A 69,644-nucleotide genomic window follows, 5' to 3' on the forward strand; every position below is an offset into this window, starting at 1 on the left:
GGAACATAATTTGCTCAAATCAGTCTTACTTACTTTACTTAATCTTGAAATCATAATTTTGCCTTTAATTTTTTGAGTTCTTGAAACTTTGAACAAGAGGCCGAAACTAGCAGAATGTCTCTGTTACAACACAATCGAAATCATACAGATTAGAAGTGCTGTTTTAATAAGGGAATGTGGGTGGGGCAGGCCAGGCTTTTACTATTAAAACCCACCTGACCTCTGCCAAATGCCATCGCCAACTAAAGTAGTAAACAGGTTGAGGACCTATTGGAGCAACACACCATAATAATCCCAGCCTGCCACAGACATATCTGACATTCCTGACTGCATTCACTCCACAGTGGAGGGGGGTTCATGTGAATGAATGAGAATTTACACAAGCGGGGGAAAAAGGGGGAATTGGGCTTTGTATCCAATCTTGGAAAAAATACAATAATATATTTTCACATTTCTGAATCAGGATGTGAAACTCACGCCCAGTCACCTTGCAATTCCTCGATATGCGGGGACTGACACGCTCACAGAAGTTTTCTCACAATGGAAAATCCCAACGCTGTTTCTCTTTTTTTCCCTTCTGTTTATCATCACAAGCGGGTTAAACAGGAAAACTGCCCTGACAGATTCAGTTACAGAGGCCTGGTCGGAAAATATTCCACGCACTGCCAAAACATTTATAATTCAAAAAAGGATAAAAGGTCAGAAATCCCTAAAAGAGGTCTATCAGGGATCAATGGAGAATTCAGTGACATAACATTGCTATGATAAAGATTTGACAGTATAGAAATGACTGACACACTGTATGAATGAGTGCTGCAATCAGTGGTTGAGATCTGAATGTCGGCTGAATTTTGAATAAAAGAAAATCCAATCTGGCATTGAATGGTCTGTGGAAGCAGAAACTTTAACACAAATGGGGCTCTGGCCTCTGAGTTGTATGTGTGTGTGTGTGTGTGTGTGTGTGTGTGTGTGTGTGTGTGTGTGTGTGTGTGTGTGTGTGTGCGTGCGTTTCAGGTCTGTGACACACATCAGATTCCCCCTGTAATTTAATTCAATAAAAACAGACATCCAGTGAATCTACAAGCTTCCTCACATCCGGACTCATAGTAACTGCTTTATCATAACGTAATACCAACGTGAGAGCCGATTCGTGTGCAGACACTGCGCTTGGAAACAAAACAAAATAAAGACCAGATGGGGAACCAGAGCCCATCTGATCTTAGTCTAACTCATCAGAATAAGAGACCAGATAATTCAGGTGGATGTGTCGTGAAAACGTGACCACAAAAAAATACATCGGCGAAAACGCATTAGCGAAGGTACGACATTGCAGATATCAAGGAGCCACAAGACAACTGATACATGACGTGAAACACTCATTCAAGAGGGGGACATGTTTTTTCTTCTTTTTGGGATTGTGTGGAATCATCAACAACTAGTTTAAAGTGACATCAAGTGGTCACGTGTTGCCTCGTACACTATAGTGCGTACCGTTTAATACAAACGCGTTACACGTCGAAGGAAAGGCCAAGAGAGTGTTTTCATTATCCCCCCCACGGGGTTTCTGTATAAACTGCATCGAGCACAGGAAGCCAGGAAGCAGCCCGAGGAGCCACAGCTAGCAGTCGCACATCGTCAGAAAGAGCGCTAACGTTACCTGAAACCACCAGGGCCTCGTTCGGTCCGACGGTGTGGCAGTTCCCCATGTTTTCCGAGAGAAAACAAAAACGAGCTCGTATCCAAAGCTACTCGACGCGTAGAAAACTAATTTTACTTATAAACAATGCTTTTTCTCGTTTTTCTCCCCCGCACCAACTCTCAATTATCGATGGTTATTTTTTTTCCCAACTGGAAGAGAGTCAAGCCAACGGCTGCGTCACGTCACCCGTGATACGACGCAGTGCTTCCGCTGAGAACTTTCAAAATAAAAGGGACGTTGTCGAACATGGGTTTTAAGTGAGGGTTTTGGTTTTTGTTTTGAAGGACACATCGCCATGCTTCTGTTCATGTTTCACCGCCACTTGACCCACTTGATCAGATTACCCCTCCCCTCTATTCGGCCCCTCCTCCACCGTGAAGGGGATATGATGCCATAATAAATAAAAAAAGGCGTGGTTGTTTAAATGTCCTCTCACGAAAGTAACAGAAACAAGAATCATCAGTAGTTTTCCTCTGATTTACGCGTGTCTGTGTTTATTTGATTTGATATAATGTTCAGATTGTTGTAAAAGCTTCTCTGTGTCGCCCACTGCAGACAGATTATGTGTGTTACTTGAGCGTCGTGTTATAATGTGTGCATACACACAGTGTTGTGAAATATGACTCTCATCCCTTCTGCTAGTTCACAATTCTCCATTACATCAAGCTGCTTAGATTAGAGTCGAAAGGCCACTCATTCCTAGGGCTGAGTAAGAGCATGGACATTCAAAGCAATATTTGCACTGATAAAATCAGTGCCAAGTCACCATCGTACACAATTTGACCTTCATTACCAAAATATTTGAAGAGCTGTCCTGCAGAAAATGCATGGCACATTGTATCCTCCTGAAGAGCTAGCACTTTGTCAACACTATAATCAGAGTAGAGCCGCACCACTACATTCCAGGGAATTTCAAAACTTGAGAGAACGTCACTAATTGCATGTTGTCAGTTGCCTATGTATGCATGATGCGCTTGGTAATAAACATCAAGGGGCGGCAGATCAACAGAAATCACAAACGTGGCCCACATTTAGACTCCTGACCTCAGACGATTCTCATTTGTGGCCAATGGCAAATATCTTTTCCCACTAGAAAGCAAATATACTTCTACTTACACATATTTATGATGATGACATCTTAATTTCTAGTTCTCTAAGCTTCACTGAGCTCATAATGGCCTCTATTGATGCATGCAGTGTTATCATCTACTCCAAATCTGAGCCCTCGAGATGTTGTCATGTTGATTGATGTGTGAGTGCTTCTGCTGAAATGCAAAAGTATAAGACGTGCTCCAGGGCCGGACCAAACCTGTACTGACCCTCTACAACCAGCATGTGAAGATCCCACAGCACAGCCACTAGAGAGGTAGTCACAATACCTGAGAAGACAACTTAAAAAAACAGGGTTTTCTTTTGGAATTATGAATACATTCACTATCAGGGCAACTCTATATGTGGCTCAAACCTGACAAGAACTCGCTTGACGTTTAGACTTTTTACAGCATACGTCTGTATGAGTCAGACCTGCAGCTGTTGGATGGCCGACCCCGCGTACAAGGGCCCCCCGCGCACATAGAGGTTTGCAGATTGTTCAGTGTGAGAATGGATACGAGCCGGTCATGAACTTTTCCACAACAGGAGGTGGATTACAGAATGTCCACCCTATCTGATGTCTCAATCACCCCACAGCCCCGCTGCTTTCTTTTTCCTCCTCTGCCTCTAATCAGTGCTCCAAATTTATTCTTTTTTTATTGGTTACACCACATTCCTCCTTTTCAGCAGATTTGGCTTTGGCAGTGGCACAAAGACTGTGGGCATGCTTATTGACCTGCGATGGCCACTCCTACATCTCCCTGCTGCGGCCTTTGCTATTCTGGGTTAGCTGTGTTTTAACCTAACTCCCTTCATATGGGTGTCTTTCCAGCTGAACCCCCAACAAATCTCTGTATATATGGAATCAGTTGTCAGCAGAACACAATATCCAATCAGTTGACTTTCTTTTGACAGACGACATCCTATGAGGCATTCACCGAATAATGTTATTACCCCATTTGCCAGAGAGCTTGAGTGATTTCTCCAAAATATCAGCATGAAGAAAATATTAATCTCCCATGAAATTATATGGGACTTCGGGAAATCAATACATATCTAAGTGGGACATGATCCTAATTACAAAGTGCAAACAGATAAGGCTCCTTATAAAAGCTGCAGTGTTGTGTTGATTGTTTTTCTTTCTGTGGTTAGACATGTAAAGAGCCCCTAATCATATCTCTGCTTATCATAAAGGTTATTAGGCTGATGGGCATGTGTGCTTGACTCCACCTGGAATGTGTCACTGCAGAACACTCATTTCAAGTTGCACATGTGTAACATACTCGTCATAAAAGACATACGAGATACAGTACCTCTATCTCTGTGTCTTTACCTGAAAACTTTAGATTGATCATTAATGTAAAGGTGTTGGTGTCACAAAGGTAGCTTGTGGAACCCATAACATTTTCTGATTATTTAAGTAAAAAATGTATGAAAAAAAAAAAAGATTCAATAGTTAAGTTCTGACTTTTTTGGACCGAGCTTCTGAAAGATGATAATCGTCAAACAGATTAAAAAAACTAAACGTTGTATGCATTTTCACTTTAAATAAACAATGAATGTAAAAAAAGAAAATAATTCCACTCAATTACTTGTTTGGCCTTCAACAGTATTATTTTCTGTATTAAGTATTATTATCAATACTTAGTATAAAAACACACTTTAAGATGAGCTAAATGTGCTCTGCTCACTGGTTGGCCAACTAATATTAATTAAAAAAAGAAAAAGGCTTTTCATCTTAAAACCCAAAAAAAAGTAACCTCTGCGCACCTCCCCCACAACCACAAATCTGATGAGTTTATGCAAACATCTACCTCAGAGCTGCTGCAGTGTTTCGGCTAAGCTAATCATTAAGGATCATAAAAAGGAAGGTTATATCACCCAGAGTCACTTAAATCCCAGTCAACCTTTCCCTAGATCTTGGGCCCAGACGAGTGACAGCGGCGTTTTGAGGAGCAGACATGGAGCAGCAGCTCAAGAGACCAACGTGGAGCAGGCAGATAGAGTTCACCCTGGCCGGCATCGGCTGTGCCGTGGGTCTGGGCAATGTTTGGAGGTTCCCCTATCTCTGCTACAGGAGTGGAGGAGGTGAGACATGTCGCTGACGTCCTCAAACTGAACTATGAAACCAGACCATCCGTGCTTTTATGCTGTACTTATAGACTGGCTCCAAAAGTTAACAACCTGTGCTTCATACTTCAGACACTTTGTCCTGTTGTGATGCTGATTGTGTTGAAAAGTTGTTCTGAACTTATCTCTGTGTGAATTTCATGTGTGAGTATATGTGAAAAGTTCTCTCTGTTCTTTAAAACCGTGCGGTTGGAAGGAACATTGTTTTTTTCCATTATCTCACCTGATCCAGGATGTTTGGAGGAAAAACCACTGGGGCAGGATGACTTTCACAAAAGTAAAATATTAGAGGATACCTTAAAATATGTGTGTGACAATTGACATGCCATCACCTCCCTTCAGGTGCCTTTCTGGTGCCGTACCTGCTCATGCTGGTGGTGTTGGGGATCCCTCTGCTCCACATGGAACTGACTGTGGGTCAGTACACCAGGAGAGGGCCTGTCCACGCGCTGGCTAGCGTCTGTCCACTCTTGAAAGGTGCTCTGTGGCATTAATTTGATTTCCCCACTTGCTGAACAAGATACAAACAGACACATTGGCTTCTTATTTTTTGACAATATATTGTGTTTGTCCTCAGGAGTGGGCATAGCATCGGTGGCCATCTCCTTCATCATGTGCATCTACTACAATGTGGTCATCACCTGGGCCCTCTATTATCTCTTCAGCTCCTTCCAGGCGCCACTACCCTGGCAGAACTGCAATAACACCTGGAACACAGCGAACTGCTCCAGCCACGCCACCAACAGCAGCTACTCCTCCACAGCCAGCCAGGAGTTCTTCCAGTAAGCTCTCCCTGTGTGGAGGAATGTGAGATTCTAAAACAAAACTAGATAATTATTAGATTGCAGCAGGATTACAAAAGCCCTGGTACACTGTAAAATCTGATTAGTTAACCTTACTTAAAAAAAAGAAGTAAAAAAAAAAGAGTAAGGAGTACTTACAACTTTACTCAAGATTTACTTTGACTAGTATAGCCTACTTAAATTACTATTTCAAACAACAACATTATTTTAAGTGAAATATACTTTGTGTGTACCGTAAAAGTCGGGTTACAAGCCGCTACTACCTTCGGTGATTGTCGCCGCTGTAGCAAGCTAGCGCTGCTGCTAGCTCCCCGCTGCTGCTGCTAGCTCCCCACTGCTGCTGCTACTGCCCGTGTCCCCTCTGCCCGTGTCCCCTCTGCCCGAGTCGAGCCGGGGCTGGTCACGCTACCTTCGGTGGTTGTCGGAGAACTAACGGAGAGCTAGCGGAAGTTAGCGGGGAACTAGCAGCAGCGCTGGCTGGCTTACAGCGGGGACACCCACCGAACGTAGTAGCGGCTTGTAACCCAACTTTTAGCTATTCCAAACAACACATTTATTGAAGTTGGGCTAGCTAATGTTACTTGTTCTGCAACTTAAAATATATCAGTAATGTTTACTTGAACAGCAGTGTAATTTACTTGTTAAAACCTTGCAAACCGATTGCCTTAAAACGACCAAGTTCATGTTACTAGTGTAAATTAAGTGCTTCAAACATCCTTTATACAATAATGAAAAACAGGTTATATTCTACTCAAAAATCACATTTACAGTTACACATGAATCAAAGTAGAGACAAAGTTTAATTATGTGATTTGTTTTTATTCCTTCCATAATAATTGACATTGCTCCTTTTCAATTGTGATTGCAACAACAAACCAGTTTTAGTTACTGAACTTCCTGTATCAGAACCAAGACAAAATGGATTAATCTAATCTGATTATTGGGGTGCTTCTGAGATAGCAGTATAGGATGAGCTTCAATGTAGCGCAGTTGTTGGTAACACATTTTGAAAAAAAGACAAAAAGTGCTGAAAACAGGATTGGTCAGCAAAAGTTGGCATCTCAAAAGGTCACAATGCACACTTTAGTGTTTAAAATCGAAATTGTGCTGGTTTAAAACAATTTAATGAAGAGACTGTGTTCATTCAATAAGCATAACAATATGAAAGATAAATGACTCCACTAATGGATCTCACACGTGTATTTTTGAACATACCTAGACGTAAACCTGCTGATGAACCCAAGGGCTGACACTTTGAAAGGAGTGGCTTAATTTAGTTAACCTAACAATCAAAAGTAACTGAATCCACTGTCATTAACAAGTGGGATCTAATGCCAAACGTCAACACTCATACGGTTAGTTACGTTCTAACTCAACAGGAGATTTTTAAGAGTTTGCAGTTGTGGTGGGAGTTTGTCCTGTCCCAAGCCAAGCGCCACTCTTTGCATGAAGTTAAAGTGTTTTTCATGGCTTTAGGGTAGTTCAGGTGTAAGGCATATGATAGCCCAAACAAGAGGCAAAGTGCTTGAGGTAGATGGCAGTAGACACTGGGTCACGGTGGAGAGAGAGGCACATCCTCACTGATGACAGTCAGAACCCCAAAAGATACGTGTGCCCAGGCATCATCACCAAACAAGAATAACATTGCAACAAGGAAATGTAAATTGTCACTGTGTTATATGTCCTGCATACACTGCCTTCCAGTCTTGTCCATACAGTTTTCACTTCTCTCTCTCACACAAAGTTGAAATTTGGTGCTCAAACCTTGGTGACCTCACAAAACTCTCAGAATTAAAATGCCGATTATGACAATTTCACACAAATGTCGAGGATAAGATGCAACTATAAGAACTTACAAAGCAGGTGTGGTAGAAGGTACTGGGGTCATCACCAAGTAGATATTTTACAGTGTAGCAAGGCTGCTTACACAGCTCCAATTTTGGTGATTACATCAGAGGTGAACGAATTATTTTGATACATTTGAATAAATTAGTCATGTGGGGTCAAGGTTAGTGATAACACATAAACAGATGCTATCTGAAGGAAGTGTTACGTTCCTTTTAAACGTGAACTTCATCACCGTACCTCATACCAAATGTGTATTGGTCTGCAGCAGTGGTTGACTCATTACCTTGTTAATGAGTCTAGTTGTTAACTTGACTGGCCACTGAACATTTCCACCTGTAAAATGCAAATCCATATTGAAATGTTTCTTTGTTTCATCTGTGAAATCAGAATTTCCCACAGGTTGAAATAACTCTAACATCTAATCTTGCAACTATTTGCATCCTCGTGCATAAGAGAGGCTGCTGGCCAACACATATAAACTGGCATATAATGGAAGAAAAACCCTTACAGGGAACGAAGATAGTATAGTATCGTAAGATGTTCAGTTTTGAGGCATAGTGTCATTTCGCAATTGTCTTTTAACTCTTTTTTTTGTGGCTTTCTTTAAGATACAAGATGCTGGAGCAGACGAGCGGAGTGGATGAAGCAGGAGTGATCCGGTGGGATCTTTTTCTCATCCTCATTCTGGCTTGGGTCCTCATTTACTTTTGCATCTTTAAGGGGGTGAAATCGACGGGCAAGGTGAGTGAGAAGAGAGGGACATTTAGGACAGAGATAAGGAGGCAGTCAGAGAATATCAACCTGTGTGTTTGCAGGTGGTGTACTTTACGGCTCTATTTCCGTACGTTATCCTGATCGCTCTGCTGATCAACAACGCACAGCTTCCTGGAGCTTTAGACGGAATATACTTCTTCATCGTGCCAGAGTGGGACAAGCTACTGTCAGTGGAGGTAAGAAGGCAGAATCAGAGGAGGAATGGGAATCTGCTGGGTTTGTCTGAAACGGGAGAGTAGATATAGGCAACATGGTTTTTCGATGATCACCCCTCTGTGATTCAGGTGTGGGTCAATGCTGCAGCTCAGATCTTCAACTCCATCGGGATTGGTTTCGGCTCCCTCATGGCCATGTCCAGCTACAACTCCTTCAACAACAACGTGCTGAAGTAAGGAGACAAAATCCTCAGGCACTCAGTGTTCTCCATCAGCAGTGATAACAATGATCACTGACTGGGCAATAAGAAAGATGAAAAAAACACATCTGCTTTCCCCACAGGGACACCCTGACTATATCCATCCTCAACTCCGCCACCAGCATCCTGGCAGGTTTTGTCATTTTCTCAGCTTTTGGATACATGTCCTATCTGCAGGGCATCCCTGTCAGCGATCTGGCCGTGGATGGTAAGAAATACAAAAAACAGAGATAGAAAAGATAGATAATTGCTCATAGAAATTCCTTCGAGAGGGTTGGCAGTGTTATAAATCAGTTCCCATGAAAAGCAATGCTTCATGGTTCATTGTTATCATTCTTTTATTTTTATGGGAAAGAGAAAGCAGAGCTGCAATCCAGTGAAATATGAGTCATGATAGCTACAGAGCTACAATAAATGCATTAATACAAATTTCTAAAAAATATATATTTTTGAAAACCAAGTGGTGCATTACATTAACACCATCAGTATTCTTTGTTCCAATGCATGCAGTCACCGAGTGACTGCGCTCGAGATGTTGATAAATACTCCATATATCGCTCTTTCCATGATTTCTTTTTATAATTGACCTTTTACTGTTTCCATCAGCAATGCCAGATTGTCAAATCCTGTGCGTTTGTTGCATTCAGGTCCAGGACTGGTTTTTATTGTTTACCCACAAGCCTTTGCCAACATGCCAGTGTCTCAGCTGTGGGCTGTGCTATTCTTCTTCATGCTGCTTTGCCTTGGACTGGACAGTGAGGTAGTTCATGGGAGGGAAACAGTACTTCAGAGATAATAGTAAGATTTTATGCAGCAATCCTACAAAGGTGACCTTTTTTTCTTCGTCTTCCTTTCATTGTCAGTTTGCAATGGTTGAAGTGATGGTGACCAGTCTCATGGACGAGTACCAACAACGTCTGATGACATTCTTCAAGCGGAAGGAGCTGTTCGTTCTTGCTATCTGTGGGGCGGCGTGCATTCTGGGGATCCCCTGTGTCCTGCAGGTACGGACCGGGATTTACCGGATGAGCTCCAACCAAAGTGTCTGACTTACTAACGAGCGTGCCTCTCTTCAGGTGGGCATCTATGTGTTCCAGCTCATGGACCATTACACTGCCATCGTGTCCATCATGTTTCTTGCATTCTTTGAGGTCATAGCCATCTGTTGGAGTTATGGTAAGCAAATGTTGTGTTTCTGTTTCTCTGCGGCCAATTCATATAATTACTTTTATTACTACACCTTTTATCTACTATATGTAGACTATCATTATCAATGCCAGATGTTGTAAAAGGTCTGAATGTGCACGGCTGTTAACTGAAGCAGCTCTCCACACGCAGGAGTGAATCGACTTTCAGACAACCTCCAGGAGATGATTGGGAAAAGACCGAACATCTTCTTCAGACTCTGCTGGCTGATAGTCGCCCCTGTGCTGATCACTGTAAGTCCACGTGATTTTGATTTTTGATGTCTTGAACCAACACTGAGATCTATCTGAAAGTATCACCATACTGTACATGTTTCTACTTGGGGGCAGGTCATCCTGGTTTTCTCCATCATCCAGTTTGAACCAGCCCGCTATGGGGACTATGTCTTCCCTCCCTGGGCTCAGGGGGTCGGCTGGGTCATCGCCATGGGCTCCATCATCTGGATTCCTTTGGGTGCCGTTCACACATTGTGGGTGCTACCTGGCTCGTTCATGCAGGTGACGCACATTTGCTTTTTTTCAAATGTATTTATTTCTCTCCAGTCAAAACATTGGAGGTACAGCAGTACCCATGTGCACGTGCTGCTACGCCAAGCTATGTGATAATACTATCGGTGCATTTCTCCTACAGAAACTGAAGCTGTCCGTCACACCATTCGCCCTGAATAAAAAGCCAAAAATGCCGTATTATGAGAGGGGAGGAAGCCTCCCTGTCATCAGCTCCGACATCCAGCTACCTGAGAAATCTTCTATTCAGACAAATCTGTGATGGCTCTGTGCCTTGACCAAGAGTGGACAAGTCAATCACAAATTATTGTTTGCAGTTAGTTTTAAATCTTCAACAAACTTGAAGCAAGCTTACTACAAATAAAATGTTCTACATGATAGCGAGAATGGGCTGCTGCACATCTGCCATGCAGACATTGAAATGTACATTTTTGTGATCCTATTAATTTAATTAGTTGTTGTAAATTTGAGGTTTTGTTGCACATCAAACAGTTTTGCTGATTTTTTGGAATGTCCGTTGTTGTTGTGTACATCTTTAACATCTGGTCAACGCATGCTCTGTTCGGACAGAGCTCCAAATGACAAAAGAGTGCTACTCAGGGCCTCTCTCACTCACTCACACACACACACACATGTCCCTGCCCTCATTTGTGCAGACTTAACTTTGCTAAGGGTGCCATCTCTTGGCCATGTTTGCTGATGCAAGTATGAGTGTTGATATATCTGAGGTCAGGTACTGTGCTTAGAGTAACACATACATTTTAGTCAAGAAAATGATAAAGTAATATCACCATTCACAGTTCATACAGCTGAACTACTTCTGTTGAAAACATAAATCACTGTGAACCAATTCATTGTGGCTGACTCATTTATTAGGTCAAACGCAACTCCGGGCACTGCTAATAAAGATGATACACGTGGTAAACGGGGAGTTCACAGGTCATGCAATAATTCTATGTCATGTAAGTTTTAATAAAAGCCTGTCACAAAGTCCACAGCTTGTGATTTCTACAATGACTCACAGTCTGCCCGGTGAACATAACACAGACAGACCATCATTCACTTCTGGGCAATTCTTTTTATTTAGTCATTGAAGGAGAAATGTCATCTGTGAGGTACACATTTCTAGGGTATACATGTACACGGAGTTAAGTGTCTTCCCCTACATACGTTGCCAGTGTCTTATTCTTGTAATTCCTCATAAATGAATCCAAAGTGCAGAACGACTGAAATTACACGGGCAAGAAGAGGTGGATAGTAGAAACCCATGTGCTGAACAGACAAGGTCACCTGTGCTTCCTCCTGGCCCCGATTCCTTATGAGTGGGTGAAAGCCAAAGGGTAGCTGAATGCGTTTGTGACAACATACGGTGAGTAAAAGTGGCAGCATGGGCAGACTGATGTTAGCTATAGTGGGTAAGACAGAGTACTGTCTATGGTTAGTGTGCATGAGACCACATCTAGCTATGATCAAAAGTTAAACATTTATTAAAAAAAAAGGTTTAAACCAAAGAAAACAAAATAAATGACCAGTTATCATTCTTATAAACAGCAATTACTTTTTCCATTTAATTTCAAAAAGATATGTCATGTGACCTACAAAAACAGAGACAAAACATGTGCAATCAATGGCATACTCTTCCCTCTGAAGTGATGCTCGTGCGGATGACCACACGGCACAGCAGCAGCTCTCTCCTTCGCCATTTGTTCCTGCCGTCGGTTGGAGTCGGCTCAGCTCAGGGACCGGGCTCGACGCGTCACAAACGACAGGTTGCTGCTTTCAGTAGTATTTTCGCAGTGGTTTACAAAGTCCACGCCCTTAATTTCCTCGCACAGCCTCCTTAAGGCTCAAGCCCTCTTTGACCACGTCCCTGCAGATCCAACACAGCTGTAGTTGATTTGTTTTAACCCCCCACCCCCACCCCACCCTTGCCCGGCAGAGGTCGCTATGGAGTCGCCATGGCTGCCGTCTTGTCTGCTCCTCCTACAGCTTCCTGTTCCACTGCTATGACACCTGCTCTACTGGCCTCATCTGCACGTCTCCAATCTGGTGGCACAAACAAAAGAAATCAAGACAGAAATTAGCTGCTGATCCATTTCTTGGTGAGAGAGAGAGAGAGAGAGACAGACATACCTGGACATGAGGAGGGGCACCGAGGACAAATGTGACTGCACTGGCTATGTCTTCTGCTTTCAAACACTGAAAAGTGGCGAAAGGAGGTGTTACTGATGTAACAGCACTAGTATTTTCACTTTGTGCAATGCATCTCGTGACTCGGAGTCAAACGTGCGCTCTTACTTTCATACTCTCATACACTGCAGCGGCTTTCTCTGGGTCACTGTTGTGGTGCCGGAAGGCGAACTCGGTCTCAACTACTCCAGGAGATATACACTGCAGGGAAGGCAAATGCATCGGAAAAAAAAAACGTTCACATTTTGCTGCTCACAGGCCGACAGTTTGGGGAGAAGCTGAAGGACATGCTGTGCGTGGAGTCGTTCATGTGACCCGGGGCACAGGTCAAAGCAAACACCCGCCACCTCGGATGACAACAGCTAGCTTACCGTGGCTCTGATGTGGGTGTTTGCTTCTCGGAGCTCTTGCCGTATCCCCTCAGTCAAAGCGGTCACCGCGTATTTAGTGGCACTGTAGAAATGCTCATCGGCACTCGGCACCACTCGGTGCCCACCCATACTGTGACGGGGTGGAAGGGGAGAGAGACGCGTGAGATGGTAACCACGTTACTTTAAAATAACTCTACTTGCATACTTCTGGAGCAAGATTTCTCACAAGTCACATTGTATGGTTGAATATCATACACAGTGTCTCAATGGGCTGTACAGGCCCAGAGCATCTGCCACAAATAGACAGTTGAATCAATTAATAGATCCGTAAAATTCAACAACAGGGTTATAATAGATCGTCACATTGTCTCATGTCCAGGCTCACAATGGGCCTGCCGGATTTAAACCACCTTGAACAAACTGGCTGAGGTATTTTCAGAACAATCTATCCATTTGTTCTTGGATCCAAAAGGTGTAGCTTACCTGTTAATATTGATGATGTGGCCATCGTCCACATTCCGCTCCTTCATTGATTTGTATGCCTCTCGGGTGCAGATAGACAAGGCCAAGACATTCACCTGCAGGAGCAAAAGGAAGACATCATCTTAATCAGGGTTCTTATACATTTTGACCAATAGACTTCCATGACTTTAAACCAAATTTCCATGACCAAACAGTTTGTGAAATCTCGGTGTATACATGAAAAAGTGAGAAAATGTAGTATTTAAACTAACAATGAGAATTCCAAAGCATACAGTAAACCTTAAATGATTCAAATGAATGAGAGACAATAGTTTGATTAAAAGAATAAACACTTATATAGTAGATGCCTGTATGTATGCCTGCTTATATTTTGAGCGTCTTTCTTTTAAAAACATTAATTATTTCAAACTCAGCGTAAATGTAAAACGTCATGAACATTTTTTTTTAAAGAACTTTTCCAGGTTTTCCATGACCGTAAGAACCCTGTTAATGCATGTCTCAGTTTCCATCCATCTCTGTGTGCACTACATGACGCGTAGCTAAACTCAAGTTGATATGGAATGGGATTTTTGCAATATCTGAGAATACCTGATGAAAAAATAGAATGTGATGAAAGTGAATCAGCTGACTGATGTTCACAGGGACCAGCTGAACCTGCCGGCCCTGTCCAGCTTGTGGCCTCTAAGCTGCTCCCGTGGTGACATTGATAGACGGCAGGTTAAAGCCAACGTGGTGGCAAGATAGGGGGAAGTGACCAAACAAGGTCAGTGTACAGATTAAACACAGGCTAAAAATACACTGCTGTACACATTCATGTGGGCTGCCATGACAACAGATGGACGAGCGTTACGAATGCAGGACTTGGGAGGCAGGGACTTCGGAGCGGGGGGGGGGTCTTCAGTGGTCAAGAGCTCGATGAATCACAATGTGAGGGTTAAACAAGAGAAATACTGCTGGCTTTCATTAGTGGGCCTCTGCTGTGCTTCTCCTCAGAGCCAATGAAGCAGCCTCTGTGAGGGGAGGGGGTGTGTGTGTGTGTGTGTGTGTGTGTGTGTGTGTGTGTGTGTGTGTGTGTGTGTGTGTGTGTGTGTGTCTCCGCCCGCACATTTCTGCTTTTACTTCAACGGACGACAACGCTCTACAAACACAACACTTCCACTCACGCTGGGCAACCGCTTCAGCTCCTCCTACTGCTGCTTTTTCTGGTTGAGTAGTAGAGCGCCATTAAAAACCAATATGACATAAACGGAAGAGGATCACTCTAACCAACCCTAGTCCAAATAAATGCTAGGATTGTTTCAGCTGAATATATATTTGTGTTTCTGTGATGATCCACCCACATCAATCATGTTCCTCCAGCCCTCTGTTTTTCCACTGAGCAAGGGCTCACTGTGGGCCAGTCCGGCGTTGTTGATGCACACGTCCACGCCCTTGTGTAGCGTCTTGATCGCTGAAAACATGGACAGGATCTCCTCCTCGTTGGACAGGTCACACTTGTAAGGGATCAGCGTGCCGCTGTAGCCTGCACTCTGACATTCTGCTGCCAGCTTCTGAAAAAACACACACAAAAACGGACCCAATGTAACAAACATTTGCCAGAGAATAATAAAACAAAAAAATACCAGCGCAACAAGTTGCGATACATTGATAATCAGGACCGAGACACATTGTTAGGCCAGAGTTAGAAATGATTAACCCGCAGCATCATAGTTGAGATAGAGGTCGTGGCATGATAAACACCCTACCCGCTCAGACGCGACAATGAGAGCGTGCAGCCGTAAAATCAACACAACATCAGTTGAGGGCAACTGATGGCCAGTGAAGCAAAAACCACTCTTATCCGAGTACGCCTTTTACCAGATAACAAAATGCATATTGATTTAAATTCCATATTAGACCCGAAATCCAAATCATGACCCCCGGGATAAGAAGAAGCAAGCATTTGCCTCTTCCTTCGGGTTTCAGCTGAGCCTGCTGCAGGCTCTTCTCCAACCAGGTCAGCTGGCTGCTGTGGGGTTTGATACAGATCCCCCTGCCAGGCACAGCTGCACCAGTCACCTGATGTCTCGCTCCGGGTGCCAGTCAGGCAGGGAGGCGGGGCTGCTGGTAGACCCGAGATGATGCACAGCACAATAACACCCTGCCCGTGTGAGCGTGTGGACTAAATGTTTAGATGGGGATGTACTAAAGGAAAAAACAAACCTCTAAGTAAAGATCCTGTGCCCTGCAATAATCAGATAATTTTGTGAGGACATATTTTGGGTCTTGGTCTTATTTGATACACAAACATGAAGTTGGCAGAAACTCTACTATTCTCTTAGCCAACAATTTCAACAGTATATTTGTTACTTTTATTGAACTATTTCAAGTTTAGTTAACTTATTTAAATGATTTAGCTTCTCTAGTACCCCTGGTTGGGAATCACAGACAAAACCAACAATACATGTGGAGTTTGATCTCAATCCCACGTGAGGAAAGAGCAGAGGCTTCTGCGGACACACCACCTTCTGCACAACATGTAACGTGGTAAATTCAGAGATAGAATTCAGATAAGCCATGTGACATATTTAGGGTGTGGATGTTGAGACCTGAATCTTGCTTCACGGGCAGAGCGAAGCACGTTGTAAAGTCAGTATATAAATCACAGCTCACAATGTCGAGCACACTGTTTTTGTGGTGCAACTAATCCGAGAGATGAGGCAGCACGATCTGATGCCTCCTAAGTACCTGACATTTGGCGACAGCTTATACAGCCGGAATATAAATGAAGAGAGCAGCAAAGCAAAGCAGAAGAGAACGGTAATTAATCATCACATGGAGTCGTGTGGATCAATGTGACTAATGTTGTGAGATGTTCTGTTAAAAGTCTGATATCTGGACATAAATACAGCATATCTGCAGATTGTGGTAGCTGCTGCTGCAGCCGATCCTGAAGTGAACAAAGTATACATGTGTGAAGCCTTTTTTCAGGATGAAATTGGATTTAAGGATCATTTAGGCTTTTAATTTTTTTTTAAAACAACACATGTAATAGAGTGAATGCATCCTATTTCACACTTTGAGTCTGCAGATTTCCCTTGCTCTTCTTCTAAGCTGTTTAACTGGGATTATCCAGAGTGAAGGCATTACCCGAATAAAGCTGTCAGAATGCTAAAACACTGAAAACACTCGTCTCATCTGTAAAGACTTGAAAACAGCCCATTTTGCCTGTGTCGGTGAACCATTCCCTTTTGCCCATCACCTTGAATGCGAGGCGGTGATCCCTGGTCGGTATCAGACATTAAAGTTAAGTATCTGAACTGCCTTTCCACGATGGACAGGCTCTCCGGCAGGAAGGAGCAGGCAGACAGACTAGTGACTTCTTTCTTCAGAAAGGAGGTTAAAACATAGAGGGGAAGCCATGCCGGCCTTTTGTTCGGAGGGGGAGAATTAGTTGTGTTGCTGAGGTTTAAGTGGGAGCAGCAGAGCAAACAGGCTGTGATCTTGGTCCAGCTACAGGAAGTCTCAGGCTGTGAATCTCTGCGTGTGTGAGAGTTCTGGCACCGACTCCACCGCCGTGGCCAGTCCCAGCCCTCGCACTGGCCACGCCTACAGCAGTGGCACTGCAGCTTCCTGCCCTACAGATAAGGCAACAGCAACATAGTTGACAAATGCACTCTACACACAACTCATTCATCACCAAACCAAATGAATACACTGGAGATCTGCAGGTGAAGCCCGTTTGGTGTCACACCTTTTTAAAGACGAGAAAAAAAGAAAAGCCCCAGCTGAACATATCTTGATGACAGACAGCAGAGCTGCTGAATGAGCCCCCGAGCAAACACAAACTGAGGATAAGCATGTTTAAGGGCAAGGTGTACTTGACACACACAAAATTGATCAAAGGCCGCATCAGAATCCAACCTCATTTTTTCCCCTCTCATTGCAGCCTTCACACTCTCAACTACTTGGTGTACTAATCTTGTATTTATCTTTACATACAAAGCATATTTCCATATCAACTGCATTATCAGTTACTCTTACATGGTTCTGTTTCGTGGGCAGTTATAAAAAGACCGCACATGCGTACATAGAGCCCTGCAACTCAAACATAATCACTGTTTGCTATTACACAGACAGTCTTGATAAGGCCGACATCGAAAGATTAAAAACAAAGAAATCATTCAAAAGACAAATGATGTTACAACCGTCCATAAAGCCTTTCCATCTCACAGTAATGGGTGTGCATACACCCACCGACATGTTTACATGCCTACATAGTTACATTCACGGCCCTTAAGCCCTGCAGGGGGCTGTTATATAAGCTCCACAATGCATGGGGGACTATTGTCCCACACCATGTTCATCAATCATTCACCTGCTCACGTGGAACTGGTGTAAATGGACCGGCGAAACAACTCGCTGGAGAAGTGAGAAGGGATAAAAGATGAAGATGCCAAAATGCTAAAGGCAGACAAGAACTAAGTGGTGAGCCAGATCAATAGCGCAAGGCGGCAGCCATGAGCAGAGAGCGCTGAGAAATTAGATTCGTCTCAGGTTGACTCCGGAGGTTCCACAGACAAGAGATGGATTGTGTTTTAGGCCCATGTGCCCCCTCGTATTGTCTGAAAAGACTGCTAGGTGGTAAAAAAAAATATCAAAAAGTGTAATGCAGCCAACACTGAGCCATAAAACAAAACAAAAAACTCCCCTCTTAATCCTCGCTGTCCAAACTCTTAAGTACCTGTGACACACAAAACTATTTTGCCTGTCAAAATGCATTCTCATCCTCATTACCGAGACTGTTGTCCAGTGATCACAAAAAGTGTGCAGAGGGAAGGAGGAGTAAAGGGTTCGGGTTGGCAGCCACAGAGTGAAACAGAAGGGGAGGCAGAAAACAAAACCTGAGGCCCATTGCATCAAAGCTGAGCAAAACACATTCAGATTCCAGTGTGCGTTGCTCTATGAGGAGGAGGAGGAGAACAGCCGCACAGGGCGGGTCATGCAGGCGAGGGAAGATTACTTCACATTAAGATTAATTTAGAGACAATATATTCGCAAAGCCACGAACGAAGAGATACAAAACTGTGTTTAGAGAGACCGTGATGTTTCACTGGGAGCCACTCTGCAGAATAAACAAGTGAAGTGGAAACTCACTCCTTGTTCGTAAGTTTCTTTTCTGAAAACTAACTAACAAGAAGGTCTCTTAGAAACGCTTTACTCTTTACTGTAGCCCTGTTGTTCCCCATCCAGCTGAACTATACGGCATGACAGACAAATGGACGGATCACAATCGTATTGAGCGTGGGGGTCAGAGGTGAGGGAAGGTTATAGGGGAGATTGGTTGATTTAAAATCAACAGATCTGTAAAACTGAGTTTCTCCACAAAGAATCACACACAAGGACAACTTTAAATCTATTTTTTTTTAACCAGAGATGTCATATGTTTGTTTGGACATAAACCATTCATCATGAAAAGAAAAAAAGCATAACATTTAAAAAAAAAAAAACGACTGATGGACTAAAGAAATCTTAGTTGACTTCGACCCAAAACAACAGATTAGTCGTCTAATGCAGTAAACGGGGGCGGCCCTAGTCGGCTGTTTAACAGCATTGCAGCAGAGTTGTGTGATTACCTCTTCTTCACACACACTGAATGACCACCAAAAGGTCCAAAGGTCTGACAGGGCGGTTTTACAGCACTTCCTTCAGGACAGTCTCATCAAGACAAAGAGATAAGAAAAATAATTACACTCTTTGTTGGCAACTACACTCATTGACAGACTTCTGAGGAGTTCCAATCAAGGACTACATTTTAACCCTTCACCCAAATGACCTTTGAACCTAAAACATGGTGCCTGGAGTAAATAAAAAAAATTAAACATTGTCCGTGATAACAGCCAAAGGCTTGTATAATCTGGAGTCTTGACTAAAGACGGAGCAGGCCGCCAGGTGTTGTTGTGCAACAGACTGGTGTAACCAGTGTGGTGGCATTTTATTTTCCCAAACAAAGTGATTGTAATCAGGAGGAGGCGGCAGCACGACTTCATCTCGAGTGAGACACGAAACAGTGCGAGGATTTTTCTTTAAAAGGCTCTCTGGTTCTCTTGTTTGTAGTTGAAACATGCTGATGGGTGAAGCTTCCTGCTGGTGAACAAGCATCCATCACGCGTCTCGTGTGATGAGGGATTCCTGCATCTGACGTCGGCCATCTGTACAGCAGCTTTTGCTCTCGTCGCGGGGGCCATAGCTGGCTGGAGCTACGAGCCGCAGCATTCTGCACGCTGCGTTTGAGACAACGACGGCCCAGAGCGGGCAACAAAACCAGACGGAGGTAGAATGTCACGGAGACGGCGTCACGATCGGACGCGTCCAAAATGAAAAACCTTTTTCAAACTGCGCCAGCACCGAGCTTGGTCTTTTCAGCTTGTGAGCTGAGAATAACCATCAAATGTTTCCAAACATCAAACAAACACCCAGCAACTAATCCAATTTGGCCACAGTCGATGCGACAACAATCCAATTTGCATTCTTTCTCGTCAAGCCCCCCGACCCCACTTTCCTTTATGGAAGAACTGAACTTGGCGAACTGAACTTGTCTCCGTGCTTGTGTTGTAGACTCTGTTGTTGTAGAAAATGCTTTCACCGTAGAGAGCTTTCCTTTGCACTCTGCTTAGTCTCCGCTACAAATAAACATTCAATAACAAGCGCCGGCCTGCTTCTGCCATTGCACTTAGCTTTTGTACGGTGACGTCTCCCCTCTCCCCTCCCCCGCCCCAATGCACATCTGAGGCCTCCCCTTGCGCATCCAGACGCAGGAGATTTCCAGAAAGTCTTCAACAGGACAGGACAGGAAGCGCCCCACCTATCATACCAAGAGGCCCGGGTGCGGGGGGGAATTTGTCAATGCCGGTAAACCTTACACCTAGAAAAGGTGATGAGCACGGAGAGGACAGCACAGCGGTGGCGCAGGGAGAGCGGCTCACAGGGGTCACTGGGCTGCCGAGACCAATCAGACTGTAAATCACAGGAGGCCCCGGGGATTTGGTAGAAGTAATTAAAAACACTCCCGACAGGAGCGGTGGGAGGAAAATTAACTGAGTTTGTACAGTACTGCACTGGAGTAATACAGGAGTGAGAAAACATCCTTTGCTCCAGAGTTACGGACAAAATCGCAGGTCTGCTCTCGCAGAGAATACAGTATGAAGGAATGAAGAGAGACATCTCATCCGCCTGCTCTTGAGGGCGTATCAATCCGTCCATCAAGCGTACAAATCAAACTCCCTAAACAAATTGCACATAAGTCTGTCAACTTGGAGGAGGTGAAGGACAGGTCAACTAATGTCAAGGTGGCAATGTGCCGAGATCAGCGGCGTTTGCCCATCACAGAGATGAATGAGACTGATTTCTTATCAGCATCATCTTCCCTCGTGTCATTAATCCGTGTCTCGATACCCGGGAGTCACCGAACCCCTCGTGCCTGCCGCTTTGGGAGCATTCACATGAGGAAATGCTGTGATTTGTCGCGTTGGTGACAACGGTGCTTCTTCTGGGGGCAGAATCCACAGGAACGTCACGGATTATTAGTCAGGTATACGTCTTAGTCAGCTCAAGTGGAAAAACGTGCAGTCAGTGGAAAAGCGTTCTGCTTGGGTAAGACAACAGCTTGGGAGCCCGAAGGAGGCGCGAGGTAACACGATGAGATCAGGAGAAAATTGAGCCGGGTGAAATAAAAACAGCAACTGTGCAGGTGAAGATAGCGGTGCTGTGAGGCTGCGATTGGTGACAAGTGACGCAGCGAAAAAAGCCCGTCAGGACCGGACGATTATTCATAATGTACATCGGCTAAACAATTCAACAACCACCGTAATTTACATTTTGCACGTCACACGCATCACAAAACTAAAAACAGAAAACTATATAAAGAAGCACAGAGACAGACTAAAAGAGAGTCAGAAACACAAAGTGAGGCAGAGGTTTGAGACAAAGAGAGTAAATCTGTCTGACCTGACCCACTTCAAATCCTTTCTGGAGTGATATCTATTCACCGTGAAATCCCAGAACGGGCTGTCCAGACACAACTCACAGGGAGGTTGGTGAGACCGCGTCAGATTTGCAGGCGAGTGAGACACTGATTGTCTTTTATCGTGTCAACTCAGCTTTTGAAGCATGACTGAGCGCCTTTTACCTCCCGGAGAACGGGCACCGAATCAAAGTTGTTCAGCCAAGGTCTTAAATTAACCTCCTGGCTCACATTGGCTTCAAGTTTGAATTCAGAATGTACTCACAAAGTGCAGAGCCTCCTGCTTTGTGCAGTGCTACATTAAGAAGCAGCCAATTGGGAACTTTGACAAAACTTAAAAAAAAGAAAACATGCAAAGACCTGAAACCTAATATGACCAATGTATTCAAAAAGCTATACCCTCAAAAGGCTGTCAGCATCGAATGTCCAGATTGGAAAAATCCTTCCTGGTTTGAATATCCCACGTTTGTCTTTATTGTCGAGCAAAGATTCTTTGACGTAAATGATCTCATTTGGACATTTTTCATGCAGATTATCTTTACCAATCCCTTGCTAACCTCAACCACAAATCAGTTTAGCATTAGAAACCCACAAATTATGTTTGCTAAATTTATCTGATCTAAAATTGCAGCAGCCAAAGCTTTGATGTTTGACAGATGCGGCTATTGTGACCTCAAAGCACCCAGGAAATGTCTGTTTCACTTACAATACAAAAAATATGTTTTTTTTGTTCCACAAAGGCAGATGTTCTGTCTGCATTTAGCCTGTGGGACTACTTGACAATTAATAACCTTGATAGAAAAGTAATTCTGCCCTGTAAAAAAAATAATGCCCGTTTAGAACATTGAATCATTCAAATACATGCTGTATAGAGATTGTAGATGAACTATGTTTTGATGTTTCCAGGAATCATTGAACGCATAGGTGGCAAATTAATTTGATTATGTGACAAAACCCGACCCCAACCTCTGCCTCTCCGACCCCACCTCACCAGCAGCCCTGTCCTGCACATAATGCAAAAACATAAAAGTACAACTCATTGTCTTATACTGGAAAGGAGCGGGCTCTAATTTACACTTATTCGCACTCATAATAGCAACTGTGATTCAAAACCAGGTTGCTAGATTCAGATGGAAAACACTTTACTACAACAATCACATTTCGCACATTAAATCACTTAATAACAGAGTTATGCAATTCCCCTGACAAATGTGTGAAAAGAAAACAGATAAATGGTAGTCTTAAATCTAATACTTGTGTTTTAAATGAGGTATTATTTGAGTTGATGTGATCGGCAACTGGAGTTCATAGCTGTGTATTTACTACTACGTCGCCTTGTGCTCGGTAAGCAGATATAACAAACCCAACATATGGGCTATGTGGGTCAGACTGCCATCAACCAGTAGCTTCAGTGGTTCTCAAAAGAAGAAAAAACCCACACATAGAGTTATATTAATTCCAGAGAGGATCTCTCCGCTGTTTCTATGGCAATCTCACTGCGAAACCAAAATTCGGCAGTGCATATGTCTCTCAGTGGCACACATATGTCTCTCAATGGCACACTTTTAGACGGCACTGTCCTGTCCACGGAGGCCACTTCTAAACATTTACGTCCCCAAACAACGCGCTGTGAAGAGCGCGTTCTTCCAGAGAAATAAAAGCGTCTTCCCTTGGCCTTTTAGGGTTTCACAGGAGTTAATGAGAAGCTGCGTTGCCGTCGTCCCCGTCGTCTCCATTCCTGCACAGAGCCCATGGTGACCACACGTCTCCCTTCAGCTCGCTGCTCCCCTGCTGCCAACTCTACGCTCTCGCAGACAGCGAAAACAATGCCGCGGCCGGGACTCCCCACCCCGGTTTCTGCATGTTTTATTTACGCTGAAAGCTCCAACATTTGAATACATTCGTCCTTTCATCTATGTTTTATCTGGTCTACGAGCGGGAATATTGCTGTTGGGCAACGCAGACACCAAAAAGCGAAAGCAAAGAGTTAAACACCAAGAGGGAAGTCACAAACAATGACTTAGTGATGGACACTTGCCCTCTCCACTCGCAGCATGCCAGGTTTGGCACAACTACTGCAAAGAACCCAGTTTACGTTGCACAGAGCACAATACCGGCTTTGTCGCCCAACGCACAGACGACTCTCTGAGGTCTTGTCCAAGTGATGAAATCTGTCTCAGAATGGGAGAGACACGTCACTCCACACAAACCGATATCAACAGTTTTACCAAACATTTAGTTAGTTTAATATCTCATAATCCATAGAGAATAATTAAGATTGTTCTGCCTGTGGTCAGCTCTTGAATGCCAACTGATTGTATGAATGTAAAAATACTATAAAAAAGGTTTACAACGTTGTGACCTTGTTTTGTAACAGAGAGGGGCTAAAACAAGCTGCTGCAGTTAACTATTGACAGCAGGGCCCATGTGACCAGAGTATGAATGGAGAGAGGCTATCTATTACGCAATTCACACTCACTATATGCATGTATGGCCGTGTGTGTGTGTGTAGTCAAGGTGGAGAAAATGAAGACCTAACTGAAATATGTAACGATTCCTATTTTTAACAGTAGAAAGAGAAAACACTAAAACATCATCAGCGGAGTGCCTGCATCTGTTTCTCCAATGTTCAGTTTTTGCCAAATTATGTTATTGTAAAATGTAAACAGCGCAGTAAACGCCAAAGTAGTACTGTGTTGCGTCATCAAGCGTGATGTGAGGAAAAAGTAAGTAATTTACACGACTACTACTACCATAAAATGTGATTTGTGCGTTATTCACACAGGTGGATGTACTTGGGAGACATTCTACCGCTCAACGCCTAAACGTTCAAATAAGACAGTGTTGTTAACAACCACAGGCCTGCTAAGCTACAGCACTCTGCGCTAAACAAAACACAGCAGCTGTCTAAAAGGTGTCTGAATGTATGCCTTCAGCAGCCCAGTGCTGGAAGCTGGGACGAGTGAAGGCTTAATTATTGGCTGACAAGATAAGCAAGGTGCACAAGCCTTATGGCTTATGGTTAGGCAAGAGTGAGCGGGGTGGGGCCACTGACTGCAATAGCCCTGGCTTCTGCCCTCCGGTCTGTACTCACAACAATTAATATATACTTTTTAATTACGAGCCTTAGATTCACTGGTTCAATATACAGACAAATTGAACATGCAGTTCAAAACATAATCAAGACTGGCACTAATACTTGCCTTTTATTATCACTGTGGGTGTGAGTTAGGCTCCATTGATCTACAGCTAATGAAGCAACGACCGCAAACAGATGACAATGTGATGTATACACACATACACTGGGCGATGTTTGTTCCAAACCCCATCAGAAATGAAAATCGCAAGACAAAAAGGGAAATCAAAGGAGTGGATCAATCGAACAGTTTGTAAAGTGACATTTACACGGGCTTGGTTGTTGTAAATGGATCGCCTAAAATGCATTCATGGTTAGATTTAGATAAAGTAGAAAGTTGAATCAGCGTGAAATGTCAGAAAAGCCGTTCATGCACACTAGACAGGACATATATATATATATACACTCACCTAAAGGATTATTAGGAACACCATACTAATACTATGTTTGACCCCCTTTCGCCTTCAGAACTGCCTTAATTCTATGTGGCATTGATTCAACAAGGTGCTGAAAGCATTCTTTAGAAATGTTGGCCCATATTGATAGGATAGCATCTTGCAGTTGATGGAGATTTGTGGGATGCACATCCAGGGCACGAAGCTCCCGTTCCACCACATCCCAAAGATGCTCTATTGGGTTGAGATCTGGTGACTGTGGGGGCCATTTTAGTACAGTGAACTTATTGTCATGTTCAAGAAACCAATTAGAAATGATTAGAGCTTTGTGACATGGTGCATTATCCTGCTGGAAGTAGCCATCAGAGGATGAGTACATGGTGGCCATAAAGGGATGGACATGGTCAGAAACAATGCTCAGGTAGGCCGTGGCATTTAAACGATGCCCAATTGGTACAAAGGGGCCTAAAGTGTGCCTAGAAAACATCCCCCACACCATTACACCACCACCAGCCTGCACAGTGGTAACAAGGCATGACGGATCCATGTTCTCATTCTGTTTACACCAAATTCTGACTCTACCATCTGAATGTCTCAACAGAAATCGAGACTCATCAGACCAGGCAACATTTTTCCAGTCTTCAACTGTCCAATTTTGGTGAGCTCTTGCAAATTGTAGCCTCTTTTTCCTATTTGTAGTGGAGATGAGTGGTACCCGGTGGGGTCTTCTGCTGTTGTAGCCCATCCGCCTCAAGGTTGTGCGTGTTGTGGCTTCACAAATGCTTTGGTGCATACCTCGGTTGTAACGAGTGGTTATTTCAGTCAAAGTTGCTCTTCTAGCAGCTTGAATCAGGTAGGTAGTGTGACTTCACCTGAACACAGTTTATTACCGCAACACTGGAGGTGGATGGAAGGATAGCAGGGTGACCCACCAGCTCCGGTCCCATGTAATGGCCAGTTGTTGGCAGGTATCTCCCCCTCTGAACTGTCACTTGGAAAGACCTACTGCCAGCTCTGTAAACGCTGGTCTGCTGCTGCTGACCCTGACTTCTAACCCCACTGCAGAAGGTCAATCAAAAAGAGAGGAATTTTTCCAAGAAAAGATTAATAATAGAGATTATTACAGATTACGGGGTTTGCGGGATGTGCAGAGTAATGCTGGTTTAGAAGCATCGCATTTGCCTCATTTGGTGGGTGGCACTGTGTGCCAATCCGGGGTACAATAAAAATCCCTTTAATATTCATATTGGAAATCTGAAAGAACAGTCGGGATTTAGCTGACGTCATGGTTTTATAACGTATTCAGTTCAGACAGTACAGTTAGTTGTTTTTGATTAAATAATAGTCAAATATATGATTACGTTCAAACTATTAGGATTAATGCGGTACTTTTTCCTTCATAACACGGGCTCAGGTTACGGCGATAACACGGGCTCATTTCAACCGTCGGTTCCCCGCAGTTCAGCCGTTGGCTCAAGGGTTCTCGCTGAAGTTGTGGAGCTAACGTTAGCTAACAGTCACCGTGTGTTATCGCTAGCTCACGTCAGGTTGTTATTGCTCTAAACACAGCTAGCTTATCTTTTGAGGTGTGGACGATAGTACATTAAATGCCCCCAACCTCTATTTTGTCGACATTCCTGGCGCAGCCGACCACCCGCATGCCTTGCTGGACCAGCGCCCGTGCTACAGCCGCTCCGATGCCCACCGAGGCTCCGGTCACCAGGGCCACTCTGCCTTTCCACCGCTCCATCTCTGCGCCGCACTATCTGGACACGAAACCACAGCTCCCCGTGCTGCTCCTCTGTCGGCTCCCTTCAAGCTGTCACACAGCCGCGGATATCAGTGGCGATGGGATGTGTTTCAAAACGAGGGATGCAGCAGCGTCAGCCTCCCGTTGTCAGTCCGCCCAGCATCCAGGACAGCGGCGGACAGTGTGCCTGAGCCCGGGTCCATGCGCTCCTCGAGATGAAATATGAAGAGCCCTGGCGTGAGTAAATGTTTGGTTCATACCGCCTCCCACTTTCTTTTTGAGCCCTTGTGCCGAGCTGCCGCGAGCGCTCCTCCGCGTGTGTGGTCCTCTACCGCCGCCTACTGGGAATAACACGAATAACTAAGTGTTTCGCCTGATACCTCCAAGTATTCCCCGGAATCAAAGTTTTGGTCGGGAAATGAAAAAAAAAAAATGAAGGAAAAAAAATCAGTAAATGAAGTAGTTTTGATTTATTTAGTTATGTTATTTTACTAAGTAATCCTTAGTGAGATACTCATTCATGCACTCCAATACCACCGATATTTTAGGTTCCTTCAAAACAATGACAACTAAGTGTTAAAATAGAAACATAGACAATATAGAGTAAGTGTATATTACACATACACACAAAATGTAATTTAACACCTGTCTGGTTTGTTAATTAGTCGGTAATTAACAGTTCCTCACAGAATAAGAACACTTATTCTAAAATCTAAATATACATGATCTTATAAAAGGCCAATAAAAACACAGTAACAAAATGATAATGCATATTAATAAATATCTTTTATTTTGTAAATCTTTCACATTTTTCACTCTTAACATCACACCCAATTCCCCATTACAAATGGATGTTTATTCTCTGTAAAATCTTTATATTTAGAATTTCTGTACACATTTATTGGTACAACCTTCACCACTACACTGACGTGTCACCAAAGAGAAAGAGAGAGAGAGAGAGAGAGAGAGAAAAAACAACATAAAATAAGACTCCTAAAATGCATCCCGAATGTCACAGTTTGCAAAGTGTTACCGATTATGGATTCCACCGTGCTCCGACCCGACAACCCGTTACCCTACAGAGGACCAACAACCAATAGCTTGGTCGAAGAGAACAAGTACATGTGAGAAAGTGGCCAAGAAATGAGATGGAGAAGTGTGTTGGTGTGCAAGTGAAAAAGAGAGAAAGACAGAGATGACCAACCGAAAGTAAGAATCACATTTACTTTTTAAAAGGAGAAATGTCTGAATAAGACATTCATCATTTCATCATTGTTTCTTCTCTAAAGATGTTGCAGCAGTGGTCACACATGATTTCCCCAGGGGAAGGTGCCATTAGTACACTTAGTTGACACTGGTGGTGGTAAACCACTTTCCACAGACTGGCTTACTCCGCTCAGTAGCACGGCAGTAGTTGGTGAACTTCTCCTTCAGGAGCTGTCTGTACTGGCGGCGGTTGTTGTAGAAGGACCGGTTTCTTTCCAAAAAGGCCTGGATTTCATCCTGCGTCAGACAGTTCTCTTCATCTGAAGCCACTTCTGAATCCTTCTGAGTTAGGAACACAGACAGAGTGCAGGAGGTTACACGAGAGCCACAATCAAACCAGTGTATTCATTCATTCTCATGAGGAAAAACCGGAAATGTAGACAAATATAAAGAATACCAGACTATAGACCTTTCATACAGGAGATACTTGTACTTAGTTCAAGAGCCTCATTATTGTGCATAAAGGCTCAGTAGCTTGACAGAGCTGGAACCAGTCAAATTGTCTCCTATTATTCTTATCTTAAACCACATTTGTCACTGACCAGAAGCTCCATGAGACTTGCGTTTCCCTCTGGAGGCCTCGCATCACGGCTGAGGTTAGCTCGAGTTGCTGCCCACGGTAATCGCAGCGCAATGCTGGTGAATGTGTCGCCGCATAAGGAGGAAAGTATTTCTTTGGTCCGGCAAGGCTGCGATGATGGAGGACTGTGGCCTGTCGCGGTCCCCTCCGACATGCAACTGTCACCTTTTTGTCCCTGCGGAAATATGCATTCTTTAGATGATACTCAGCGTTAAATAATCCGCTCAGATGATATGAATTCTACAGTTTGTTCTCCCACCTGATCGTTGCATAAACCCTTGCCCTTCCTTTTCTTCTTTTTACTCTTGCATTGAGCGTTCTCCACAGCGTGTGGCCAGCAGTCCACACAACTGTCTATCCCCTCCTCCTTTTCTTTAGCACAGTGATGGGCACTTGGGTCATCTACTGCAGAAGGTAGACAAAGACACGATTGTAAGTAAAGCAAGGTATGTTTAAAAAAAAAAAAAAATGGTTTTCTCAGTATCTCAGAGCTGCTCAAGCCACACCTGCATCGTCATGGTTGCACATTCCCTCAGAGCAAGCAATATAAGACCCTTCTCGCGATCCTGGCTCACTGCCCTCCATACTTGAGGAGTAGCCACAGTCACTACCATTGCTGTGGCGGGGCACATCTGTAGAAACACATGGAAAAAAACATGGTTTAAATAGGGTCATTGTTCAAACGTGGGGTAAAAATAGTAAATATACAAACTGTTTCTGACTTTTTCAAATAGTCTATAAGTGCAACAAAGTAGTTTGCCTTGTGGTCCAGCAGAGGCGTGCTTAAAATGTATCATTTCAGTCAACTAAACTGATGAATACAAATGGAAGGACACTTGCGAGCAAAGCTGTGCTGATCCGATAATCACAGACACCAAAAGGACCTTTGAAGCAGTGCGTCTATTCAGGGTTCAGGTTTGCCGCTGACAGTCGATGCACCAGAAAGAGTGGAGCAAACATCAACTGTACAGCCTCGTCTGCTGGCTATTTTTCGCCACCCTCAGAAGCTTATAAAAATAGCTGCATTGTTTCATTAAAGGATTTTCAGGAAAATGACAGACTGTGTGCATTTTTACCCTGTTTGATGTTGTCCGGGCAGCTACAGGAAGTGCTTCCACTAGCGGCGATGCTCTGATCACATCTGGCCTCCTCCTCTTCCTCCTCCTCCTCCTCCTCCTCATCGGGGCTACCACAGACCTTGCAAGTGCTTTCCACAGACTCAAGAGAACTCTGCAACACACCAAAAGGGACAAATCAAATAAACACAGGCAAACAGCTGCAGATAAACTGTTATGTGCAAGGAGAGCTTCCCTTCCCACACGCACCTCAGCCAGATTGTTCTCCTTGTCCTCTCCTTCCTGTTCAGATATGTCAAAGCCACACTTGTTTTTGCGACGATTTTTCCGCTTTTGCCTCTTTTTTTCCTGCTTCAGCTCTTTGGCCCTCTCTTCCTCAGACAGCTCCTCAACAAACTGCTCCAGCCGACTGATCCCCTGCATCTTCTCCACGGCCATCTAGGAGCAGATTATAATAAATACATGATCACACAGTTGTAATACATTAATCATCTGATGAATCAGTCGTAAATTATACCATACAAACACAGGCTCAGTCGTACCTCAAAACTTTTGCGTAGTGCATCAATTCCCAAGTGAAACAATATCTGCCAGGTCTGCTCCTCTGCTCGTAGTTTCTGCCAGATCCTGTGCAGCCGCTCATACAGGTGAATACCCAGACAGGTCAGGACTTCTTCTTGTGCAATGTCAATGGTCTTGGCATGCCGCTCTCTGCGTCTTTAAAAAAGAAAGAAAAAAGAAGCAATATCATCTACTGAATGTATAAATACATTGAAAGGAACATAGCATGACGGAAAATGCCTCAAATGAAACTGACTTGCTTAATGGTGAAAATTAGCTTTGTATTATTCACTGTAGGAATCTCAACTTACTCATAGCCTCCTGCAAACTCGGGCTCTGCCCGGCCCAGGAGGTGAGCGATGAAGTCAGTCTCACAGCACACATGGATGTGGCGTTCGTGGGGGCAACAGCATAGTCCCTCATACAAGGCAGCGCAGTACCCCTTCTCTTTGCTGCAGTCCAGCTCCCCCACCAGGATGTTGTACGCCCTCAGCACTTTATTCTTGCAGTCAGTGCAAAATCTGCAGACAATAAAACGGTACTACACAGTCAATGGGGTTCTTTTCAAACGGCATTTGGGAAATAAAGGCTACGAGAGTCAAACGTCACCTGTGTTTACGCAAGTATGTCTCCAGTGTCTCTAAGAGACAAGCACTATCAATGAGGACCACCTCATCCCTGCACTCCTGAGACATCAGCTCCCACACATCCATCCAGCTTCCACTAGAAGCAAACATACAACTATTATCACAATGCACATCATCATCATCATCATCATCATCATCATCTCTTAAACCTGCGACTAATGTTTGGATATAAAACCATCAGGGAGGAGAAACTTCAAATGGTACAAAGGAATGACGGAGATGTTCTGGAGGCTGGAGCTGCACAAACATTTTGTTTTCTAGTGTAATTCAAACTTCACTTCAATTGACTAGAAACAACGTAAAACACACTGGTCCTGCCTGCTGGGAAGAGTCACTATTCCGATTCTCAAACATAGTCTCTTAACAGTAACATCTTTAATGTTTTCAGAGAAAGAAACAACTGATACAAATGTTAATATTACTCACCCCAACGGTTTAGGTTTGTGTGTGTCTAAGGAGTGCAACTGGCAGCGTTTGTTCTTTTTACTTTTTGGAATGGCATCAATCATGTCATTCAACTTCGACCTGTGAAAAAAGAAAAAAGAAAACGTCTGACACAAAGTAAGAATACAATGACACAGTGCATCAGTATCTAAGATGACTCAGTATGTGCCAAGAGTTTTGGTTCTCTCGGTTTTCACCTACCAAAAGCACTCGCTCATATTTAATGAAAAACTGTTGGATTTGGCGGTTCTCTTTTGATACATGGTGTGATCAATTTGGCAGTGAAAATGAAAGAAACACACTTTCTTTGCATCTTACCCGTGGACGTAGAAGAGGGTGTAGAGCTTCTTTACGTCTGCTAAGCAGGCTTTGGTGACAGAGAGCAGGCCCGTGGGTTTCACTGTGAGGGGCTCCAAGGCTGGGTTCCCCGATTCCACTAAATGCGAGAAGAGGTGCTCCACACTTCGTCTGCAGCCCACGCATGGCACCAGCTGAGATAGCGCACTGTACACATCTCGGGATGTCACCATCATGGCGATATTCAAGTCCTGTTCCTTCAACTTGGAGTGGTACTAAAAGGCCAAAGGAACCATGCAGTTACCACATTGTTGACAGGTCACATGGGGACAAACTACACACTGATCAGCTTCCGGGCACAGAAAATTAAAACTACTCACCCCGGAGAATTGTTTCCAATGAGACGCGTTTATCTCTTGGCTGTCAACATCCATGACGTTGTCAGAAAATTCCATCACCATCTGAATTCAAGAAACGATATACAACAGTTAATGTACATGATGGAAATTCTCAGAGACTAACTTGTTTCAGGCATGATGATAATATTAATGAGGAAAGATTGTCTTTATGGTTGTTAAGATTGGTTACTTTAAACATACACTGGTTTCACACTTTGGGACAGCATTGCTTAAAGCCTGTCATCTTACATCCCCACACAGATGTACTATTTGTCTACGCCCTAAGTTTTCTTTATTCAGTTGTCTAATAGACTGTGCCGAAGGCTAGAAAACAGTTTGTCCCTCAAAAGAGGTGGGGACTTAACATTTTGATAATGATCAGTGCTTGGTAACCAAGCCTTTACTTCTGGACATTAAATCAGTAGAGTCCTCACACATGGCTTATGTTTGAGTTAGCCCACTTTACACCGGTGGCTTTTAAAGACAGTCTCTTTGTGATCACATACATGTGGGAAAGCCTACTGACCGTGAGACTATCATCGATGTACAGGGGAATCTGTCTGGCGAGAAATGGGTAATCCTCTTCTCCTTCCCTGCAAACTGCTACAAGACGTGCCATGACTTCCTCCAGTTTGGCTGTGGTGAAGCTCGCCTGCAGGTGACACACACACATACACATATATATAGGTTATATAAATAAAGAGACCCACTGATCACGTCTGACACCAGCACAGACACTAAGCTAATGCTAATCTATCTGGCGGATCATTGAGGGCTAACTGCAGCATCGCCTTGTCACTACGAGCTATTTTACAGACCAAAAGGCTATACCACATGTCACAAAACGTAGACCATTTACTGATGTGACGTTATTAACACTGTTGAAGTACACACAGGTTTGTCTCGACCCAGAGGCTAACGCCAACGCAAACGGAAATATGTGTGTTGGGCAACATCAAGCAGTAACCGGCGGCTAACCGGTGAACGTTAGCCTGCTAGCTAGTATCAGTTGCCAGTTCAGTTTTAGCAATTGAGGAAGCCGGTCCTCACAATGTTTTAAAGCGATTATTCTATGCTGACCTCAACACTATATTAACACATAATACATGTACAGTGTTAATATCGTTTGGCTACGCCCCGTCAATGCCAGAAAACTTGGCTAACTTACTTGTTAGCATCGCTGCCCTAAAGCTAACGTTAGCGAGCTTGAACACGGCTAATATAAAGTTGGACTGGGTGGATTGCTATTTAGCAACTGACACTTTCATTAGCTTCTCTTACTAACGTGTAAAATAGACCAGAATGTGTCACCTTGACACAGTAAAAGGGCATCTGATTGCAAGCAGTCATTGTGGGTACTTACCTTATTCTCAAAGTTCCCCTTAAAAATAATAAACAAGTGCGACAGTGAGTGAGGCTGCTACGGTGGCGGAATCTTCATTACTGATTTGACCTTTGCCCCTAAACGTCGTCGCTGATGTTGTAATGCGTGTGGCCTCAAGGGGGCGCCTTAACGCCTTATGGATGTATTATTGTGAAAGAGAAAAGTGCTACGTTCACACAATTAAAGCTGTTACATAAATTGTTTAAAATAAAAGGCGTGAAACTTAAGGAATATATATTATCCTTATATTAAGGAATATATATATATATATACATGTATATATATATATATATATATATGTATTTATATATATATACACATACATACATGTATGTATATATATATTCCTTAATATAAGGATAATATATATTCCTTAAGTTTCACGCCTTTTATTTTAAACAATTTTATATATATATATATATATATATATATATATATATATATATATATATATATATATATATATACACACATATACACACACACACACACAAAACAAAAAAATATATATGTATTTGTGGGTGTATTTTACAAAAATATCAGATCCTGACTTGACCCAGTCTTATAATCCTGGTATAGTTGATGTCAGTTCTGCAGTAGGCCCATCCAAGAATGCGTTATTTAGTCGCAACGACAAACTCTTTTATACAAAGACAAGTGAAAATAATTGACAGTGTTTGGCTTAACATTTTATTTTCAGGAGACACCATTTCATCAAGACATACATTTATTTACACAAATAAAACATAATATTTACAATAATATCTTCAGCTTTACAGAATGTCCCTCCAGTCCCACAAAAATCTTCAAAATACCCAAATGAATCTTGTAGTTTTATGAACACAATTTTACCAGAATTTTACTGTAATTCCACAATAATGTAAAACAGATATTACAAAGCAATTCATGAACATGTACGACAGCAAAACACACAGAGAAAACGAGTTGCTACAAACAAGTGTGTCCACTAACGAGTTTGTCAATCCCGTCATCAAATTTGCAAGCAGGAAAAACAACAACTGATTCCTGCTGACAGCTTGAACAAGACAGTGTCTTTCTATCTCCCCTGTCTTTTTGTCAGAGACCGAGTCTGCTTGTTTCTTATGCAGATTCCACGATGAGGGTACAAGGTGACAGCCTGATGTTCTTTTGGAAAACAGTAAAGCCATATCAGCCATGCCAAGACAGGACATAAAAAACAAAGACTGAGCAACAGTCCAGAGGCAGAAAGATAAATTAGCCAAACGGCGAGACACCGGCTCCACGAGTGTCTGACATGTGTACAAAGCAGTGTACAGGACACAACTTCCCAACAAGAGGTTAAAAAGTGTCTTGAACCACTGCCTAACGTGGGATCTTGGCTGCATCACATAGAGTCCAACCTGAACTCCTGCCAGGTAGATGGCTACATAGCCTACTACAGAGAATACACCCTCCTTGTTAGCATGCAGAAAGTCCTTTTCTCTGTCATCGTTGTGGATAAGGAAAGCCTTCAGCCCCGATGTCTCCAGAGTGTACTGATAAAACCCGCTGATCAGAAGGGCAATGACCCATGACCGACTGACTGGTAAAAAGGCCAAAAGCACAGAAGCCACAACTCTGACAATAGCCAGTGTGAAGAAAAAATTCCAATGGACGCCATATTCTGTAACATGCTCGTGGTAGCCAGACATTTTGAGGCTCACCAGCCTTCCCATACCAAGAACAACCAGGGGCCACACAGACAGGAGCTGCTTTGCGATGTGATTCACCTTGGATCCGGAGATATTCTTCCCCCGAGCCTCTGGACAGACAAGGGCATTTGCAAAGACGTAAGCTCCAACGCCAAAGTCCATAACCCCTGTCCCATATGTTTCAGTTTTGGCATATCGTCTTGGGAAGACACTAAAGTCTACGGCAAGGATGCTGATGGCTGTTTTCACGTTGACGAACACTCGGAAGATCGTCACAAAGGGAAGCTGGTCGAATTGAACGTGACTCTGAAGGAAGGTGCCAACAATGTTCTGTGGGTGCCGAGCAAAGCGATAGATATAGCAAAACACACAAGCCGAAATGAAGCCCAGGCTCAGGATGACCTGGAGGAGAGCGTCGCTCAGAACGGTGCATGACAGGACGAGGGGAAGGATAAGCACACAGAAGTCTAGAAGCAGGTGCGAAATCAGTGGGAGTGGCAGTGGAAGAGTCCCGCTGGCCCGATGATACAGTGTCAAAATCAGCCCTCTGCTGATGAGGCACAGTGGAGTGAGAAATGAGCCCAGGGCCACTTCCTGCAGACTGGTCCCATTGAGATTACGGACAAATGCTTCCTTCAGATCCCTCTGAGACATGGCCTGCAAACATTAAAATACATTTAATAACATGTACTGTATTTAGGGATACGTAATTATGAACGTTTTCAGACACTGGGAAATGTAAACACATAGGACTTTATGGTAGCGCCCACAATGAATTTACAGCCCTAACGTTATTTGTACTCCTTAGTAAGAGGTAAAACAAAGTGTCCCCTAATAGCATCAATTATTCAACTCTTGATGGGCTGGCTTTCGGTAAAAGCTAAACGCTAAAACTATGAATGAAAGCTAAAAGCTAAAGCTTTGTTTGATGTTGTTAATTTAAAAGAACATTGTGAAACAGGACGATTTTTCACTTTCTCAGATAGTTTTCGACTAGCACCAACCACGAGACATGGTCACAGTTAACTCATCTATTCTGCGACGTTTAATACGTGACCAAGGTATTTCCGTGTCTAGTTAATAGTACTCACCACGGATGTGTGTCTGTTCGGCGTCGGAAATGAATGCTTACAAAATACCTGTTTCACAGCATATCTATTTACAGTTGCTTGACGTCCCCGTTCCTGATGCTAACCTGCAGCAAGATGACAGCTACAACGCTTCCGCATTCGGCCTCATGACGCCTTCAGGACAACTCGAATTTCTGGAAACTCACCAACCTGACCAGGACTTGAGTTTCAAGCATAAAAGAATTGAGGAAAGTCTCCTCTAAAAAAACAGTACTACTGTATTAGACAGACTTTAACATAATATATTATGATTACAAAGAGCTCTGGTTTAGAATATATATATATATATATATATATATATATATATATATATATATATATATATATATATATATATATATATATATATATATATATATATTCAGGAGGAACTGATAAACACATGATGGCCATTAATGCTAGTCCTGCCTTTTAGATACTCAAAAAGAAAATTGCATAGAAAATGAAAAATATAATGTCCTAATTTGAATTAATGTTAAGTGGCATCATAAGGTATGTCCTACAGTTATAATATTCCAAAGTAAAAGTAATTTCAAGGAAACCCTTGCCCGTGTAATTAGCAGCCAAGGTTGGACATGGATCGGACAGCTGGGTCCCTGAAGCGTCAGCGAGAGGGCGGGAATAAGTGAGAAGTTGGGAGTTTGGGAGGCAGTCGGAAAGGCAGCAGACGTCCCTCAGGAATTTCTGACAGTAATGGAAACTATTGAGGCTCAGTACTGCAGTGTAGAACAACTCAACATAACGTATCTTAATTAGAGTATAGGCGTAGTTGCTGTCAAGGTTTTAGGTTGACTTGTAAGACAGACTCAACGGTAACGGTCAAATCAATGAGTTCTGCCGACAACCGACGTATCGTCAGAGAAGGACTCAGGAATGGAGGGGCAACGGTAAGGACGCGTCCAAGAGTCCTCCACTAGCTGGTGTAGAGGTCTTACCTTTCGGTTTAGAGACTGTAAAAGTCGTGATAACTTGTCATCAATAAGTTAACTTGACGTGGAGTAACGTTACCGCTTTCCACTTGTGATTGGTTGCTTCGTATTCAAACTAGTTGTAACATGTTTTATGGACATGTGAATAATAAATACCGCAATCTAACGTTCAATGCGCCACATGGAAATGTAGCTTTAGTTGGTCCCCCGTGCGCGGAGTTAATGCTAAATGACGCCAAATGTAGTGGCTCATCTAGGCAACGTATTCCTACCTTGCTTTAGAAAAGGTAACGATAGCGCGCGCGCACACACTGAGAGACGTGAGTCAAATAGTTGTGGGCCACGTTAAATGTTGTCGAAGCAGAGGTTATATCAGTGTCATGTCTTACACGTGCTGCTGTAACGTTTTTGTGGCTCCCATATTGAGATAAAGACTGATGTTAGGGTAGTTAGTTGCTTGACTGGAGTTTGGTTTGAGAACAGGACAACAAGTGCATCAAAACTTAAGAAACCCCTTTATGTGTTAGTTATGTTAGTTACTGTACTCGGATATGTATTTGTGTTGCGTTAGGCATTGAGTCATTACATTAAGACTATTTACATGGTTTAAAATAGCCCCGCTGTATGATGGGATGTAGGCTACCTGCGATTGGATTAAATCTGTCTGCAAAGAACCTGTTGACAGCTGTCAGGCCGGCTGCAGGTCCAGCCCTTTGGGACCTTGGCAGGTTAAAGCAGACTTCCATTTGCCACTGAATTAATTACACATGACGCGTTGACCAAAGTGGCTCTGAGCAAATGCATGTAGCAATTGACCCTGTAAGACTATGGGCTATCAATGAAATTAATAGCATGTGATGTAATACTGCATCCTTGATTTACATTAAATATTCTGTATGATGTTTGACAGCTCTCTCAAAGCCAAGAATACAAGCATGAACATTTAAGTGCAAAGAGATGGCATCATTTTTAAGCACTTCATAGTTCAGGAAGATTTGACAGATTTTATGGACCCACAGAATGTTTGTCATCGTAATGCACAAAATAAGATGTATTTTCCTGTACTGTAATGGGTGTGGAGCTCGGAAATGTATCATGATTTAAAAATACAACCTTTGCAATCAGACTTGACGTCATGTTGACATCAGAGGTTCTGGGCACATCTGTCTGGTTTGTTATGTTGTGCCCTTGATTGTGGAAATAGCAAATACAATATGCATAAAAAACAAATGTTCCTCTCCCGGGCTTTTGTGGGATCATCTTGCACTTTTCTATGTGTAATGTCAAGAAATATGTATTGTGTGTTTTATAAATATTCATTTCCAGGGTGTCAGTTCATATTTGAAACAGAAATATCACGTATTTTCTCATTCACATAGGAGAAAAGGTTTGTCCAGAAAGTCCATTCTCCTCCCTCGTCCCTAAATGACTCACTAGAGGGAGAGATCCAAGCCTTCCTCATTGATGAAGACCAACTCCACACTTATGACGACCTCACCAAAGTAAACCCAGTGACCCCATCAACAGGTAACAAATGATTGATCAACAAATTACCCCTTCCACCTAATTTGATGGCATGGATCTTTACATCTCTAGTGAGTGTGGAGTGTTTGACACGCATTAACTTAGTCTTTTATTTATTCAAACACAGTCAGTGTGACACTGTGTTTCCCAGCTCATGTCACCTTGGATTGCAGCATTTGCTGTGTATTGTTTAACCAACATCAAGATAAAATGTGCTGGGTCACGATAAAGAAAAATAAGAAAGCAGGAGGTACTGCAGTGTACACAATGAGAAGGCTCAAGTTTCACTCGGACCAGTGAGCCAAGGGCATGATTCAGATTTACTAGTTCATGCTTCCCCAAAACAACAATTCAAACAACTCTCTGCGGCAGAAATATGAAACATAATATCTTAAAGTGTACAACATTCTTTTGTCATTTTACTGTCCATTGTTTGTCTTGACATAAAAATGCAGTGTCATTGGCATTATGTAAACAAAAGTATTAGTGTAGATTTGCATTTATATTTCAAGGTGGTGTTCGTTTCAGCCTTAAGGGAGAAAACATTTCAACTTATTAACAGCAGAGGTCAGGGTGTGACAGCGTGGAATTGCTGTAGGATATTTTATATATTTATATATATATACATACATACATATACCATTGTAATGCTCCTGTCTACTCTGGTGTTATTTCCTGTTAATATCTAATGATATTTCATATTTTCCTCCGTTAGTGCTGAAATGCCTGCAGGCCAGGTACAGCGTGAAGGTGTTTTACACCCATGCTGGCTGCACCTTGGTGGCTCTAAACCCCTTTCAGCCAATCCCAGACCTATACACCCTTGATGTGATGAAGGAGTATCACGGCGCTCCTCAGCCTCAGGTATTATATTATATTTAAAAAGTAACAACTGTAACTTATGTTTATTTCTCTATAGGGCTTTTTTTCAATTATGTTTGGGGAAGATGGATTGTGGTGCATGCAGGGGCGTGGATGGTAAGGGTGGGTGCATTTTTAGACTTTCAGAGGGTTTGCTGGACTTTCAGGAATAAGTTATGCACTAATGCAGACCTTCAAAAATGACCCAACTGGTATGAGTGAGTTTCAATGTGCAAAAAAACATCAACCTCGCTGTTTTGTGGTCAAACGTAAATCCTCCAGTTTCTTGTCTGCTTCCTTTTTTCAGCAACAGCTTCAAAGTCAAACTCATTAAACTCTGGAACCTCTGGAAGTCACTGATGGCCTAAAATGACCAGTATCTTTAATAAGTATTATTTTGCCAACAGGAGTTCAAACCACATATCTTTATTGTGGCAGAAGAAGCCTACAGGAATGTTCAGGGCCAGCTGGAGCCAGTGAACCAATCCTTGGTGGTCAGCGGGGAGAGCGGTGCAGGAAAGGTAAACCGGCACATAGTGTGTTAACCGTAACCACTTGGGGTATTAGCCAATTTACTGTATATGGAAAAAAATTGCCTCTGGCCCACAGGAAGTGATGTGTTTTGTTTCTTCTTTAGGCAGCACTAGTGATTTGTTTTGAATAAAAGGGTTCCACCTTCTGAAATGTGAGAAAGTTTTGCTCTTCTCTTACATCCCAGTTTTTAAACTAATCATTCAGGGTTTTTTGTTGTCGGGCAGTAAATGCAACTTGAAAACGCTAAATAAAATCTGATGGCAATGTGTCTTAATTTTTCCAATTTCACAGCTAGTTAGTTGATTAATTGGGGAAAGAAATATAACATTGACAAGGAAGATAATTGGCATGAACAGCTGCTGGCAGTTCATTTCTGAGGAAAACACCACTGCGATGAGCAGGTCTAAAAAAGAGTAACGTGAGGAGATCTGAAACGGTTGATATATTTAATTGATTAAATGAATTGATCGTCAACTATTTAGAGTTGTGATTAATCACGTAAGTCGTGTTTCCTGTCACCTCTCAGGACCTTCAGGTCAGCAAACAGTTTGAAGTTGGGCTCTGGGAACTTGTGCCGGGCATTTCCCTTCTCACATTGCAAACGGAAGGCGATGGCTGTAAATTGGGTCACGGGATCAGTGGAAACAAGCGTCAGGAGCCTTTTGATTTGTTTTTCTTTACAGACATGGACGTCTCGTTGCCTGATGAAATATTACGCCACTGTGGCGGCTTCCTCCTCAGTGATGAAGAGTCAGGACACAGTGGAGAGGATAGAGAAGAGGGTGCTGGATTCCAACCCCATCATGGAAGCTTTTGGTGAGATAACGAATAATCGCTGGGTGTCAAGTTAATGTGAAAGCAACCACCGCGGCCATTCACTGAGTCACCACTTTACCCTCCATGTAGGCAATGCCTGCACGCTACGGAACAACAACAGCAGTCGCTTTGGAAAGTACATCCAGCTCCAGCTAGACAGGTACTCACAACTGATGCTGCTGCACTTTCTTCTTCATCACGTGGGGTAGCTTCCGTACAAGCTGTTGGTCGGTTTAACGTGTTATTTTTACATGAAGGTGTCAGCTGTTAGTGGGGGCGTCTGTGCAAACCTATTTGCTAGAGAAGACCAGGGTGGCCTGCCAGCTGGCTAATGAAAGGAACTTCCACATCTTTTACCAGGTGAGATAATGGGGCTGCATGTGTTATTTCAATCTAATATTAACACGTTCATGTGAGCAGATGCTGAGAGCATATTTGCTTTTCAGATGATGAAAAGAGCCACAGATGAGCAGAGGAAGGAGTGGAAGATGCCACGTGAACAATGTTTTGTGTGGCTGCCAAATTCAGAAAAAACTGTTGAGGGTTGGTATTTGATTTGTATGTGTATTTAAGCATGTGTCTTTTTATTCTATAAAATGTTTTGGTGTGATTCTCACAAGTACCTACTCTTCATGTGTTGTTTTTACAGAGGATTGTTTTCATGAGACTGTCGAGGCAATGGTTCATCTGGGCATAAATGCAGAAAGGCAGAGACAAATATTCAGGGTAAGATACTTATCATCTAACTCCCAATATTTAGCATTTATAAACACTATACAAACGTTTAATTAATACAAAATTAAAAACTGTAGTGTTGTTACATGCGCACATTATGTGGTCTAAATGATTTCTTAAATGTTTATATACTACTTATGAATGCTAATATCGCTGTTGAAGTAAATTGTTACCTATTCATACATTTTCACTCGTTTCTTTCTCTGTAAACACAGAATATACTTTCTGTTTGTTTTTTTTCTGATTGTTGCATTACAGATATTAGCAGGGATTCTGCAGTTGGGGAATGTGAACTTCTCCTCTTCAACGGATGAATCGCAACCTTGTAACCTAGATGAACAGTCCAAAGGTATTGGATCAGATTTAGTTTGAGATATTTAATCAACTCTCTTCCAGTTTTTCAGTAGTGCATAATGATGCTCAAGAGATTTTATTTTTAAATAAACATAAAGAATAAAATCCATGACACCCCGATTGAACAAACATGAAATACGTAGTGAACAGCCTTCCACTCCTCTCTGTGTTTTAGACTTTTCTCAGAGGGCTGCTGAGCTGCTGTGCGTCTCTGCCGAGGAGCTTCAGATGTGTTTAAGAGTGAGGACGTTGAAGGCGGGGAAGCAGAGCGTCCTCAAACCCTGTTCCCAGGCAGAGTGCAGCATGAGGAGAGACTGCCTGGCCAAGGTCATCTACGCCGAGTAAGAATGAGGATTTGATTATGAGATCAAACAGCAATGTGTTAATATCATGTGGAAAGGGTCTTGTTTTTGTCCTGTGACTAAGACTTTGTCCCCAAACACTCCTTTCCACCAAACACTCAAATGTGAAACCATCATGCCCTTTTGTTTACAATAAATAGAGAGGAAGAGGAAGAATAGAGAGTCTGTAAATCACTCTTTATATTTACAGGCTGTCTATTTTTTTGGATTAAGGAGTAAGAGTTTGCGTCTTTTTCTTTTTTCTCACAGATTATTCGATTGGCTGGTTACATTCATCAACAACAGCATATGTGCAGACACATCCACGTGGTGCAACTTCATAGGTAAAGACATTATTGTCTTTTACTTTGTTGCATATGAATGCGTATCTATTTATCATTTTATTTCTGCTCATAAACGGACACATTCCTCTCTTCTCTGATCTCCAGGAGTTCTGGATGTGTACGGGTTTGAATGTTTCCAGATCAATAACCTGGAGCAGCTGTGCATCAACTACGCTAATGAGAAACTGCAGCAGCACTTTGTGTCTCATTATCTCAGAGCTCAACAGGTACGACGTCTATCAGTTTTCCATGCAGAGATCTCTGGAGAGCCGTAGTTTCTCTGCTCGACGCGTTGATGCGCAGGCCTCAGACATTCAGGAGGCTTCGTGAAATCTGTTGATTATAAACCGAACAACTTGTTGTGAAACTAATATTTTGTGCTTGAATATTTCTGTTTATCTCTGCTGCTCTCAGGAGGAATATGTGTCAGAGGGGCTGGAGTGGTCCTTTGTCAAATACCAAGACAACCAAAGCTGTCTGGATCTTCTCGAGGGAAGTCCTGTCGGTGTGTTTTCTCTTCTTAATGAGGTATGCTGGTCATTAAAAAAATTAAAAATAAACTTTATTTTATTGATCTAAAAAGGCATTTCCTAACCCACATACCAAAAGCAAACGAAACAGCACACACGAATAATGGTAAAACAAACTACAACAAACACCCTAAATAATAATAATAAAAACGTAGACAGTTTTTAAAGAGAAAGCAATCATACATTTCATGGATTTATGTTGAAGTCATGTCCTTTTTTATATATATATATGTGTGTATATGAATATGAACAGCAGATACGTATTTATCCCTTAACACTTTCAACCCTTACTTTCCATGCATTCACGTTCTTGGTTAATCCGTACACTGATTTATTTATTTATTGGTCAATTTTGGCATGTTTACTGATGACAGAGTGATTCTGTAGAAAGAGAAGGTTGATAACTCTTTACATACCTCTCCTACAGGAGAGTCGTCTTAATCGAGTCTCGGACGCAAAGACGTTCCGGGTGCGTTTGGAGAAGGAGCTCTGCGATAACGCCAACATCAGCTGGGACAAGTTCAGCAAGGAGCCCCACTTCACTGTGGCCCATTACGCTGGCAAAGTCCACTACCAGATACAGGGGATGGTGGAGAAAAATAAGGTGTGTGCTGTTGAGAAGAACTTTTTAAATTGTGTTCAAAGAGTTCACCTCAGCTCCATCCGCTCATCTTCTCCTGGATTCTGTGTTTTAGGACCCGGTGCCACCGGAGCTCACCAGCCTGCTTCAGAAGTCTGGCAACCCCCTGCTTCACCAGATCTTCACGGATAAGGAAACTGAGAACCCAACTACCAAGGGGCTCAGTAAAGTCACTGTGGTCTCCAAGTTCAAGGTGGGAGCCATCTTAAAACCTTTATCACAGGTTACAGTAGCTAGATGGGGCTTGTAGATTAGAGGGTTTAGTCCTGGCACTGATTCATGTCTTGGTTGCAGAACTCTCTGGAGAGCCTGATGAAGATCCTCCACACCACAACTCCTCACTACACTCGCTGCATCAAACCCAACCCAGACTGTAAGCCGATGACCTTCAAAAAGGAGGAGGTAGATGTTTTTTCTTTTTCGTTCATATCGCCATTACAACAGAGGCAATGCTTTCTATTTTCACAAAGACGGGGAAGGTTTTAATGGTTGTTTCCTGTCTACTGTCAGGTTATCATGCAGCTGGAGGCCTGTGGGATTGTGGAGACTATTCATATCAGTGCTGCTGGCTTTCCAATAAGGTAAAAAAAATTGTCTTTGTTAACTTTTAATCTTAAAGAGATAAAGTGGGATTGTATGAGGTACTTATCCAGTAGATGGCGGTCAGCTGCCCCCAGTTTGGAGAAGCAGACAGCAGCAACAGAACGGGAGCAAAGCAATGTGCTGCTGCGTGGACGGAGGCAGCAGCAAAACATATTTTTACAGTTGTCTTTTCCTTTCTGAAGCCATTCATTTCATCTATTCATCTCTTTAAAGCCACAAGACCCTATGGACAAAAATAGTCCTTTTACCAAGCAGAACACATGAGTTGCTGGCCTACCGCTGTCACGGTGTATCCAAACTAACCCTTTGACACAACAAAGTCACACAATAACACAACCTAAGTTCTCGACCGAGGCAGCCGTTCTGCGAGGTAAAATTACTGTTTTTGTCAAAGGAGTGTTGTGGCCTTAAAGAGATTATAGATGAATAACTTCAGGTCCCCGTACTCCTGTCTGTTTCTCCAAACTGGGGGTGTGCTGATGCTAACTTATACAAGCCCACTTAACTATCCTTTTAATGTGTGTTGTTTAGTTTTTCTTGAATTTTGGTTGACTTGTCATTTCTGTTGTACAGAATTCCTTTCAAAAGCTTCATGCAACGTTATGGACTTATTGCAAAACATTCGATTTTCAAGTTGGAGAGTGTTGGTAAGTTCAGTTTGTTGAAGTATCAATTTACGGTCAATTTTGGAATTTTTACTGATGACAGAGTGACTCTATTTCCTCTTTTTAGGTCCGATGATTTATTCACATTTCCCTTCATTAGCCCTCTTAGTAAATGCAACCCTCAGTTCTCTACTCTCCTGGGGACTTTTCCATTTGGTTTATAAAAGCAAGACTTTCTAACCAAATTTGCAACTTCTTATGAACTTTCCAGGTAAATGCATGAACCTCTGACTATCGGAGCTTGCTTTCATGTTTCTTTACTCATTCCTTATCAATGCATGCTTGGACTTAAAGTCATCCTAACACACTATTTAGCTGCTTTTTAGCCATGCTAGCAGCATTGTTGGTCTGTCTGCCAGTCAGTCAGTGTGTCTGCCTTTGTGTTCCAGACTGGAATATGTCAACTATTGGATGGATTGCTATTCAATTTTATACAGACAACAATGTTTCACAGAGGATCTATCTTATCTTTGGTGATCCGCTTACATTTTAGGACTTTAGTGAAAAGTATATAGCATAAAATGAATCTTCCCCTCAGGATGAACTATAATAACTTTTCCTGTCGTGCCACCATGAGGTAAAATACTTGCTTTATGACCAAATACCTGCAAAACTATTAAAATTCAGCCTCGGCCAAGGCTAGAGAGCATGGTAAACATTATACCTGCTCAACATCAGCTTGTTAACATTGTTGTTAGCATTTAGTACTGCCTTGTTAAGCCACTAGCATGGCTCTACACTCTTAAGGAACCTGCTCACTTATCACTGAATCAGGTTTGAAAGATTAATTCAGTCATCGTATCGGATTCTGTGGAAACGATGCCGTGTGCTGTTGATTCTGATGGATTTCTCTGTGCTACCTCACTCACTGAATACTATGTCATTACTAGAATGATGTCTCTAGTGCTTCACTCCAATTCTCATGTCCCTCTTAGATGCTGAGAGCAGCGGCGTTCTCCGGCGAGCGGTGGAGAAGCTCCTCAGCGTCGTGCTACAGCACAAGGCGTTTGACCCCTCACACAACCTCGGCGGCAAAAAAAACAATTTATGGGTGCACTGCGGAAGGACTAAAGTGTTTCTCACCCAGTTGATGGTCAGTCATTTAGACATCCTCACATGATTTAAGGTGTATGTATAACTTGGAGTAGAAAGGCCTGGGAAGTAATAAGCTGAAGTACGGCACATTGGCAAGAATTATTCTTCGATTTGGGCGTATCGTCCTTGTTGGGTGTTTCAGTTGCTTACGAGGCCGGTAAACCAAATAAGGGCTCTGGTCTTTTTTTTTTGAGTACTGACCTGCCTGGCTGTTGTCTCGCAGCTAGATTCGCTGGAGGATCAGAGGAAGAAGATCCTGTCCCAGTGTGCCTTCACCATTCAGTGCTGCTGGCTGAAGCACCAGCGTCGCAGACGTCACGCGCGCCATCAGTCTGCTACTCTGATCCAAGCAGGTAAACTCTTAATGCCCTGGCCAGGTACCATTGAGTGGACTCGGTAGAGCTCTGTAGCCTCACTCCCACTGAGTGACCTGAATGTCTGCCCAACAGGCTCTAGCTGGCAGAGTCGGTAACACAATGTTTGCAGGCTGGCGGTTTATCCCTTTTTGAAGGCAGCAGAAGTTGCCACAACACCTCATCTGATTAACTGTTGATGACCGGTGTTCTAAATGGGAGGACATAAACCGCTGTCTCCGCAATGCAAAGATTGCGGTTGCAGAATGAATGGTTGGTCAGATGTGCTGAATGTGTTTTATGCCTCCCACAGTGGTGCGGTCGTGGCTGGTCAGGAGGCGGGTCCAGAGATACAACAGAGCAGCTGCAGTCATCCAGAACACCTGGAAGAAGTGGAGGGTGAGATCTTATGTTTTCTTGCTCATTCTTCATGGCTCAAAGTTGTATAAAGCCTTCTTTTGGCTCCAGAGCAATGTGCGAGAAATCTTGTGAATATCCTCAAGTGATGTCCCCTGAGTCGGCATCAGTTGGGGCTGAAGACTACGAGTTTGAAATTGGGGGGGGAACAAATCTGTGGGTGTAGTTAGAAAATAGTTATCTCACCAGACACTCCATCTTTGCTTGAGGCTTGCTGCTCCAGGCTACGTTAGCTGCTACCTGCATAACACATCCATATCTCCAACCTGATGAGTTGCAAAATGGGTAATGAAGGCCCGGTTTTTACTGTCCATCATGAATCTCACGATGTTATAGGAGAGCAATGCGAAATCTCTCCAGGAACAACAAATAGTCTTAGCAATAGCAGTGTTTATTAATATGCACTGGCCCTAAATAAATGTGGAGTTATAGATTATATATAAAGTATTTTTGTTTTTGTGGCAGGCCCAATTGAAATCCTTGGCCGAGGCGGAACTGGATGACGCAAAGGACTTTGCGGAGGAGGACTTGCCAGTATTGAACCCTCTTATCAGGGAGCGGGGCTCCGTGCAGCTCTCCTCCATCCAGGAGCCCGTCACAGTGCGAGGGTGGCCCATGGGCCTGGCTCTGGCCTGCACGCCGTCCATCACCATGTCTCTGACAGCCACAGGCTTCCAGAAGATGGTGTCCGTGATGACCTCCCTCCACCTGCCCTCCCGGAGAGGGGAGTATACGGTGAAGCCCAATCAGTACTCGCAGGAGCTCACCTCCATACGGGCTCAACCCAAGGTGAGGGCATGTAGCTCTGTTTAATCAGGTTTTTGTCATTCGGATTTCGTTTCTCTTTTTTTTTTTTTTTTTTTTTTAGATCTTTGGTCATTTGAGATTCAACTTTTTATTTTATTTTTCTCAGAGATCTGTAAAGCTGCACTATCAGCGATCTCCACTTCTCTATGCTGACACGCAACCAGACATGAAGAGTGACGTGACGGGGTTCAACGCGATCCTGCTGGAGAAAACTTTGTAAGCATTTCCACTCTGGGGAACACTAAAGGTTAATTTCATGAACATGTGTTATTGCAGTGGAGCATTTACTCCATAATCTGACAGAGGGACCAAACCTGTTTTGTTTATTGTTTTTTTATGCTGTCATTTTGTTAAATGAAGATCATCATTCACAGCTTTCTTGAAGAATGCCAAATTTGGATGCACCCTGCCATCATAATTTTTTTTTTCACCCATTATCTTACCTAACAGGTAAAATAATGTGCTGTGAACCTAACCTTATCATACATCATTTATAGTCACCTAAAGGCTCCAGGGACTAAACTAATTTAAATAAAGTAATATCTGATTCTAAATCACAGACAGTAGACTGTCCAGAAAAAACTGACCACTAACCTACCACATCTGAGATAAGACATTATCATTGGACAGGGTTTGAGTTATGATGATGTCACTGCAGGACAGAGCCTTTGTCTCTGTTTAGAAACCTGAAATGAATTCAAGCATAGCACCTTTTTAAAACAGAGGACTGCAGGTTTTTGTCTCATTTTCCTTTGTAACGTCTGACTATTGATCAAAGTATTGGGCCTTTGATGAGTGCCTTTCTTAAAATCTACACCCAAATCACAAATGGGCGTTAGTACATGTATTTATTGAAAGGTGATTTATTTATGTGATTTTTTTTTTTTATAGATTTACAAAAAACATGGGTCGAATGCAGATTCTAGCACAACATCCTGCATTTATTTTGAGTGTGATTCATGTGTGTGGGGAGGAAGAATTAAGCAAGTATTGCACATGTAAAGCACATATTGCACATTAAAACCAAAGACCTGCTCATAGACATGAACAAGAAACACATTACTCGTGTGAAACAGGGAATGGTTGAACCCAGGTTTATTGAAATTGCTGCTTTTTTGTTTCGATAGTTTTTATACATACACACATCTGTAAATATATTTTCCTCAACCACGTTGTGTGGATTCTAATCTGCTGCAGCCCAAAGCATTAATCCAAGTGCTATACAACACAAGTATTTACACTAGTGCTTTGTGTATGAGAACTCACGCCATTATAGCCACCACGTTTTACTATATTCATAAATTTAATATGCAGAACATCTTTTTCCTTTAAGTAATGTTTCAAGTTATTCATGTAATTTAGCATGTTTATCATCCTAGGTTTTGATCCTATGCACACAGACCGCTGTTGATTCCTTTCATATCTTCATTTGCTCGCTCTTAACCTTTTTCCAGTTATTGTCATTTGAAATGTGTATACTATTGTCAGTGGTACCAAGGGATTGATGTATAACTTGAAATATGTTAATATTTAAATGTCGGTGTTAATAAAAAATTAATGGATCTATTTTTCTTTCACCTTAACCTTTGTTTACATGTGATCAGCAGTTTCAGAAGTGACTTTTTTTATAGCTGCACTGTAATGGCTTTTGGCTTGAGTGAGGTAATGATAGTTTGAAAATATTTCAGCATTTATTTGAATGTAGCATGGCAAGGCACAGGACAGACAGGATATATCAACAAATTACAGGAACTAAACTTCATGGTAATAATTCAGAGACTTTATGTAAAAATATTCAGAAGTGATCTGAGAAACTAATGCAGGCACAATTTTTTTTTTTACGATTTGTCTTCATTTTCGACAATTTTCAAACACCGATCTGAAAATTCAACAAAAAGAGGCTCTTGCATGGCAGCCTTCATAGCAATGTCTTTGCTGTCTGTGCTGTCAATGAAACGCAGTAGCCGTCTCAGATGGGGGTTGCAAAGAAGATCCTGGAGCTCTTTCGATTGACCTGTAGAGAAATACGAAAACACATATCCACATTAATATTTATGTGGTTATAAGTGAATACACGTGTTGGATGAAGGGACATGTGATGTTGCTGTTAAGAACAGTCGAAAGGTGCTGTTGGATTAATACCTAACAGCTTGAGCCTCTCCAGAGGCGCTTTGTCAACGATGTCCTCTTCATGCAGAAGATCCTCAACATTCCACGTCTCTGCAAAGACAGGAAAACAAAAAGTGCGTATGGAGAAAAAAAAAAGAATAAATATTTCCAGCTGATTATCTTACATGCATGCATGAGTAATACGACTAAGACAATAGTTTGATTACATTGGGGGTATTCCCTGAAGCAGACTTTGTTAGTATGTGCTTGTTATTATCAACTTATACGATGTAATGATCATGAAATCTCCATATGATTTCATCACAATGTGATTCCATGATGTTGTCCAAGTTGCCAGTCCAGTCCAACCTAATATATTCATGTTGTGCTCTTGCTGGCTTGAAAGGACATACTAATAAAAAAAAAAATAGAATCACAGAAATAACACCTTACCAGAGTTGAACGAACCCGTAGCTTCGGGATCAATAGGTGCAGGCTGCTCAACGGGGAGGCAAGTGTCTAAGGACAAACAAATAATTTAGATATTGGTTCAGTGGATGGATGAGCAGCGCAATGTGTCTCGAGTATAATCACAGCCTGTAAACAAAACATAAGTACATCACTGATCAACTGAGCTCAAGCTCATTTACCTTTATGCTGCTTATAACAGCCAAGGGAACAACTGGAAAAAGGGGAAGAAGAAAAAAATGACCTAATTAAAAACAAATTTATCTGGCAGATCATTATGAATCCACAATAATATTGAAGGTTAATACAGTGACATCAGTGTACATATACTGTATAATGTTAGTGTCAATGTGATCCTTCTAAATAGGGAATAACATCTATTACTAAGAAAGTGTTTACTAACTTATAGTCAGAATGAATAATGAGTAAATGGATCAATTAATTTATCAATCACAACAATTTGAGGTATGATTTGTTCTTCGACAGCGGGAATAGTGGCCTGTGACGTATAGGTTTCCGTCCCATGCGGTGTTGATGTCCAAATTGTTTTGCAAGTGTCACTGCAGCGGCACACGTGCATATCTCTGGTTTCTTCATTTTTAGTGACAGCCGCCATGCATGATTATAAACGTACGTTAAGTTACAGCACTGCGACGTCACGTCAACTGAATCGTAATTTAGCTTTTAACGTTAGCTCATGGTAGATGGATGTTTATCTTTAGCAAAACAACTCGGTCGCTAACGGAAGGCTAGCTTTCAGAAAGTTATTATAAATGACTTACTATCTTATTGTGCAGGCTGGACATTTGTATTTTGGTGTATGTTCGCTGCACACACTGCATATCTGCATCCTGACGCGTAGAAACAAAATAAATGACGAAGAAATTGGTTCATATGCTCGCAGCAGGACAGCTCCTCGTGCGTGTGTGAGGACCAGGAAATGAATAATATTGATTCCGGTTGGGAAATCCTTCCTTCAAAGTAAAAGTATCTCACTTATATGGTGGAAGCCCATTTCCACCACTGTGATGAAAAAATAAAGATCCTATAAGTCATTATATTGAGATACAATCTCAAAATAATGACTTAATGACTTAGCATAATTATGACATAGTATCTCATAATTATGAATTTATATTTCATTAGCATCTCATAATGATGACTTTTGTAATTATATTAACTTACTATCTCATAATTATGACTTGACTTATAACATAAAAATGACCATACAATCTGAAATGCACAAACTCCTGAGAAAACACTGGGAGGGAGAAATGCACAGCTTGGTCCCAATGCGAGGGACAGAGGAATACATTCTGCTTTGAGGAAAAACTAAAAACACAAAACAGTAACACACCTGTAACGCATGCCTACAAAACCACCTAAACAAATAGTTTATATTATTATTCCTTTATGAGCAATATACATAAAACACTCCAAGCTGGTTTAGTTAACATCAGTTTTTATTGAATTACAATACAGTATAATATATTCAGCACCCCCATAAATGTCTACATCTATGGTACCTATATTATCAAGCACACACCAACCACTGACCTATATAGCTCAACACAACACTTGCATGGCTGTAACTTGAGAGACGCAGGTCTCGCTCCAGAAAATGGAATGGAGAGCTGTCACGTGACGGATTACAGGGCAGGTTCCCGGTGTCACAGCGCTTTTTTATTCACTAGGTCAGGCAGGGAAGGCAGGGAACCTCGGCCATGGTCAACATTGGGAATCCAATTTTCTGTCCGGATCTGTGTGAAGATCAGAAATACATGTTGACGTATTCAGCTTGTTAGTTTTTAAGCCAAAGTATAATGAATTACCTAATTGATTGTATTTTTATTATTTATTTTTTACTAAGATGTTATGTTGAACACTAGTCGCAACAAGTCAAGGTATCAAAAGAAGAAATTGTTCCACCTGTGCTGTAAACGGAACATGGCTTGATTTCTTTATGATTCGAAACGGAAAAGGGGAATAAAAACATGCAAAAATGGAAATGCTTGATCCATTGTGTATGGCTCAGTCTGCCTATTAGAGTGACATAATAGGAGGGACAAGGCCAACTTGACTTTTGGCTGTGACTGCAGCAGACGTTTGTTCACCTGCATTTATGTGAGGAATCTGCTTGCTGTAGTCTGCAGAATGTTTTCAGTTACGTAAATATCCAAGGAGGTTGTTTTTTTTTCTATCACAAAGGCCGATTATATAGTAAATACAACACATATTTCAACAAATAATAAACACATTGTTACCTGAAAACACCGAAAGCCATCAAGACACGATTTTGATTCTCCTGCGTTTCACTTCGCTGTTGTGAAATTTCTCTGCTATCTTCCTCTCGTGTCCGGACGGACAATGGCGGTTTGTGTTCAGCTCGATTTCTCGCTTGGATCTCCCTTTGCCACAGGCATGGCACGAGTATTCAAGCAGATTATAATAGTCATATTGATCGTAATATGTTTCCTCAAAAGAAACGAATCTTTCCATGTCTGTCGCCATTAGGAGACGGAATGCAGCGGCTTATACCAGGCGAGTCTCTGAGCGTGTAAACAGATGAGGTCACCCTTTGTTTATATACATGTAGTCACGTGATCCCGGCTGTGCCACTTTTAGACTTTGGAAATGTGAATTTATTTAATAAATGTTTTATTTGCTGGTTATTTGGAAATATTGCTTTTTATTGTTTGTTCTACATTTATTTTCACTGTATTTCAGCGTGTCCTCATTTACCATGTTGGATTGAATTTTTGTTTTTGTGTTTTTTTATTTTGTATTTATTGTTCTACTTTGTATTTTAAACACGCGTGTTATATGCATGCACGGCAAATAAAAAAAATCATATCGAATCAATATTGGGAATCAAAACAACTGTAATAACAATGTTTCAAACAGGCAAGTAAGGACGTTTAGGGACCCTGGCGACTAAAATGTGTTTGCAATACGGAAATAAATAAACATTCAAGGAAGTTATAGTAATTTAAACTGCACATAGTGCGATTATTCTCTCTGGTGCGTTATATGCACATAACTTAATGCACAAACCATGCTAAACACATTCCACTCAGGTGTCTAGCCTTATATGAGATAATAAATAACCTTAAAAAAGATAATAATGAACACCACGCGTTGTCAGAAACCCACGCATGACCCACTTTGCATGCGCATTCGTTGACTGAAATATGCCCGCATAGAAAGCCGGCTTTCTGCATGTTTCGCTCCTCGGCGCAGCGGCCCGCCCCCCGACGGTGTGGCACGTCCTGACGCCTTTCCACGTCGCAGTCCTGTCTCAGGCGAACTCGCTGCGTATGTATGCGTGTCTCCAGCTAGGCCAGAGAGTGATGGCGGCGCCCGTCCTGAGAGTGTCCACCCCTCGGTGGGAGAGAATAGCGAGGCTTCTCGTCTGCCTGTTGGGCATACTGCTGTCTCTATACGCCTTTCACGTCGAGAGGGAAAAGGCTCGGGATCCGAGTTTCAAGGCCATGTGCGACGTCAGCAGCACCATCAGCTGTTCGAAAGTGTTCAGCTCAAGGTAATTTGAATTCGGCAAAGAGCGCTCAATGAAGCTGCCCGCTATTGTGCCAATCTGGGAAGGGCTGCGCGGTTCAACTTGTCAAAGGCTCGCAGCTAGCAGCTAGCGTCGGTGCCGGCTAGCCCGCTAACGCGCAGGCTAACTGCAAGCCGTAGCAACCGGCGTGCCGCGCGAGCCGGCACTTGGTGAAAGAACCCCGAACGGAACAAGTTAACTTTCGGCTCGTCGGTTAACGAGGAGCACATCGTTAGCTGACGAGCTCGAGCAAGCTAGCTCTGCTAACCGTTAGCGAACTCAACCCGTTCGGTAACGTTCTCCTTAGCCGGTTACGGTTAGCTGTCAACAGGGAGCCGTCAGCGCTTCATCCAGCCAATCAATCGATTCGTTGCTGATAGGCTAGCTAACGGTGACCGGTCGTACTGGGTGCTGTGTGTGCATGAACAGGGGGCAACACATCTGTAACACACAACTTTAGCACAAAAGTTGACGGCAGCTTGTTTCGGACCGACGTGTGTGTGTCTTTTCGCCGGCTGAGTCCATTCATTCCGCCGCTTTCCAGTGGCTAGCTGGCTTCGTTTGGATGATTCGGGGCAACTTTTGTAACCTTGTAGCTAGCGCTCGCGCTAGCTGTCACACCGGGCTGTCACAAGCTGCCGTGCTAATGTCGGTCAGTCTTAAAGCGGCTGGACCCACGGACGTTACACCTTTACGTGACACGGCAGAGGGGCAGCGCGCGGAATGGCCACAGAGGTCAGAGGAAAGGACTGTGACCGCGGTGGCCCCCGTACAGTGTCAGGGATGCTAACCGTCACACGTTGATGCCACAGAGCTACATGGTCACATGGACGGTTCTACTTTAGCTCACTTCATGTTGTCCGCCAGAATGAGTTGAGACTTCAGTTTGCAAGCAATCAGCCATTGAAACCCCCTTTACACTCTTAAGTTGACAGTTATTCTATGAAACAAAAGCTGTCAATGCATAACTCGACTGTTGGCAACTATGAATGACTCAAGGGAACCCCACCTAGTCTCCCATTGAATCAGTCCTTTGCAGGCCTTGTGAACTCGTAGCATGGCTGGAATGTAACCTGTCTAGGACCTGTAAGATGAGTGAGTCAACTCCCAGTCTCAGCATTAAGAGACAGTCCAGCCTTTGTCACCCAACATAAGCTGCGACCCATCAGTTCTGACTGAGTGTGTTCCCGAATAATGAAGTGAGGACTGCATGAAAGACACAATTTCTTCAGATGAAAAATCATAGCCGTTTATACTACTCATCTAATCTCCGCTGCCATCAAGGTTTCTAAAGAGAATACCCTATATTTGGTGATGCAGCTTATAGTAGTATGTACTTGATTATGGTAAAGAGATTTTAAAATGGTAGAATACTTGCACGGAGGTTTTAAAACTTGCATTATCCCGACCTGTAAGAGCATTCTTCCCAAATGTTTGAAAGCGCGGTGTTTAGAAGTCGACTGCGGCCCACCTTGGTGCTATGGGCATGTGGTGGTGCTAAATGAGAAGATTTTATAACATCAATAATAATATCAACCTGCCTCTTATCTCCATGCTCCTGCTGTTTAGCATCAGATAAGACATGGGACACTTAAAATATTCATACTGAATGAAATATGATGTTCACCAAAACATGATATAATAAAGAATAACTGGTATATGAATAGTGATATACCTATACAGTTGTGTAAAGAGATGAGCGTATACTCGAGCACGCTTCTATGCTTGAACTCTGGAACTTACACATTGATCAATATGACAGGAGAACCCAAGTAAGCAGGGTCACTGTTGGCACATGTATGAGTTGTTATATTATGCAATAACTTGGAAAAAACAGAGAAAAAAACCTGTGTCAGACTATGAGAAAAAGTATATGAAAAATGTTTCCTGAACATGTTGAGTGTGTTCCCATTGAGTGAAACTAGTACTGCTTTAAATAGCTCGAGCATGATGACCACACTCCTATCTTCTCTTTTGTTGTGCTGGATCTTGTGGTTTTCTTGGAAAGAACGCCATCAGTACATCAAAAATAACAGCAGCACTGGAACGTGACCTAATGTGTTGCAGAGGTTTAAAGTTAGTGGTCAACAACAGACTGGTATTGCCAGCGTCTTGACAGTTCTTTATAGAGTTCTTAAAATCAGACAACCCTAATTATTGTTGCCTTTTAGGAGCTCTCATCTGTTAAATGCACTGATACAAATTGGTGGGACAGAAAGAAAAAGAAACGTTTTAGCTTTGCAGCATTTGTTTTCTCCCAAAAAGTCCAGATTGGTTTAGTCAATTCATTGATCAATTGATCAAGAGAAAGAGAATCAATAGCTATCGTTTTGGACTGTTGGTCGGACAAAATCCTGTTTGAAAATATCATCTGGCACTCTGGGAAACTGTCATGGACACTTTTTTTAATTTACTCTTTTGTAAGATTTTGTTGACAAAACAATGAATCCAGAAAATAATCAGCAGATTAATAGTTAATTAAATATGTAGTAATTGCAGCTCTAGTTCACTGAACACCAAAATGGTTTTCAGGAGATTTATAATATGCCTATCCTGGAACACAATTCTCAGAAAAAGCAAACCTCACCCAGACGGTATTAAAGCTAACTGGAAAACAGGAACCGAGTGTGATCGCTGCATATAAGGTTTTTTTTTTTTCAATCCTGTCTCCATTCTTTTGGTTTGACTCATTTGGTTTCAATAGACTTCATCTGTGATGCAGGCTGTTTACTTTGTTAGATTCTGTACTGCTGAAGTAAAGTTGTAACTGCCTTCTTTGTCTTGGTGTGGTCTAGGTGGGGTCGAGGGTTTGGACTCCTGGGCTCAATATTTGGAAATGACAGTGTACTGAACCAACCCAACAGTGTCTATGGGATTGGCTTTTATGCCTTTCAGCTCCTACTAGGTAAGATATGACTTTATTCAGTCGTCTATTGGTGTTGCATATTCAGGTGACAATCTCCCTAGTCATTGCATTAGCAACTAGTGCCGACTCAACACTTTGCCTTCCTCCGTCATTGCTGTATTTGCCAAAATTGACTCACATGACTCTGATATCATACATGGGGGACATTTGTAAATATAATAATCTAGTTGCAGGCGGCTCATATTTGTTGAAGCTCACCTGATCTGCAATCAATTTGATCAGCTTTTTGGACTTCATTCTAATTCATTTTTTACCAAGACTGCAGCAGTGGCATATTAGTGTAGAATAAGGGAGGTGATCAATAGACCTACGCTGCTCTCCAGACAGCAGCCTCATTCTTTGTGTTCGCCCCAGTGTAATTTGGCACTGACAGTTCAGAGTCATCCTAAACATTTTCCCTTATGTGTGACTTGTTTTAACTCAGTCATGCTGGTTTGCCTGCCGAGTGGCCAGTAGGCTTACAAGGCCACCTGGCGCTGGCACGGAACAAGAGCTCCTTTTAGCCACAGCAGTTACCACTCATTTGACCAACACAATAGCAGCCCAGATAAGCCAAACCGCTACAGCGGGTCAAGATTTCCATATTAAAGGCAAGACCATGCCGTTTCAGAAGTTTCATTATTCTTATGGCCTTGGACCGTTCAGTATTTGCTAGCAGTCAAGAATCTGCATATTCAAAGTTTAACCTCTTGATTAATGCCAGTGAACATCATTGAATACTGTCAAAGAAAGGACTGTACTGTACACTTGAATGTTGAAACAAAACTAATGCCAAAAATGTGCCCTTTTCCCATCATTTTATCATCAATTTATTTTGGACCATCAAACGGAATAACCATCAATAAAAAATAAATGACTTGGTCGGTTATTAAATTGACTGGATTATTCCAAAACAAAGCACTTTATCACAATATTGTAGGAGTGATACGTCCATAACATTGATTTGTGCTCATTGGCCACATATGGCATACATATCATGGAAAAATCTTTTGACAATTGATTAATTTATTTCACCTCATGGTATATGGTCCATCCAGAGAAGATAACATAATGTACTACCTGTCTGTACTACAACAACTTCTTTAATGTCTGTTAGTGATTGGTGTTACCACCTGTTTGGATTCATTGAACTACTTAATATACTGCTGGCTAGTTGAATCTAATAATAATAATAATACACCATGTATTCATGGATCACATTTAGTTTTGATAATATGAATCTGGCAAAGTAACTAGGAAGTAAAGCTTTAGAATAAATGTAGTGAAGTAGAAAGTACAGTTTATGAATCGTAGTGAAGTAGAAATGCAAAGTACCTCAAAATTATATAAGTGGTACTTGAGAATGATAAATTTGCTACTCGAGTAAAACGTTTTACCACTGAACCTTACGGCATAGTATTTGTCATGTAATCACTGAAAAGGACCATGTGTTCAACTAGAATCCTTATTGGCACTGATTCTAGTAGAACACTCATTATATGAACTCAAACATGCCCAATCAAACCTTTTTGATTTCACAACCCTTAGATATGCAGCGTACTCATGCTCTTACAGCTGTCAATCTGCGTGACTCAGGCCGACATGCCAGACAGTGTTTGGCTGGGTATTCTGCCAGTAAGAGAAACCAGGATCCAACCATTTCGGCTTTAGGTGTGGAGCAGCCAAACTGTGACGAGCCCTAATGACGTATCAAAAGCGCCAACACGGAGTAAATTTAGAAAACCTGAGAACTATGACTGCACCTCATGTGACAACAGAATAATATGTCCAGTGTTTAGGCAGAATGTCATCACGAGGAGGCTGGTTGCATAAATGGAGAACTGTCTGAGGCTGAAAACTAAAGAGCAGACTCATCAGGTTATTTGTGTGTTAAGGTTGCCGTTGTTTCTTCTTCTGCGGTTATTTGCCTATGATTTAGTTTGTGTTTCTCGCCTTAGGAATGACTGTCAGTGCAATGGCCGCCCTTATTCTCATGACGACATCCATCTTGTCGGTGGTGGGTTCGCTCTACCTGGGCTACATCCTCTACTTTGTCCTAAAGGACTTCTGCATCATCTGCATCACCACATACGCGCTGAACTTCATTCTCTTTAGTCTCAACTACAAGCGACTGGTTTACTTGAACGAGGCCTGGAAGCAGCAGCTTCAGGCCAAGCAGGACTAAGCTGTCGAGAGCGGCAAGAAAAGTGCGACAAACAAACAAACAAAAGAAAAAAAGAAATGTGACCTCTGAACATTTGACTTGCCACCAGGAGACCTTGCTTCCAAACGATGTTTATTCTGCTGTGTGTTTCAAAAAAGAAAAGGAAAAAAAAAAAAAGGAAAAGAAGAAGAAATTTAACTTAAATGTTGGGCCGGACATCTCAATGTTGCAAACACAGGAGGAGTTGTAAGTGAAAGATGATTTCTCTTTTCATTTATTTTTCCTTGTTTAGCATTGTACTCACTTAAGGAAGGGGCTGGCTGTGTGCGCGTGTTTGTGTGTGTGGGGAAACACATCGACCCGAGCAAGCAGCGGCAGATACCGAGCGATGGAGGACAGCTCTCTTTTGAACAAAAAGGATCGCAGAATGGAAGAAAACGGAACATTTAAGGGGTTTACTTGAAACGGTTAGAAAGGTCCTTTTGCTGCACAGCGGATCTGCACTAAATGTGTCCCAGAATAATAATACAAAAGAAAAAATCACTCATTAGTTTATCCTACAGTCTACAGATACGGTTCTAGCCCGAGGGGAGGGGAGGTTGGGGGGAGGCAAAAGGATTAACATTTATACAGAATAGTTTGTTTTCATGTTTACACTTTGTAGTATGTTTCTTTTCTGAAGAGGACCACTAAAAATCAACACAGAACAATGGGGGAAAATTGTGTGTAGATCAGTCAGATTGTTTGTTTTGCTATTCTGTAAATAGCTGCTGAGCAATATTCCAGGCTAGATTGTGATTTAGTGTTGACACAAACCTTTAAGGACAAAAATGAAGTAAAAACACCAACAAAACATCAGTAAATTGGGAACAAAATAGGCGATAAAGGTCACCTGTCAGGGGGAGGAGTCTGGAGATGTGCTTGGGACGTCCTCCGTCCTGAAATCCTGGCCAGGCATGCAGTTCAGAGTTGTGTGGATTTCTTTGTTCGTAAGTGGTTACGTTTCATCTGAAGCCACCGACACAAGTCTTTTAAACAGAACTATGGGTTCTTCTCACCATGTTTGCATAAAGGCACCCTCACTCTTTTTTTTTTTTTTGGAGGGGGGGGGGGGTTATTATGTGAAAAGCATTCCTGACCTCCACACAAGTGGGATCCATAAAGACTTATGTGCCTAAAGGAGTGTTAAGGTGAATCACCTTAATTTCTTTTTTTCTGTTATTTTTTTCTTTCTTTCTTACATTTCGGGTTGGGGAGGGTAATGTTATGTTAACACCAGGTCTGCTTGTTGTTTTATTGTCACAGGTCCAAGGCTTTATTTTTATGATCACAGTTTTGTAAGTTACGATACCAGTGAAGTGTTTCTCCCTCCCTAATAGAGTCTCATGAGGTAGCAACGGCTGCTACACTGTGATTGTCTGCTGAAGTGTAGAGTGGCAGAGGCATCTCTTATCTTGCTGTTTCAATGTGTTAATGCTCATCTGGCTTCTGTGCACTGTCCAGCCTGTACACATTTGATGTCAATTGAACAGTAACGGTGATCTTGCCAAGCTGAGTTACAGTTCATTTGCAGGATGTGAACAAAACAAAACAAGTAATGCTTTATGTTGACATGAGCGGCAGAGGCGTAACGGGGGTGCAAGATGCCGTGAGACAAAAACAGCGGCGTGTTAAGCCATATGCGGAGTTTGTGGGAGTTTTTTTTTCTCGATCCTGTAGGAAAAGACATCCAGGTCGCTGGTAGTTTTCTAAGATGAGCCGCTGCCGACCGACACTGAGGCTTTTCATGAAGTGGTTGATCTCTAACATAGCAAGGTTTGTACAGATTAGTCCCAGTATTGGGAGGGGGGGAGGGAGGGAAGCAACCACAGCTGGTAGTGGCTTTGGAGAAGGAATCCACAGTATTGCCAGCTCAGTCCAGCACCCAGTGACAGAGTCGGACCATTGTCTCTCTTCCATCCAGAATTCATGGATTTACAGCATCCTACCCGCCAGATGCATGGTACACCGTCTCCTTGCTTTAAGCATGTGTTGGACATCGGACCATCTCACACTCAAAGATCCAGAGCAGTCGTAGTAATAACTGTAACAATGTGATTCATCTGTGGCGTCAAACTGGCTTGTTAATAGTTCCCATTACTGCTAGTCTCCATGCCCCTTCGCTCTGATGGAATTCAAGTTCTCCCTGACAGTCTTTTGTGGAGCGAGGGTTGTTGACGTATTGATGATGGCAACTGCCAGGAAAGTAATCTGTGACATGCTCCCTATGATGACCTGCGAAGTCGTTGCTTGTCGATGAAAATGGGAATTGAGGAGGCGCCACCCCCATGGATATTATCAAGTGAAATTGTCTGTTCATTCATGTTGTAACCCATTTACTAAGTTTTTTTTTTTTTTTTTTTGTGTATATATATATATATATATATATATATATATATATATATATATATATATATATATATATATATATATATATATATATATATATATATATATATATATAGCAACGTTACATTTGGTGTTGCCCATTTCCAAATCACAATGGTTTCTCCCTACACACCAGACAGGCAGTGGTTTCCGTTCACTATGTGATACACATGAAGAGATGCTTCCAGCTCTTAATCCCTCACAGTGGAGATCTCTATACTGTTCACCATGTCAATGTTTGTCCTTTGAGTTTCAGCATAACTGTTGTGATGCAGTTTGGCATCGAGTCTAGGCTTCAGTCATAACCTGATGGATAACCTAACTTAAAGGAGTACTCCACCTTTTAACATGCACTCTAATAACATTTATTCAAAACTGATGCAGCAAAACCAGAAATATCTTTTATTTATTCAATGCATTCTTCTTCCCCGTCGAAACAGACTACATTACCCACAATACAACTCGACCACCGACAATTCAGCCGGATATTTGGGTTTGGTGTGCTAGAAGTGGAGAACATAGTAAACGTATGTCGTAGGACCCCAAACGCCTGTGAGCAGACCTTGATGTGTACATTCTGTGGAGTACCCCCTTTAAACACATTTCATTCTCTTTGAAAGTGGATTTTCATGCCATACAGAAAAGAGTGGGAACCAATGGCGGCCTGGAAGAGAAACTCATTCAAACACTAGTTTGCTTTGGAAAATGGTCGGCAGTTATGTTACATTGGCACGATTGGTAGTAGACTGGCACAAACCAGTACAGTCCTTTTTGTTAAACCTGCTGTACGGTCCTCCATAGAATGATCGATTGCGTCATTTCTCAGCAAGTCATCTTTAAGATCTTCCGTACACAGCATTGCCTTGTCGGGCTCACATCAGGTTCCGTTTCATCTCGACTCGGAAAAAGATTAACAACCGCACTGTTTTGTCTTTGTCTGGGGAAGCCTGTGCACCCGCATGTAAGACAAGTCTCCTATGGATTCACTTGCACAAGTCAAACTGACATAACTTGCTAGTTTCTGCGGCAACAACTATGGGTCCGGTGAGTACTAGCGGCCATAGAACTGACAAGTGCACAGGAGGTATCATTACGTTCACGATTCCAGTCATCTTCGAGCCCGTCGCACGAGTTATGTGCAGTTACTTTACAAGAAAAAATGGGTCAGAAATTTGGAGGACAAGTCAAAAGTTTGAAAATCTTTGGCTGGTAAACGCATGTTGTGTGATGGTTTAATGTCAAAACGGAGGTCAAAATGATCGATACTGCATTCTCAAGAATATTCATTTAGGCCCTGAGGTATAACTGCCATGTTAGTTGCATCACCAATGCCAACAAAAGTGCCTTCTGTTTGATCACTAGGCCTTGAGCCAAAGATGAGCAACAGTAATAGCCTTGTAAAATGAAGAATGGTAACTGTAACGGGCACGAATGGTTGCCTTCCTTAAAATGTAATCTGGTAAATTGGTAATTCCCAAAGAGTTGATATCCAGTATCGGTGCATTAATCCATTTGGAAATTGCCAGACGAAATGCCCTGTCGAATCAATGGTCATCCCCTTTTCCCCTTCCTGAACTCCGCTATATAATTATCATCTTTATTTTGTCTAGCTAGGACATGTCTGTTAGCGAAGAATACACTCTGTTTAAACTACATGATTGTAATGTTTATTTTTTTCTCATCCCTAATTATGCCCTTTAGCTGTATAGACTGTTAACATTCTGGGTTATTTTAGTAAAAAAAAAATAAAAAGATGAGGGGTTGAGGGGGCTAGGAATCCATGTGTCAGCATACAATGTTTATTAAATTTCTTTGTGGAGGAAAACTTACTGGGTTTGCTTCTGTATTGCCAAATATGTTTTAAAATGCTGTATTTTCTTACATGGAAAAGTGTTACATGAATGGTAGGAGGGTGCAAAAAAAAAAGAATCTGTTCAAATCCATCTTACCTTAAGGGAAAACTGTGGTTGACATGAGAACATTTTTAAATTGTGTCATTGTCATGTGGAAATGATCTACCATTAAAACATTCCCTCTGAAACTACCGCTCACTTTAAGTCATTTGAATACGGTTACACATATAGTGTAACCGTGGACAAAAAGCAGATTCACTGCTAAATGTAATGTTACTGTGACATTGAAGGATTAGTGCACGATGTATTTGTCGCAGAATAATAATCAGGTTATGAACATTAAAACTTGCTGTCATTCCTCCTGTTTATGCTTAAGATCCCTTCCTGTTGTGCTTCCAATGGAAGGAGTGTGGACACAATCCACAGCTCCTTTGTGTAAAACATATTCCAACGTCTGTTACAAAAATCAGGTGAGTATTTTCCAAAGTTAGTGTGTGTAGTAGGACATTTCCTCCATGTGTCACTGTCCCTCCATCACAGCTCAGCAAGGAAACACTTTCCAGGAAACACCAGGAATTCTGGACCTGTAACCTTGGAAGACGCCCGCTTGATTCTACCAGTGTATATATTGCTGAAGCCCCGTTAACTTCAGATAAAAAAAAAAAGTGATTATATTGGCACAGCGAGGGCTGTGGATTTTGTCCCCCAAGTCTTCCATTGGAACGTGTCAAGAAGAGAACAGGAGGAATTATTACAATAAGAAAAAAATATTCAAGGTACATGTGGACATTGTTTTAAGACAGATCTGAAAAAAAAAAATTGTGAACCCGCTATTGGACCTCAAGGTTGAAAATGTATTTCTGTCTAATGCCGGATGGAGTCATCAGTTGTTTTGTTACTTTCAAAATCTCCAGAGCAACAGAAATCACACAATGTCAACCCTCGTGATCAGTAGAGGGAACTTCATGTGAAAAAGTGTATCCCCTTTTAAGCTCATTCTAAGAAATCTCTTATCAGATAGTCTATCATCTCTAAATCTGTTTAAAAGTAATTATTCTAAATACTTCAGTTAACTTTTTTCTAAAACCTAAACTAAAAAGGGCCTTCAGATAACGGGATGCAGATGCAATAAAATGCTTTTGAAGTGTGCAAGTTGCACAATGTTTTAAAATTCAGAGAACCAGAGATACCACTGACTTTCTTTCATTCTAGATTTAAAAGCAGTGGCAGGTTCCCAAAAATGTAAATGTTTCTTAAATTGACTGTTACGTCACTGTCTCTTAGCTTGTAGTTTCTTTTAACTTGTCCTGTGTTTTCTATGCTGCTGCCCGTCTTGGCCAGGTCTCCCTCGAAAAATATTTTTAATCTCAATGGGACTCTCGTTAAATAAAAGTTTCAATTATAAAAAGACAGGATATTAAATATCAGTATTTAAACATATACAGTATCCCTCCTGTTGAGAGAATCATGTCTGAACCTCTGAGTCACCGTGACTGAACCTCTTTAATAATCAGTGCTGATACGGAGTCAGTTCATTGGATTATTTTTTTTTTTTTTCCCCCAGGAAAGGTTAACTAATCTAGTTGTGCAACAGCGATTGTGCAAATGGCGACTACAAATCCAAAAAGGATTAAAAAAAAGGCTTTAATGTCTACATCTTGTATGCATGTACTGCTGCTGGTAGCCACTGTACGTTTGAAGGAAAGCTAAAGCGGTGTCTTAATATTTGTTCAGCTGTAACATGGAGGTCAATCATGTGATGCGGGTACATGCAGAGACACCGATGGTTCTAAAGTTGTATTGCAGTCATGCTGCCATCATGCCACTTAACCCTTTAGGTGCACGTTAGGTATGTTTTGAAAGCATTCAGTAACACTAAGACTGCAAAGTAGACTTCAATGTGCTCTACAAAACAAACTAAACAGTTTGCATATCTTCTTTTGTCTTTAATAGCCTGATTCATATCAAAATTATCTTGATTTTCACATATAAAAATAAAACACGTATGATTGGATTCAGCACATCACATCAATAGTACACGTATTCAGCACTGAGCTAAAATATGCTCAGAAATGACGGCGGCTTCCAACGACGTTGTTATCACACTGCAAAAACACTTTTATTCATTTATTTAAGAAAATGTCTTCCCAAACACTATAAAAAGGAAACCAGAGGAGATGGTGTGGAAGCTGCCGTCCATTACTGTTCGCTTGTAATGTAGTGTGCTTTCTCTGCCAGGTGAACGCATCGCCTGACCGGAAGAAAGACCGAAGGTCCAATTGGATGATGAAAGATTGTGACCTTGAACTTTTTATGATATCAATGGAAAGCCCTCCATGTATATGCATCAGGAAATCCTGTGACAGCTAAATAAAGTGTTAGTCAGTCATGGGTATCCTCAGGAAACCATATCACCAACATGTGCATTGTATAATGATTCAAATGTTCTATATGGTTGGTGGTTTAGCTCATAACTGCAGACCTGAGAGAAGTGTCATGGTGGTTTGATCATTTGCGCATAGTCAAAATAGGTTTGAAGTGCGATTGAATTAAGTATTCTATAAGCGCTTCAACTAAACCTCATGTTTTTTTAAATTAGGCATGTAGTTTACATGGGATCGAGCCTGCCGACGGGTGTCAGAATGAGCAGGGGTACTTGGTCCAAGGAGGTAGTCTGCCCGTTTCATTGGCCAGTCTCCAGTACCTCTCCTTCAGGATGAAAGCTGCAGCTTTAGGCTGCCTCTGCCTGGTGAAAACACCCTTCTTGTTGCCCACCACGCGTAGGACCCCTGCAGACACCAGAGGGATCAACAAGAACCTCGTCATGCACAGGGACCAAAAACAGAGGAACCTTTTTAGAATGTTACAAAACATAAAAACTAATATCCCTGTATGATTCTAACAATATCAAGTTAGAAAGTTTGCAACAAAGTGATTTTGTTTTGATAATTCTAATGATTTTCTAAATTATTTAATTTATCCTTTGTTTAACTTACCAATAAATAACAATAACTTCTTATATTAATCTTTCGTTCAAGTAATATACCAACACGACATTTTATACACACACAGCCTGCAGAAGTGGACTAATGCATCCTACGCGTCTCGTGGTGTACACATGTGCTGATGGATAATGGACGCACATCAAGTTGCAAACAGGGCGACTTTACATTGTGATGTCAAGGTAAATATTTTAGTTTCATAGGTCTATACGCACATAAACAAACTGTCAATAACTTGCAAATGCTCCGGGAGCTAGAGTTGATTAATCAGATTTTCAGCATGCCCGGAAACGGGTGTATTCACATAATCAACAATTCAATCGTTCCATGTGTTACGGAGATACATTTAAATCACTGATTTAAGTCAGGAGAGTTGGGAGAATTGAAAACAGTTCTGGTTCTACAGGCGACCGTGCTCTCCAGCCGCAGTACCTTGTGAAGTCATGAAGTCCGCAAAGTTCCAGATGAGTTCACCGATGACATACTGCTTCTTCTTCTCGTCGAACACTTTGTGGTAGTTCTTCAGGACGATGTTCTGGTACTCTTCAGTAAACATCACGGGTGGATCCTGCAGAGAGAAAAGACAGCTTTCTTAAACACAAACATGCCAACACCGATGTGGGCGGGTTGAGGTTGAGCAAAATCTGAAATTCATTGCAGCCTTCAGATAGTTGAATGTGTATGAATAGGAGTCCTCACACTGTGAAGCCCCGGCACCGTATCTGCTCCATATTCGCTCTGGATGATGGGTTTCTTGTACTTTCCGTACCAGTTCTCAAACTGAGTGTTGAGCTGCAGGGGGATGAGCTCCACGTGGCCTGGATCATGGTACCAGGAGAAGTAACTGTTTACGCAGATGACGTCCACGTAGGGAGCCTAGAGACCGATAGGGAACAGATAAGGACTCGTGGAGAGACTCTTAGACACGCCCGTGACATCCCCGTTGTTTGATAAGAGCACAAATTGTAAATAAACGCTGAGATAAGCCCTTTTCGTAGATCCCTGCATTTTTTCATAACAAAGCAATATATTTTCTAATAGTAGTAATTACCCGTGATGGGGCGAATACAAACCAGTCTTTCCGTAACACTAAATTGAACGTTTTTCACTATGGAGTAGCAGCAGGAGCTGCTCACAGGTCGCCTACGGCTATTCGCCCCGAGGTAAATGAATAGTGTATAAAGGTAGTCCGAGACGGCAAACTAATGAGTGCCTTTAAGCTACAAGTACACCCAAAGAGGTATTCCTCACAGAAAAGGAATGAGAGGCATGTCAACAACATAGTTTGAATGTTAACATCATGAGAAGCTCAGCAGGATAGTTTGACAGTTTGACTCTTGATCCCTTATTTTCCTTTTTAAAATCAGGCCTTAATGTTAAAAGCAAATTAATAGTTTTTAAGTGGTTATGAAACAGTCAGAGAGGTTTTTACATCGGTTTTGAATTCTATGAGGTACTATCAGCGACAAGATTGGCCTTTTCTATCGAGTTGTTCATCCAAACGATTTACACAAGCAGACAGGAGTCTGCGCTTACATTTTCACAGGAAAGGTTTGGCAGTGAGTAGTAGGTTAGCCAGTTAGAAAAAGGAAGCAGCAGCAGATTTCATCTTGTATGATAATAATAATAATAATAATAATAATAATAATAATAATAATAAATCATTTAAAAACAGAATCTGACAAAGGTTGTAAATCAGATTTGATTGACTGCTGGCAACGTAAACCAATAACGCTTTTGGTTTATGTTGTCAGCTCAGTCAAATCTGATTAAAACCCACCCACACAGTCCCAATTATGTAGATAGTTTCTCGATAAAACATTCCCCCCTCTCCCCCATAGTCTATAGCATATAGTCAATTTATATTTAATGTTACAGAAAACAAACGTGAAAAGTTACAGTATATGACTGCACACATTCTGCTCGTAGGCATCTTAACACCAGACTGGAAAGCAGTGTTTTGCTGCTCTGTTCTCGTCCGTTTCACCTCTAACCACAGCGTGCATCACTGATGAGAGCCATTGACATGATGGTGATGTCACTGTGTACTGACACACCCTGGAGTACACATCTACCTCACTGCAGCAAGTTGAGAAGCAAGGTGTTAAGTGTTAGAGGGCGAGGCTCTGTAGCTTTTCACGGTTGCTAAAACTCACCCCTTTATCCCTGGCATAGTTACTGTCTGAAACAAAAGTGACGGGCCGGGTTGGATCCAAAGCTTTGGTATGTTGTATCACGGTCCTGCAGGAAAAGCAAAAGCACCCGGAAGTATTTACATTGCAATTTTACAGTGTTATATAAATCACTACAATGTCACTGTGCCAACCTCTTTAAATGTGAAGAAACTGCTTTAGTGTTTTTTACAACAGAGTGACAAAGCACATCTGTGCATGTACTCTACATTTCCCCCATGCTGCTTTACTTTATGGGAACTATGGCACCTGGGTGGGGCGACTAGTACTTCCTGAAGCTTCAGGCCATTACTGAGCTCCAGCTGTTTGTGTTCAGAACAGGTTCAGGACTACTCTTACTGCATTTCACACATCAGAGTGAAGGGATAGGCTGTGACGGATGAAACTTTTTGTATGCGAGATACCGTTTTGTTAAAGCTTTATACTTTCTAAATGTTTGGGGCTTTGAGAGGCATCCTGGTAGCCCAGTTCTTGTCTGTCTTTATCAAATGAAGCTGAAAATGCCCAAAAAGAACATCTTAAAAACTTACTGCAAAGGGGACAATCTTGCATAATAAAAAAAAGGGGCAGTTAAGTCAGTTTGTGTATGACGAGTGGATCCAGTCAGGGCTTCACATCTCAACAAAACGACCAGCACTCACTTGAAATAGAAGTCAGCGGGGGGCATCTCCGCAGCCGGCTCATTGGCTACTGACCACATGACCACAGAGGGATGGTTTTTGTCCCGACGCACAAGCTCGTCCATGACAACCAGGTGATGGGTCAGGGAGGCGTTTCCAAAACTGAGGCTACATTGGCAGGGCACAAATAGCACACAGATTATTTTTTGAGGGGGGGAAGCTAGACTTGATACACCAGATTCAGTCATTTCAGGTTACAGGTCAAATTGTGACCAGACATCATTAGTTACCTTTTTAACCTTTAATTCAACCCCCATGTTGTTGTTTTTTTTAATTCTATGTTAACAGCAGTCAGGAGGTTTGACAGAAATAGACACAGGCCTCTGTTTACGTCCTCCTACACTGTGATGATGCCATCAAACACACCTGAAGGTCACAGCGATGCGAGCGGTGACACTTACATGTCTTTGATGCCCACGCCCGGGCACTCATCGATCACCACAATGCCGTGGCGGTCACACATCTGCATGATCTCCTCTGCATA

General features: G+C 42.2%; 9 protein-coding genes across 10 annotated transcripts in view; 3 read left to right on the forward strand and 6 right to left on the reverse strand.

Moving 5' to 3' along the window:
• LOC306749946 (flotillin-2a) overlaps positions 1 to 1,767 on the reverse strand; it is an 18,407-nt gene extending 16,640 nt beyond the window's left edge. Inside the window, exon 1 of the mRNA XM_079233307.1 lies at positions 1,658 to 1,767. Within this exon, the coding sequence (XP_079089433.1) occupies positions 1,658 to 1,706 (49 nt within the window). The 5' untranslated portion in view covers positions 1,707 to 1,767. The remainder of the gene's footprint in view (positions 1 to 1,657) is intronic.
• Positions 1,768 to 4,752: 2,985 nt separating this feature from the next.
• Positions 4,753 to 10,735, forward strand: LOC306754004 (sodium- and chloride-dependent GABA transporter 1; the record flags this gene model as incomplete). The annotated part of the gene is made up of 13 exons (XM_079237916.1): positions 4,753 to 4,879; positions 5,264 to 5,398; positions 5,499 to 5,703; positions 8,181 to 8,313; positions 8,388 to 8,522; positions 8,631 to 8,734; positions 8,845 to 8,969; positions 9,409 to 9,521; positions 9,625 to 9,765; positions 9,838 to 9,937; positions 10,100 to 10,200; positions 10,297 to 10,464; positions 10,598 to 10,735. 13 exons carry the CDS (start codon positions 4,753 to 4,755, stop codon positions 10,733 to 10,735), a joined length of 1,725 nt encoding a protein of 574 aa, XP_079094042.1.
• A 1,668-nt stretch (positions 10,736 to 12,403) lies between these two features.
• On the reverse strand, positions 12,404 to 26,934 carry dhrs11a (dehydrogenase/reductase 11a). 2 transcript variants are annotated; one of them, XM_079233493.1, is made up of 7 exons: positions 26,669 to 26,934; positions 14,858 to 15,067; positions 13,518 to 13,612; positions 13,035 to 13,164; positions 12,772 to 12,864; positions 12,607 to 12,672; positions 12,404 to 12,519 (listed from the first exon to the last, which is right to left on the reverse strand). In XM_079233493.1, the coding sequence occupies exons 1-7, from the start codon at positions 26,798 to 26,800 to the stop codon at positions 12,478 to 12,480; spliced, it is 768 nt and encodes a 255-aa protein (XP_079089619.1). In that variant the 5' UTR covers positions 26,801 to 26,934; the 3' UTR covers positions 12,404 to 12,477. The 2 variants fall into 2 exon arrangements, with proteins under 2 accessions (XP_079089619.1, XP_079089620.1); XM_079233494.1 differs by having other exon boundaries at positions 14,858 to 15,064; positions 26,669 to 26,692.
• A 684-nt stretch (positions 26,935 to 27,618) lies between these two features.
• Positions 27,619 to 32,688, reverse strand: ggnbp2 (gametogenetin binding protein 2; the record flags this gene model as incomplete). Its single annotated transcript, XM_079237525.1, has 13 exons — positions 27,619 to 28,348; positions 28,609 to 28,821; positions 28,906 to 29,051; positions 29,153 to 29,278; positions 29,723 to 29,876; positions 29,972 to 30,160; positions 30,265 to 30,439; positions 30,595 to 30,804; positions 30,893 to 31,006; positions 31,357 to 31,455; positions 31,693 to 31,946; positions 32,052 to 32,132; positions 32,596 to 32,688. 13 exons carry the CDS (start codon positions 32,686 to 32,688, stop codon positions 28,145 to 28,147), a joined length of 2,058 nt encoding a protein of 685 aa, XP_079093651.1. The 3' UTR covers positions 27,619 to 28,144.
• Positions 32,689 to 34,135: 1,447 nt separating this feature from the next.
• pigw (phosphatidylinositol glycan anchor biosynthesis, class W) lies at positions 34,136 to 36,316 on the reverse strand. The gene is made up of 2 exons (XM_079214229.1): positions 36,218 to 36,316; positions 34,136 to 35,783 (listed from the first exon to the last, which is right to left on the reverse strand). Exon 2 carries the CDS (start codon positions 35,778 to 35,780, stop codon positions 34,302 to 34,304), a length of 1,479 nt encoding a protein of 492 aa, XP_079070355.1. The 5' UTR covers positions 35,781 to 35,783; positions 36,218 to 36,316; the 3' UTR covers positions 34,136 to 34,301.
• Positions 36,317 to 37,083: 767 nt separating this feature from the next.
• Positions 37,084 to 48,269, forward strand: myo19 (myosin XIX; the record flags this gene model as incomplete). The annotated part of the gene is made up of 24 exons (XM_079237152.1): positions 37,084 to 37,143; positions 38,565 to 38,712; positions 39,425 to 39,573; positions 39,978 to 40,091; positions 40,788 to 40,920; positions 41,011 to 41,080; positions 41,178 to 41,280; positions 41,367 to 41,463; positions 41,570 to 41,646; positions 41,914 to 42,004; positions 42,185 to 42,350; positions 42,621 to 42,694; positions 42,800 to 42,921; positions 43,109 to 43,222; positions 43,652 to 43,828; positions 43,920 to 44,057; positions 44,159 to 44,266; positions 44,375 to 44,445; positions 45,041 to 45,114; positions 46,068 to 46,225; positions 46,451 to 46,580; positions 46,894 to 46,979; positions 47,463 to 47,786; positions 47,911 to 48,269. The coding sequence occupies 24 exons, from the start codon at positions 37,084 to 37,086 to the stop codon at positions 48,022 to 48,024; spliced, it is 2,898 nt and encodes a 965-aa protein (XP_079093278.1). The 3' UTR covers positions 48,025 to 48,269.
• A 615-nt stretch (positions 48,270 to 48,884) lies between these two features.
• Positions 48,885 to 51,294, reverse strand: znhit3 (zinc finger, HIT-type containing 3). The gene is made up of 5 exons (XM_079237153.1): positions 51,164 to 51,294; positions 50,564 to 50,595; positions 50,367 to 50,432; positions 49,947 to 50,024; positions 48,885 to 49,818 (listed from the first exon to the last, which is right to left on the reverse strand). Exons 1-5 carry the CDS (start codon positions 51,229 to 51,231, stop codon positions 49,643 to 49,645), a joined length of 420 nt encoding a protein of 139 aa, XP_079093279.1. The 5' UTR covers positions 51,232 to 51,294; the 3' UTR covers positions 48,885 to 49,642.
• Positions 51,295 to 53,716: 2,422 nt separating this feature from the next.
• vkorc1l1 (vitamin K epoxide reductase complex, subunit 1-like 1) lies at positions 53,717 to 59,199 on the forward strand. Its single transcript, XM_079214390.1, has 3 exons — positions 53,717 to 53,922; positions 56,733 to 56,842; positions 58,801 to 59,199. Exons 1-3 carry the CDS (start codon positions 53,732 to 53,734, stop codon positions 59,025 to 59,027), a joined length of 528 nt encoding a protein of 175 aa, XP_079070516.1. The 5' UTR covers positions 53,717 to 53,731; the 3' UTR covers positions 59,028 to 59,199.
• A 6,018-nt stretch (positions 59,200 to 65,217) lies between these two features.
• gusb (glucuronidase, beta) overlaps positions 65,218 to 69,644 on the reverse strand; it is an 8,591-nt gene continuing 4,164 nt past the window's right edge. Inside the window, exons 7-12 of the mRNA XM_079214389.1 lie at positions 69,562 to 69,644; positions 69,122 to 69,268; positions 68,445 to 68,529; positions 66,988 to 67,164; positions 66,721 to 66,856; positions 65,218 to 66,075 (exon numbers count right to left, since the gene is read on the reverse strand). The exon at positions 69,562 to 69,644 is cut by the window's right edge and continues 96 nt beyond it. Coding sequence (XP_079070515.1) covers positions 65,924 to 66,075; positions 66,721 to 66,856; positions 66,988 to 67,164; positions 68,445 to 68,529; positions 69,122 to 69,268; positions 69,562 to 69,644 — 780 coding nt within the window. The 3' untranslated portion in view covers positions 65,218 to 65,923. The remainder of the gene's footprint in view (positions 66,076 to 66,720; positions 66,857 to 66,987; positions 67,165 to 68,444; positions 68,530 to 69,121; positions 69,269 to 69,561) is intronic.

The sequence above is a fragment of the Taurulus bubalis genome, assembly GCF_910589615.1.
Source record: "Taurulus bubalis genome assembly, chromosome: 2".
In the NCBI taxonomy this organism is placed as follows: domain Eukaryota; kingdom Metazoa; phylum Chordata; class Actinopteri; order Perciformes; family Cottidae; genus Taurulus; species Taurulus bubalis.

Coding starts and splice junctions, on each gene's coding strand:
- dhrs11a (XM_079233493.1), bottom strand. CDS start 26,800: ATGGAGCGGTGGAAAGGCAGAGTGGCCCTGGTGACCGGAGCCTCGGTG. Junction 12,673..12,771: donor CAGTGTATGAGAGTATGAAA/GTAAGAGCGCAC, acceptor GCCACTTTTCAG/TGTTTGAAAGCAGAAGACAT. Junction 12,520..12,606: donor GTGCCCCTCCTCATGTCCAG/GTATGTCTGTCT, acceptor TTGTGCCACCAG/ATTGGAGACGTGCAGATGAG.
- pigw (XM_079214229.1), bottom strand. CDS start 35,780: ATGTCTCAGAGGGATCTGAAGGAAGCATTTGTCCGTAATCTCAATGGG.
- znhit3 (XM_079237153.1), bottom strand. CDS start 51,231: ATGCAGATATGCAGTGTGTGCAGCGAACATACACCAAAATACAAATGT. Junction 50,596..51,163: donor CCAGCCTGCACAATAAGATA/GTAAGTCATTTA, acceptor CCCTTTTTCCAG/TTGTTCCCTTGGCTGTTATA. Junction 50,433..50,563: donor CTGTTATAAGCAGCATAAAG/GTAAATGAGCTT, acceptor GTTTGTCCTTAG/ACACTTGCCTCCCCGTTGAG.
- vkorc1l1 (XM_079214390.1), top strand. CDS start 53,732: ATGGCGGCGCCCGTCCTGAGAGTGTCCACCCCTCGGTGGGAGAGAATA. Junction 53,923..56,732: donor TCGAAAGTGTTCAGCTCAAG/GTAATTTGAATT, acceptor GGTGTGGTCTAG/GTGGGGTCGAGGGTTTGGAC. Junction 56,843..58,800: donor TGCCTTTCAGCTCCTACTAG/GTAAGATATGAC, acceptor TTCTCGCCTTAG/GAATGACTGTCAGTGCAATG.